At 41.0% G+C, this 72,089-nt stretch overlaps 1 protein-coding gene across 5 annotated transcripts; it reads left to right on the top strand.

Moving 5' to 3' along the window:
* Positions 1-15,327: 15,327 nt before the first annotated feature.
* On the top strand, positions 15,328-70,040 carry PLEKHA1 (pleckstrin homology domain containing A1). 5 transcript variants are annotated; one of them, XM_013055735.2, is made up of 13 exons: positions 15,328-15,461; positions 29,544-29,704; positions 34,404-34,460; positions 36,752-36,797; positions 43,261-43,358; positions 49,432-49,557; positions 53,813-53,956; positions 55,702-55,770; positions 62,211-62,275; positions 62,914-62,977; positions 64,753-64,842; positions 66,292-66,332; positions 67,660-70,040. In XM_013055735.2, exons 2-13 carry the CDS (start codon positions 29,564-29,566, stop codon positions 67,865-67,867), a joined length of 1,149 nt encoding a protein of 382 aa, XP_012911189.1. In that variant the 5' UTR covers positions 15,328-15,461; positions 29,544-29,563; the 3' UTR covers positions 67,868-70,040. The 5 variants fall into 5 exon arrangements, with proteins under 5 accessions (XP_012911189.1, XP_012911188.1, XP_004751847.1 ...); XM_013055734.2 differs by having other exon boundaries at positions 66,292-66,362; XM_004751790.3 differs by lacking the exon at positions 66,292-66,332.
* The last annotated feature ends 2,049 nt before the right edge of the window (positions 70,041-72,089 follow it).

Below are 72,089 nucleotides of genomic sequence, written 5' to 3'. Positions count from 1 at the left end.
CATGCCCTGCGCCCCAGAATGCAATGAGTGGAGAGTGACCCAAGCCAACTCTGGAGGCAGGACCGGAGAGAGGGAGGGTCTAAGGGACTCCAGAAAGGGTTCAAGAAGAGAACACAGGGGAAAGGAGGGGGCCTCTGCTAGTCAGGGGTGGCGACCCGGATCCAAACCCAGGCGCTGTGCCCAGGACAGGTCCAGGGCAGTTGCCTATGCTGGAGAATCCCTCACAAACCTGGCACCTGTGGATCTGATGGAACATGTCTCAGAGCCTGAGGTCAAGGGCAGATTGGACACCTTCCAGGACTCCTTCTGTGTTTGCCGCAGTGACAGATCACATGGCTCTCGCCTGACCCACCTGCCGCCTCCTGCATGACTTCAGACTGTAGCAGGAGCTCTGCCCGCCCCAGAGACTGTCGGGGTTGCTGGTGGAGGCTGGTTCGGCCTGCAGGGAGTGAGGGATGGATGGACCTTCCCCACAGAACGAGGCAGGGAACTGCACCCCCTTCTTTTCTACGCATGCTCCTGCTCGACAATTTCTATTACCAAATTCTATAAAAAAGTCCAAGAGCGGGTGCTGGGTGGCTCAGTTGAAGTGTCTGCCTTCAGCCCGGGTCATGATCTCAGGGTCCTGGAATCCAGCCCCACATTGGGCTCCCTGCTCAGCAGGGAGCTCGCTTCTCCCTCTGCCTCTCCCCCTCCCCCTGCTTGTGCGCCATCTCTCTCTCTCTCTCTCTCTCAAATAAATACTGTCCAAGAGTATGTACAGCACCTCATTTGATCAAGGAGGGACCTTGATGCTCCAACATGCACCTGTCAGACAGGATGCCAGCATCATTTCCCCAAGTCCCTCGAGGGTTACAGAACAGAGCTTTGTGGTCTGCCTGGGCTTCCGACACTCAAGCGTTCTGAGGAGCCGTGTCAAGGGCAGCAGGGCCTCAAACCCGTGAGTCAAAGTTAAAGGAGGAAGAGATTTTCAATCTGGGGACGGGGGCCAACCTGGGCGAGCCATTGTCAATGCCAAACTGTTTCAACAGGTGAAAGGTGTTAGCTTGGAGAATCAGCTGTCTTGCATTTCTCCTCACAACCCAGCAGGCTTCAGGGAGTTTATAGGCCAGTGAGAGGACTCTGAGTTAGAGGCAGGAATACGCTTTCTTCTGTCACCGATCAGCAGAGAATGCTGACAAACAGGAAGTCATGGCAAAAAGAGAATTTATTCTTTTCTGAAGATTTTATTTATTTATTTGACAGAGAGAGAGAGCAAGTGCACAAGCAGGGGAGGGGCAGGCAGAGGGAGAAGCAGACTCCCCGTTGAGCAAGGAACCCCATGTGAGACTGGGACCCTGCGACCACGACCCAAGCCGAAGGCAGGCTCTTCACTGACTGAGCCAACCAGGCGCCCTTATTTATTTTTTTTAAAGATTTTATTTTAATGTAATGTCTACACCCATCGCGGGGCTCAGACTTACAATGCTGAGGTTGAGAGCTGTGTGCTCCATCAACTGAGGCAGCCAAGCCCTCCTGTTTTATTTTTGTTGTTGTTTTTGTTTTTTGCCTCACACAGTCTAACCTGTGTGTCAGAGATGCTGGCGACTGAGAAACCCCAATGGGTGCAGACCAAAAAAGGTCCAAGAGCAGCCTGTGCTGTCTAGCCAAAGAGCCAGGCGAGGGGCCAGCCTAGCAAAACAGAAACCTCTCGAACAATGACCGCACACTTTAACCCAGCATCACAGAGAAAACTGCAGCCCCACCTCTGCTCGGCAGGCAAAGGCTCAGTGAAGAGCTCAACTTTCTCCACTACCTGACTATAATGAGATGCTCTAACCCCTCACTCCCGAGGGGTTGTCTAAACAGGCCAAGTGGAAAGATGGGACCTGTAACAACAAGCCTGTCTTCCCAGTGTTGGTGCAGAACACCCAGGGAGCCTTGACTTGTCTGCCAGCCAGAGATTACAAAGCACTTCTAGCCCTGTCCTCACTGGGGTGGTGTCAGAGGAGACAGAGAGGGAAGGTCAGACTTTCCGCTGCTCAAGAGTAACCCAGCCACCCCCTACCTTGGTGTCTTTAGAGGCAACGTGGGGGACAAAACGAGCATCCCTGCCCCTCACAGCCAAGGGGGTATCAGCTGAGACCTACTGGAGAGCTAGAACTTCTAAACCTGCCCGGCAATAACAGGAACGCCTCCCATTCTGGTGTCCAGGAGACTCAGTAGAGAGCCCGGAATATTGTCCCTACTGGGAAGTAACAAGGTAGCCTTTTGCCACCTGCCGGGGTTGGAGGGGGGGCGTTGCCCCAGGTGACCTGCTAAAGCACGAGACGGAAACGGTCTCCAGAAGAGCATAGTTCACCCAAATGTCCAGGTTTTAAAAATTGCTTATCATACTGAGAACCAGGAAATCTCACTTTGAGTGAGAAAGGACGACCAACAGACACCAAGGCCGAGATGACACAGACCTAGAATGAGCTGATGGAGAGTTCAGAGCAGCAGCCACACGAGTGCTTCCATGGGCAATTACGAACATGCTTGAGACCAAGGAAAAATGGAAGCGGTCAGTGAGAACATAGAAGGCTTAACAAATACATAGAAGATTATAGAAGAGTCTAAGGGGAGGTCTAGACCTGAAAAATACAAAAACCAAAGTTAAAGGTCAGTGGCTGCTGGGACAGGACACATAGATTGTGTCGATGTCAGGTTGGTTTTGATGTTGTACTTGACCGTGTGAGATGTACCCATTGGTGTAAACTGGGTGAAGTGTATTGGGGGCCTCCTTGAACTACCCTGGAAGCTCCCTAAGAACCTATAAGTATGTCCAAATAAAAAGCATTTTAAGAAAAAGGTATGTAGAACATTGTGTCATTCTATAAAATCGTTTAGCTTTATCGATAGGGGAAGTATCCGTGTAGGAAGGTGTCTGGAAGGTTGTTCACCAGATTTTTGAGGGACGACTACTTGAAAGGTAGCATTTGGGATTGATTTTCCCTTTCTTCTTTGTGTTCTATCTACAGTGTGAGTCATGTTTAATTTAAAGTCTAAAAGAAATAAAAGGGCTCTGAAAAGACATATCCATCTGGCATTGGCAATGGGTGGTATCGTGTGTGGTAGCTCATTGGACTGATGTGTGGTTCAAGGCTTTAACCACAGGAAAAATACTTGCCCGCTTCCTTATGGTGACAGCCCCTCTGAAGATCTTGATACATAGTAATTGCCTCTCTGATCACAAATCAGAGGCCTGGGCAAACCACCCCCCTCACCCTCTTACCCGTCTCCACCAGGTCCTTGAGAACGCTCTAAAGTCGGTTCATTTCAAATTCCCACTTAAACCAGAAATTTCTAAATTTCATTTTAACCCCAAGTAGAAGACAAATCCTAGAGATCGTGCATTTCTACGGACTGGTGCCAAAAATGGTCATACAATAATAATTTTTTGAGGTCCTGGGTGTTAAAGAATGATATCACCAATTCTTAACATACCCTAGAAGCTCCTCTTTCATGTAAGTAATCTAGATAGCTAGAAGCTAGAGTCAATGATATTTTTTCCCTAGCTTTGATGAGCAAGGATTTGTTTGGGTTTTCCCATTGGGGAATTTGTGCATGCAGAATATGATAGGAAAAAGACCTGGTGGGTGTGTTTCCACGAAGTGTAGTGCTCTCGTATGTCTATTAAAACAGACATGGTCGGTTTGGCTGGAAATGCAAGGACTGGCTCTTCTACTTCCTAGGCGCATGAGCTCCCGTGTCCTCAGCTGTAAAACGGGAGAAATACCGGACTGGGCTGTTGTCAGCTCTAAATGAGACAATATGCACAAAACAGGCTCTAAAACTGGATCCAAAACAGGGTCCGGCCCACATGGGTTGTTCACTTTGGCCCGCTTACCTGTGTGTCCATTAGCAAAAGAGGGGATTAAAAATCTATGGCATTTTCATTGCCTTAAAGAAGTGGTAAGAGGCTAGATGCCAAAAGGTCTTGAGTGGGGAATTAAGCAGTAGTAGGTAACCGGCCAGCTGGCAGGCCAGACTGATTTTTGCAAGATGTTAATGAGACTTTTAATTTAACTGCAAGTGGGTCTTGGCTTTACACTGAGAGCCCTATAGAAAAGGGTGGGAAGTATTGAGAGACTCTGGGTTTTTTCATGCTCTGCTGCTTCACTCTCATACCCTGGGCAAGACTCTTTGCCTATCTGGGGCTCTTTCTCTGTAAATGGCTTGACAGAGGCAAGCACTGCCTGGCTGCCTCGGAGCCTGACTGTAAGAAGCGGGCACGACTGTGAATGGTTCCTCAGTCAGTGGGCCTTTGCAGACGTATCTTTGTTCCTTGTCCCGTGGGCGATGCCGTGACTGACAGAGCCATCTCCTGACCCCCAGGCTCACGATATGCAGGGTAGGGGCCGTGCCCCCACCCCTCTCCAGATCCCCTCTTTTTGGGCTTCTAATCCACTCCCCTCACTTGCCTCTTCTCTAGGAAGGCCGACAATGCTGCCTTTCCGAGACAGGAGGCGGGGACTGCTGAGGATACAGCCCCACACCAGACTGGGAGAGCGTCTGGCCTGAGCTTGCCCACTGGTGGCTCAGAGTGGGACTGTCCCGCGTCCATGGAGTCCCAGATGCATTCATCCTTGTCACCAAGATAGGCCCAGATGCTCTTTCCCAGAAGCCGGATTCTGCTTCTCTCAGAAGCAGATTATGGGGCAGGGGCACCCGGCTGCTGCTAAGGGAGGGCCTTCAAAGTAACTAGCACTTTACTCCTACCCCAGAGGCCAGGGGGACGAGGTGGGCCTCTGGGCCAAAGGATAACAGTCATTTGCCACCATGTCCCTCATGATTCACTCGTGATTTGCTTACTCCAGTCATTGTTCATGCACTCAGACTTTCATTTGATTTTATTCTTTTATCCGATGGGTGGTCCGCTCATTGATTCACTCATTTACTCCCCCATTCATCTGTCCACTAACCCACTCATCCACCCTCTACTGACCCGCCCGTCTGTCCCTCCGTCCCTCCGTCCCTCCACCCATCCACCCACCCACTGTGTCACTTGATGGGTCAGGAATGAAATTAACCAGGCAATCAACAGACACGTATGTACTCCCCGGTCCGAACTACTGTCCTACTTCGGCAGGGCGTTAAAACCCGGTGCCAGGCTACTATGCACTAGCACGGTGCCAATCTCTTAACATACTTGATCTTCACATTAATCCCAGAGGCAGGTACTAAGCTCACCACATACAGAAAGGCAGAGTAAGCCCGGAAGGACTGGGTGACCTGTCTAGAGAGAGTCAACAAGTTAGAGATGGAGCTCAGGTCTCACCCCAGGTCTTCTCGTCTCAGCAGCCCCTACCTTTTCCAGCTTATCTTTGCTGTCACTGTTTACAGAATATCTTTACATTCCTTTCACACCCGCCACGAGCCTAGGAGATGCGTCACATTGCTCCATGGTGCAAATGAGCAAAGTGTGTCTTGGCGAGGTTGAGTGAGACGCTAAAGACCACAAGTTGCTAAGGACAGAATCTGAACTTGAACTTGGGTTCTTTCACCGCAGAAGTTCTGTTCTTTCTATAGCCTATGTGCTCTGAGAGTTAACCACACAGGGCAGCAAGTTCTGAGTGGCAGTGGCCACTGTTTATTTAGGAGAGAACCCTGGGTTCTGGGAAGGGAGCAATGAACACGTGTTGGGGGACAGAGAAGGATTTCTGGAGGGTGAATAATCAAGCCAGGCCTTGAACATAGGGAAAATGTCACCAGGTGGAGAGCACTTCAGTGGGACAAAGGTACAGAAAGTGTGTCTAGGAGTTTGGCTAGCGCAGAAAATTTGAGATAGGCAAAGGAAGGAAAAGAGGCTGGAATATGGTGGGGACGGCTGGCGGAATGAGTTCCCTTCCTGAAAGTCCAGAAAGACTTTCCTAACCCACAAATCTGATCTGCTCTCTCTTATTTGAAAGCCTTCAATACTCCTTTTTCCATTTCTCCCCTGATCAAGCGTACACTTTGTGCCTGACTTACCAGCCGTCTCTCCCCTATCACTCTGCCTGTGCACCCACTCTACCCAACAACAGTCCTGCTCACAGGGCATCCTACCTCTGACATGCCCGTGTGGGTGCTTGCTTGGGTAGGATAGCTTCTCGCGGCAGTGACTCAGGGAGCAACTTTTGTTTCAAGGAACTGCATGGGCAGGCCTGCCACTCCCTGGCTGGCCTCCTGCATCCAAAACAAACAGTCTGGCGGGCAGTGTGTGGGCACCAGAATGAAGTGGGGGAGGGCATTTCAGGATAACCAGGAGAGCTTCCAGAGAAAAGCCTGTTTGTTGTTAGAAAATAAAGATGATGAATCCTGGAATAGGGCCGGGGAAAGGGGGGCGCCTACCTTCTCCAGTGTTCCGGTAAGTCGCTATCACGACAGCTCCTGGGCACTAAGCCCCAGCCTCATGATCTCTGTGCAGCAGAGGGATCACTTGGCGGATGAGGAAACCAAAGTTCAGAACACTAGAGTGAGTGGCTTGAAGTTACCTAGCCAACAAGCCATAGATTTGAGCTCAGATCTTTTTGGCACCAACAGAATCCCCTTACTACAGCATCATGGGTCAAAAAGCTTAAATCACAGAGATGTGATCATTTAGGTACTTGTGAAAGCAGATTTTCTAACGAATGTTAATCATCTCTACAACAAAGAGCCCAAATAGTTAAAAACCTGTTGCTGCAGAGCCTGAGATTTCTGAGTAATGCCGTTGGTTTGCCCTCCTAGATGCAGAGCTCTGATGGTTGACATTTGGTTCACTTACGTGAAAGACAAGAAAGAAATCAGAGAAAAGGAATCCTGCGGCAGGAAACACAATGAGAATTGCTGGCCTCCTCTGACCAGCTTCCTGGCCAGATCCAAGTGCCCCACTGGAAAGGGGGCAGCAGCCGTGAGGGACAGGCTTTATGGCTGTGTTCAAGATGGTGCTCCAGGCCAGGCCAGGACATGGCAGTCCCTAGTCTGTCATAGTTGGGCCCACTGTTGCCCTGGCCAAGGGCTCCTTTCTCCCAGGTTCCTGAGTCCATTTCCACAGGTGCTATGTGGGCTCAGCATCTGGAGGTAAGCCTGGGGGCTTGGGATTAAATCACCAGGAGTGAGTCCTGGGTAGCTGCACACCTTGCTTATGCCCAGTCTGTCCCACTGACTTCCTGTCAGGCTGTCCTTCAGTCTCAGTGCCCTTTCGAGGGCTGGAGCTTGCCTGCTTTATGCTGTCTTCCCTTCCCAAATCCCGCAGGCATACCTGCCTTTTCTGGAAGGGTACCAGCCTCCTAGGAACAAGCCACTGTTTCTTGACCTTCCTTTCTCTAGGGCCTGGGACTACAGAGATCATTAAGACATGGTCTCTGCCCTGAGGCAACCCTGGTCTCCTGCCAGAGGCACCCCTATAATTTAAAAATGGCAGTAGTAGGGTCACAGAGAGAGAGTCACTTCTCCCTGGAAGTCCAGAAAGATTCCAAGTGATGATGAGTTTTGACTGGGGTATTAAAGCTTGCCTCTCAGAGCAGGTGGGTTTTATGTGGGAGATTAGGGGGTGGGATGGGGCCATTCCGGGCAGAGAAAGCAACATGAAAAAAGAAACAGAAGGGAAAATAATCAAAATGTCCATCAACAGGAGAATAGATAAATTGTGCTTTACTCATAAAATGAAATACTACATAGTGACTAAAAAAAAAAAAAGAACAGATCTGTTACAACACTCAAGGACGTAGATAAATCTCACAGACACAATCTTCAGCAAAAGAAGTCAGACGCCAAAGAGTACATGACATAGTGTGTAATTACAATTATATGAAGTTCAAGAACAGGTCAAACTAATCTATGGTGATAGAAATCGGACTAGTGGTGACCTGTGGCTGACATAAGCAGCCTTTTGGGGTGTTAGAAATGTATCTTCGGGCACCCAGCTGGCTCAGTTGATAAGGCATACCACTCCTGATCTTGGGGTTGTGGGTTCAAGCCCCACATTGGATGTAGAGATTACTATTATTAATAAAAAAAAATTTTTTTTTAAATGAAGTGTATCTTGATCTGAATAGTGGTTATAGTTTATGGGGCTTTAAACTGAAGAATTTTGAAATTTGCTATATGTATTAGTCACCTTGGGCTGCTATAACAAAATGCCACAGATGGGGTGGCTTAAATTTGTTTTTTCTAATATTTTAAATTTTTAAATATTTAAATATTTTATATTTTAAATATTTTAAAAATTTTAATATTTTAACTGTATTTTTCACAGTTTTGGAGGTTGGGAAGCCGGATTTTACTAACAAGGAAATGTGATTCGGTCTCTGGTGAGGGTTTCGGTCTCTGGTGAGGGTTTTGTTGGCTTGCAGAGGGCTGTCTGCTCAGGTGTCTCTTCTTATGGGGACACTAATCCTATTGGGTCAGCCCCTCCCCCTCCTTCCGACCTCCTTTAATTTTCATTACCTCCATAAAGACCCTATCTCTGAATACAGTCCCATTGAGGGTCGGGGCTTCAACATATTGCGGGGCCGGGGGGGGGGGGGGGGGGAAGGGCAGGGAACACAGTTCAGTCCATAACACCTTATTTAAGCTATACGTCAAAACAAAACAAAAACAGAGAAAAAATAATACCCATGTCAATTGCTCATTGCCTGGGATTCTAATGCCATTGGTCTCGGTGTGGGGTCTTGTCCCAAGTATTTTCTTAAAGCACTCCCAATGATCCTGCTATGCTCCAGGCCTTGAGACTGTAGTCCCTCTTATGAAGACCTCCTCTCTCCACCGATCTAGGACTTGAACCTGGCAGGGGAAGCCAGCCGCTGGGCTTATCCTGGAATGCACAAACCGCAGCGCCGGCGAAGGAAATCAGTGCAAAGCTCCTTTTTATCTGAAGGAAGTCGCGCATGAAGGGCTGCTGGCGCGGTGGCTGCTGAGGTCTCCAGCCCCGGCTGGTCCCCGGGGCCACCGCGCAGGCTTCTCCACGCCAGTCCCTGCGCGCACACCTGCACCGGCTGCTCCTGGCAGGGGCCCAGGCTTAGCATCTCTTTGCAGCCTCTCGGCAGCCCCGCTGAGGAGGCAGGAAAGCCCTGATTGGAATAAGCCGCCCTGGGACTAGGTGAATAATTGTGAATGGAATTCGTGCTGGAGACTTGTGGTTCTCACAGCTGCGGGTGGGGGGGACCACCATGGGAATTCTGAGTATTGTTCAGCCCTGACTGCACCTTCCATTGTTGGGCTCTAATTACAGCTTTTGTTTCACCATAAAGTACAGTTATTAAATGCTGGCCGGAACAAAGATGTATTTACAAGCCAGGGGGGCGGCGGAGCTGCGCTATTTTTAGAGCTACCCCTGCTGTCAGGCTGTGGTGGGGGAGGGGGGGGCTGCCAGCTTTTAGGTGAAAACGAAATGTTTCTGAGGGAGGCGGACAGCACTGAAAATGATGAAGAAGCCATCGTTTCCTGATCTAGTTTAAGTCAATTTATTTATGTTTATTTACTCTTGTAGTCAGGGGTGTGGGGTACACTTGGAAAGGCAAACTGTATTATTATTAGGCTAAGTTTTCCAGAGAAACAGACTAATTAGGAAAAATAAAAATAGATATAGAAAGATACAGATAGACCGATAGTCACAAAGATATAGATACAGGAGAAAGGAGACTTATTATAGGAATTGTCTCTCGTGGCTATGGAGGACGAGAAGTCCCACAATCTGTTTCCTGCAAGCTGGAGAGCCAGAAAAGCTGGTGGTGTCCAGGAGCACCGGTGTCTCAGGGCAGGAGAAGATGGATGTCTTCTCACCTCAGGCTGCCATGAAGTCACCTACCTCCATTTTTTGTTTTATTTGGACCCAAAATGGATTGGATGATGCCCACCCACGCTGGGGAGGGAGGTCTTTACTCAATTTACCGATTCAGATGTTAATCCCTTCCAGAGGCACTGTCATAGATACAGGCAGAAATAATGTCTTACCAGTTATCTGAGCATCAGTCAAGCTGCCACGTATAATTAGCCATCACATCCCCCTTACACTGGCATCCTTGGTTCTTCTGAAGGAGCCCTTCCTCCTTCCCCACTACCCCATCCACACGATACTGCTCTCCAGCTGCACCAAACTCCCCAGGATCCTAGACCATGGTGAGTACGTCCATCCCAGTCGCCTTAGATATGTGTGAGATCCACAGCCGTCAAAGTAGTTCTAGAACTTACCAGCTGCCCAAGTGAGATATTTTAATTGTATCATCCATCTTGGTCAGGCACGTTTGGAGATTGGACTAAAGTGAATAATACAGTCATGGATATTTGTGGAGCCATGAATGTGTGCCAGACACCTCGCTAATTGAGTGCATATTTGCCAATATGTGTTATTTCATGTAAGACTCATGATGAGCTGTAAGGTAGGAATTATCAATTACATTTTACAGATGAGGAAATGTTGAGGCTCAGAGAAATAAAGTAAGGAGCCCAAGGTCAGAGCTGGTCCGTGCAAACGGACTTCAGAGCCCTAGCTCCTTTCTGTCCTTTCCTGGGGTGGGACCCACGATGTCCACAGGGTTTGTGGTAGAAGCTGTGACTTCCATTTCTCTTCCTCTGGGGGTCAGACCATGGCAGCCCTCCCAGACGCTTGAGACATTGGTTCTTGTTGTTGAAGGCAAACACACTCTTCAGGTGAACGACAAGATGGAGTGAAGAGAAACCAGTGGCCTTTGACACAAGGAGGACCTTAGCTAGAGTGGGACATGCGAGTCTGAGGAGGAATTCCCATACGCTGAGGAGTGTGTGAAGCCCAAGATGGACTCATTCCCAGATCCTCTCCCAGCTCTGTGTGGAAGAAAGAGCCCTTTACCTTCTAGGATGTTCCTCAACTTAGCTACCCAGCTGTGACGCGGGACAAGTCCCTTGGCTTCACAAAATCTTCCTTTTCATGGTTTTATGCCACACCAGAGCAAGAGATCACATGTTTGGAAGATAGCAGGCCTTCTGTGCTCCATAACTTAGGGGCCTACGAGCATCCCAGATCTGCCTCATGTGGTCAGGAATAATTAAAATATGACCTTACTGGGATGTGTGACAGGGCCGGAACCTCACCAGACCCCAGAGATCACAGGGGTTGCAGAGGATTTTTAAGGGACCTATGGAATAGAAGTCCTAAGGTAGGACATACCTGGTTCCTCTCCCTAAAAATCTTGGAGGCAATTATTTCCGATGATTCTCTCTCTCTCTTTTTTTTCTTGTTTGGGTTGATTGCTGACCCGTTCTGAAATCCTGTTCTCACACCTCTGCGAGCATGACTTGGGGACAGTCCCTCATAGGTCCTCCCTGAAGGACTGCGCTCCAGCCCTGGGACGCAAGAATGAGCTCCAGAAGGAGCATCCAGTCACCTGACCTGTATTCTGGGCAGGTCACTCAGTCCCACTCCACCCTGGGTAATTACTGAGATTCATCGTTCCTATCGCTTGGCTGAAGCCCAGGGGGTGGGAAGGCCTGGAGAGCCAGCCTTCTGATGACTCCACCGCAACAGCAACCCTATTGACAGCCGCGGGTTTCATTTTTACCCTGAAAAACCGGGAAGAGCTGTTTTTCACTCTCGGCCACCCAGTCTCCTGGAGGCACGACAGAACCAAAGCTGGGTTTGCAGAGTGTCTGGTTCATGTTTAATTCTTGTCCTATCTTGGTTCTGATTTCTAGTGAGAACAGGGGTTTACTTCTGGAATTGCTGCTTCTGTCGACTTCTGATTCTGCCTATCCTTGAAGTAGGCTGGTGGCCTTCATCACTGAACAAATATTTCTGTCCTAGGCACTGAGAATATAGTGATGAACGAAACAGATAAAAAACAAGAACAAAAGCAAAAACAAAAAAACTACAGGCTTCACACATGTGTGACATGCCAAAAATAAACAGGATATAGATAAGTAAGAGATATAATGTGCAGGAAAGCGATCATTGCTAAGGAGAAAAATATAAAGCAGGGGAGGAAGACGTGAAGTGTCGGTGAGGAGAGGTCCTAGATTTTAGAGGTGACGCGTGCTCACTAACTTTCTGTGTGATTTTGGATCATAATGTGACTTGTGTACCCTGCTCTTCTTCATGTGGTCAAAAAGGTTAATTCTATGTGGAGGATTCAGGGTCCTGCATGTAAGCATACGGAAGGGACTCAAGGGGCTCGATAAGTATTTTCGAATGCAACATCAAAGTGCTTTCTTTACACGCTCGAGGTGTGAGGAGGAGGAGGAGAGTGATGTTTTCAAGGTAAATTGCAGATTCTTGAATTCAGACTCCTCCTCTCCCTTTTCTTCAGATGACAAGTAGCCATGGAATATTCCAGCATTCCTCAGTGCTGTCTGTGGGTCCTGAATGTTCTGGGTTTGTACTCAGACTGTAATTTCAACAAGGGAATATTCCACATACTTCCTCTTCTTAAAAAAAAAACAAACAAAAACAAACACACTAAGAGCACTGTTATGTAATAATCTCTCCATCCAAAAAAAGGCTGGAGGAAAAGGAGAGAGAAGAGTATTATTACGGTTATTATTATTATTGTCATCATCATTATTGTTATTTTGGTCACTGCTGATCATTTATTTATTGGCTGATCCTGAGAATTCCATTTTTTCCCCCTTCCATAGGGTGTTAACAGGTTCCGTTTATACTGCAACCTCAAAGGAGCCCTGGGATTACCTGGCTATGTGTCTTTGGGCAATCTGAATCACTTTTCTGGCTCTCTCCCTTGTCTGTACATGTGGCTCTCAATATCAAACAACCTTTGGGGCTTGTTAGGCCAAAAACACAAAGGAATGATTTAAAACCACTCAGTCAATAACGTTCCATCCAGAGTGAGGGAGAGGCTTTCCGTTTCAGAGGTCTGATCTCTGGGCTAGGGTTTCCAGATCAAATACATGCTAAATTTGAATTTCAGATAAACAGGAGTTTTTGTTTGTTTGTTTTGGTTTAAGTATGTTCCAAATATCCCACTTAGAATCTTCCAGGATTCTGGATCTGGAGACTCCCTTTCGACCCTCTAGTCAGGAAAGACAAGCTCAAATGTCTATAGGAATCGAAAAGGTGACATCTGGAATTTTATGTGAAATCTACTATTTTTATTTATTTTAAAGATTTTATTTATTTGAGAGAGAGAGAGAGCGAGCTGAGCACATAAGTGCATGAGTAGGGAGGAGGGGCAGAGGGAGAAACAGATTACTGCCACTGCCCTTCCTCCACCCCCCAGGTGAGCAGGGAGCCCTACTTGGGCATGATCCAGATCATGACCAGAGCTAAAGGCAGGCACTCAACTGACTGAGCCACCCAGTTGCCCTGAAATCTTCCTATTTTTGAATGTTAGCTGCATAGTTTTTATTTTTTAATTTAATTAATTATATATTTTTTAGATCTTACTTATTTATTTATTTGACAGATCATAAGTAGGCAGAGAGGCAGGGGGAAAGCAGGCTCCCTGCTGAGCAGAAAGCCCCATGCAGGGCTCGATCCTAGGACCCTGAGATCATGACCTGAGCCAAAGGCAGAGGCTTAACCCACTGAGCCACCCAGGCGCCCCAGCCACATAGTTTTAAAAAAAACCCAAACCGACTGTGAACCAAAGGAAACAGTGCTGTGGCCACTGTAGAAACTATGATGAGGTCAAACACTTTCAACCATTATATGGATGAAGACAGGAAGCTTTGAGAAGACAGCTGTCAGCAAGGTTACACAGCTAAGGTTTCTCAAAAGGTAACAGAACCATCGTCTTAGAAATGTTGAAGATGAGCAGTCTGAAAGAGCCAGGGCAGGAGCATCCCATGGAAGATGTGTGTATTTCCCCTCCAACAGCTTATGGGACTCTGAGAACATTCTTCAAGTTCAGCAGCTGAAATCACTGAGTCAAGAAAGACAAAGTGTCACCCTCTGCCTAAGGTCACACAGGTACATCTCCACAGGTGAGTGTAGGGTTGTTTTCCACTTCTCCTTTGATTCAGATGAGACAGTATCTTTAGGATCCTAATAAAGACAAATTCCAAATCCAATTTTCTGCCTCATAACCAGAATGGAGTCAAGAGGCCAGGCTGAGTGCCCAGACTTTTAACCCAGTTCACAAAGATAAGGAATCCGGATTCTGCCATGTTACCAGGTCATCAGAATTTACCTGGTGTTTTCTGTCTCAGCAGCCCCATAGCCTGTCCTACCACTGCACGTCGACCTGTCTCCTCTACATCTTCACATAGCAAGCATGTTCTGAAAAACGTTGATAAAGATTTTGAGGGGTGAAGGCTGTGATCTAAAGCTGTGCATGCCGAAGGAAGGAAAAGGACAGAGACAGAACAAGTATTTATTGAGAGCCTAGTGTGTGCCATGCATGTGAAGGGCGTGGCATATAATTCTTTCCCAGCTCTTTGCATGTCTAAGTAATTCGCATTTTGCAGGTTTCAGCTCAAATATTACTTCCCCAGAGAGACTTCCCCGACTGCCTTCTCTTCCATCTCTTTAACTTGTGCCATTTCTTCATTGACTTGAAATCTAAAATCATCTTGTTTGAGGACTAGTTCCCCCCTCACGGATCGCAGGCTCCAAGAGGGCAGGATGGTGTCTGTCTTGTTCTCATATGTACACCTAGTGCCTGTCACGGGATTTGGCAAATTGTAAGTGCTCAACAAATATGTTAAATTTTTATGAATAGTCATGAGACTACATATTTATGGTTCATCTTTCCGGAAAGAATCTGAATCCATCCTTCCTTAAGTTTCTCCAAGCTCCCTGTCCTATAAAGTAGGAGGTGGCGCTAATAGTTCTAGGCAGAAACGGTTATGAGCGAAGAGTTGGCGCGCAGAGCTGTAAAGCGTTTTCCTTCAGGTCACACAGGAGCCTGCGAATTTATACTTCCCGGACTGATTATGGACCAGCTCGTAAACGAATTATCCGCAAACGAACGAAGCCTATTTTTAAAGATTCCTGGGCTGCGAAGCTCTAGGAGATGACATCAGAGAACTCCCAGTTCCTCCCCCGCGCCTCCCGCCCCGCTCCGAACCAAGCCCCTCCATCCTCAAAGACTACCAATCCCAGGAGGCGCCGCAGCGCAGGGGCCCAGAGCTCCGCGCGCAGCCCGCCCCGACGCGCCCAGGCCACCTCCTCTGGAACCAGGAAGACGCCCGATGCCCGGCCCGCCACGCCGCAGGGATCCGCGCGGGGCGTGCCGGGACTTGTAGTCTCCGCGGGCTGGGAGTGCCGGCTCCGGAATCTCGGCGGCCGTCTGGGGGCTGAGGCGGCGCGGGCACGCGTGCGCAGTGTGTGGACGGGCCGTCGTGGGCGCCACTCCGGCAGTTCGGTGCCTGTGGGAGCCGCGGCCGCGGCTGCGCGAGTGCTGCGGGCCGAGGGCCGACGTGAAGTTGGGCGTGAGGAGCGCGGCCGCACCGGGGCGGGGTGGGCGGGGCCGGGCTCCGGGAGCGCCGCGCCGACTGAGGCGAGCAGGGAGGCGGCCGCGCGTCCGCCGAGGGGCCGGCGGGCGCTGGTGAGTGCGGGGCGGCGGGCGACGCAGGGTCCCGGGCTGCCCCGCGGCCCCTCTCCCCGTGTGTCCGCCGCGCGCGGCTGCACCTGGGCGAGGCCGCGGCGCCGGCTCACCTGCTCGCGGGCTCCGGGGCGGCTGGAGGGGGCGGCGTCCTCTTCCCGCGACTCCTTTTTATTGTTTTCCTGACCTCAGCCCTCGGCGGCGTCCGGCGGGGGAGGGCGGGGAGGCGGGCGGCGATCGGGGTCGCCGACGAGCTGGTCCGGGGCTCTGCTGGAAAGGACGGTCGCGCGCTGCTCCCGAGCGCCCTGCGAGGGACAGCTGTCCGGGGATTCCCGGCGGGCGACGCCTGTCGGCGTGGCTCGACTCCAGGGCTGTGCCCCGGGGGGCTCCACTGCCTTGGGCATCGTTCTCTACTGTCTTCCTGCGCTTTCACTTTAGGGCTCGCGGAGTCAGCAGTCGACTCCGCCCTGTGCCTCAGAATCATGCTTTACCTTCGCACCTTAATGGTGCGGATGACCAGTGCGAGCGTTGAAAGTGACTTGCCCAAGGTCACGCAGGTAGGACCAGGGAGGCCAGCAGAAAGAGCCCTGGTCTTTCAGCCTCGTGGCCAGCTGCCCGCCGCAGCGCCTTGGGGAGGTCCTGAGTGGTTTGTGGTTTATTTCACATGCTTTCTGTTGACCCTCCTGGATAGATCATCAGAAGGGAAAGTGTTGTCAGGGTGAAAACGGTCCTGTTATTTACAGCCTTTATAGCCTTTGTCGAATTCTAGTTACGCTGAGTCCCAAAGCAGAGCATCTGCCCTTCGCGGGGCACTGGATTGTTCTGTTGGGGCGGCAGATGTGAGAGGAGGTTCGGGGAAGAAATATGCAACGCAATTTGTGCCATTTTTCTCTCCTTTTCCCCCTACCAGCCCTAGAATACTCGCTTTCTTACTTTACGATTGATTGCTGTCTGTTTCAGCAGGACTTTCTTTGCTTTAATGAAGTCATCGCCTTTGTGAATTAGTTTTCTAACTAGAAAATCTTATTTCCTGTGTGTTTAATGACTGGAACAAGTAGTGCTCTCTGAGGTTTATAACCATTGTCTTTTATCTTAGAGCTACTGATCAGTCTGCTTTATTACCCCGCCAAGGACTCAGCTTGCATACTTTCTATGTGAGTTTAATGCCATTGAAACACTTTACAGCGAAATTTGGCTAAGCTTTATATGAATCGGAGAAAAACTTGAAGAAAATCATTCTGTAAAGCTACGTTTTTCTTCGCAATGTGAAGGACTTGAAGAACTATTATTTCAAAAATAGATTAATTCTGACTAAAATGCCTGTAACGTTTCATATTCCTCATTTTCATATTAATACACTTGTGGCAAAAATATTTCCCCAAATAGAGTTTCTTCAAATAATCCTCATCTTAACCAAATCTTCCCAAGGAAGATTACATCTTAGAATGTTTATGTATTTAAACAAGAATGTCTGAGCTTAGCAGAATTTGAGTTAATGGTTAATTTATTTTATAGTGCTATAAACCCCACAGAATATCCATTGATGGGCTTCTCTTGAAGAGAGAGCCATATCAAGGAGTATCAAGGGATATAGCTTCGGATTTGCTTTTTGTGGTGAAGTAGTGGGTAACTTCTGTGACTTAAGAAGATGTGATTTATATGTGCCGAAACGGCTTCACATGGCACTTTATCTTGCTAGTTACTAGTTTTATGGTTGCTTTGGGGAGGAGGGAAGTAACAGGTTTGTATCTTTTTATTCTCCTCTTTTAGCAATGTAGCAAAATAGGAAAGAGAGGTGGTGTGTCAATTTGAGTTTGTCCTAGACCCATAGAGACAGTAAAACAGGATAAGTATACAATTGTTAGGAAACTGCTATGAGTTCATAAGCCGGAAGGACCTTTTTAGAAATGTTTAAGGACTTTGAGAATAGCACTGGGATATTTTCTTTAAAAAGCCACTATGGGCAGTCCTCCCCTGTTTGTTGTTAACATATAGGATGTGGCAATATTGAATTCTCCTCGGAAAATATTTGGGAAAGATGGAAGCATTTTATATTTTTGTAGAGGCTTTTCCTCTAGAAATATCTAATGCAGCTTCAAAACAAAACAAAACAAAAGACTCACTTAAGACTCAAAGTTTTTATAGTCCTACCATAAAACTTCCAGTTAATTTGACTGTATGATAACTTGTAACCCAGAGTGAAATCTATGAAATAATTTATTAGTGTAATTTAAGTTTGACTTCGATACTGAAATATTGCTAGATGTTAAGTTGTTGTTCTTGTTTAAATAATTCTGTCATTTAAGAATGAAGAGAGATCATTTTCTGAATACAGTATAGTAATTATTCAGATGAGATAACAGTTAACACTCTGCTTTTATGAGATTGAAAACTTCAAATGTCATAGTAGTGGTAACTGCCTCAGCTTTGGGCTGAAGTAATAGAGAAGTGCTACTTCTTCACATGCTTGAGCATTTTGCTTTTGTTAATAGTAAATTTTGATTTTAAATTTCCAGATTCTCATATTTCTGATCTGCAATAATATAATAAAATGGTTTCAGTAGGAAATAAATATTAAAACTGAGTTAATTATTTTCACCATTTGTAGGTACACAGCATTTAGAAAGGTATTAACATGGTATCAAAGAATTCTTAGGGCAGAAACTTCTGGTGGTTTTAGATGCTTGTCTGTAATGCTTAATTATTTTTAGAAACATAAAAATATGGGATGTTTTTATTTAAAAATAAAAATTCATGTTGATACTTGTTATAGCAGTAGGACTCAGTTATGCTTAGTAACATTAAACCATTGAACTCTGAGTAATATTTTCTCCTAGTAGCTGCTCTGTAATAAAGAATATTTCAGCTTATAATTAATTCCTAGAAGATATTTAAGCAAACATATTTGCTATTTATTTTTATAAGCCTTTTGATTAGTTGAATTGCTTTGAATGCAGGGAAAGAGTGTTTTTGAGGATTTTGTATCAGAATTTAAATTGAAATGTCTTTTGACTGTAAAAGAAAATCAGTATCAGTTGGGATTTTTTTAGCATTAAATAAACCTTTGAGTCTTAAGTATTTTTTCCTATGGAAATCTTATTATTGTCAGTCTGACAGTTTTATTTTTAAAAAAGTTGTGGTTTTACCCTTTTATATAGTCTAGCCTCTTACAGTTTAACCATTGAACTCTGGATTCTGTGAAGAAAGGACAATCCCTTGAAGAAAGGACAATCTCAGGCACTTAGAACTAGAAGCAATCTCAGAGGACTTCTAATGTAGCATCTTACCCAGTACAGTAAATCCCCCATGGGAATTTTCATGTCTGGTGTTTCCTCTCATTACTAAGGACAGTGATGATGTTCCCTGTATCATCAGGTTATTGAGTAGTCTGAGCTTGGTGAAAACAAACAGAAGACAATTTTATTTTTCACCATTCACTGCTTTGAACGGTGATATGTAGGGTCTTCCTCTTTCCCCTTTCTCCCCGCTCATCATATCACGGACAAATGAGAGCTTTTCCATCATTTACAGCTATTAAAACTCTAGTCTTTCTCTTTCAGTTTAAACTTTCAGTCTCCTAGTCAATTTCAAGTTCCTCCCCTACCCCAGTGTTGGGCACTTATTACTTAAAATACTTGGACTGGGGAGGAATTGTGGTATGCTCCCAGAATTCCTCTTTCTCTTTCCTCTTCTGGGATCTACTTGGTCAGGGACTTGTAAGAAGAAAAATGGAAAAGGACAAGTCTATCTTACTGGGTGCTGTTAAAGCCCTCTTTTGATTAGCGATGGCAAGCCATTGATGTCCACTGATAGGCATCTGCACTGGAATTTTTGGTGAGCTCTCACAGAGAGACTCCCCAGTGCCCCTAATTCCTGGATTTGAAATTTGCTTTGGGCCTATACGGCAACCTCCTTGTCCGTGACCTGTCAGTCCCACCCCCTGGTTCCTAGGAGTTTGTGTGGGGGTGAGGTACTTTGGGGATCTTTTCTTTCCATAGCCAGATTTTTTGATAACGGCAAGACAGCTCAAGTCTAGCTACCTCCTGCAGCTTCCACTTAACCCACTGGAAACTCACTTCCTTGTGATACGAAGCGGGTGGTATGCTAGCTGCATAAATCTGTGCCCCTTTTTGTGCCCTTACATTTCTTGTTAATTTTTTTTGTCCCCCTGCTCAAATAGGTACAGATCAGACTCAGTCTGCTTCTTAAGTAGACATTGAACTGAAGAATGGGATGCCAGTCTCTCCTACGTGTAAACTCTTCTTGGTGATTCTCTTAGAGGGCTCCTGCCATTGTTTTGGGGTAAATACCTCCTTCCTTTCCGTGTCTTCTCCCTGAAGACTTGGAAGCCTTCAAATTTTTTCCCTCTCTTCTGTCAAATGTTTCTATCAAGTGACGGTAAAGTGTTGATTATGGTGCCAGAGTCCTCAGTGGTATGTTTGTGAGGGAAGGGGTGTCAGTGCTGGGTTTCCCAGATGTTTGATCCTTGATGTCTGTATATCCTCAGCTTTGAGCTTGATAGCAAATTTGGGACAACAAGGCTAGTCCCACTCAACAATGGTTAAAAATAATAGTGAAGCCCTGTGAGCCTAGTGCCATCTACTGTGCAGAATTTAATTTTTCCTTTTTTTTGTCTGTGTCTCCGTGATTTTTGTTTTGTTTTGATTTTTTGACTTACTCCCTGGGTCCTGACTGATGATGTATTAACTGTGAAAATGTTAATTGATGGCTGATTGTATGATCTAACTATACCTTAGAGTGAGGATACATTTGGGGAAAGGTTTTAATAATATACTTTTATCTATTCTTGCCTCATATCAGGTTTACTAAATATATAAATACAAATAGAAATATAGTGTTTGAAACTTTTACTTTCCATCGGCTAAGCAAACCAGTTAGTTAAATCTGCCAAAGGATTTCTTGTCTAACGGCTAGCTTTCTGTCTAGAAACTGTAATATTAATATTCATTGCAAAAACACGGATGGATCTAGAGGGTATAATGCTAAGTGAAATAAGTCAGTCTGGTAAAGACAAATACCATATGATTTCACTCATGTGGAATTTAAGATGCAAAGTAAATGAACGAAGAAAAAAACCCCAGGTTTTTAAATACAGGGAACAAACTGGTGGTTGCTAGAGGGGAGGTGGGCGTGGGTGGGGTAAAGTAGGTGAAGGGCGTGAAGAGTACACTGACTGCTGTGAGCACTGAGTAATGTATAGAATTGTTGAATCACCATATTGTATACTTGAAACTAACATAACACTCTGTGCTGATTATACTTGAATAAAACCATTGTGGAGGAAGAAAGTATTTGTTGGAATCATTATGGACTCCTTAATACTTCATTCAACAAATAGTTATTGAGTGCCTTCCATGTAGCAGGCACCGTTTTAAGCATTGAAGAAACAATAGTAAATCCAAAAAAAAAAAAAAATCACTGCTCTTGTGGAGCCTACAATTCGAGTGTGGGGAAACAGACAAGAAACAGGTAAATAAGTAAATGATATTGTTTGTTAGCCCCAAATGCCAAGGAGAATAAAGTTGGAAAGGGAGACAGGACAGTACAGCAGTACAGTTCACATTTGCAATTTTAGATAGTGTCAAGATAGGGTGTCACTCTTTCTCTGAGAAAGTCTATTTGAGTTCAAAGGCCCTGATTGGGAAGCTTGTCTGACATAGTAGGGAGTCCAGTAGCCAGATGAGTGACCAAGGGGGAACTGGGATAAGGTATGGGGCATGTAGGTGAAGCCTGTATGTCTTTGTAAGGGCTTTGGTTTTTTACTTGAATGAGATGAGATCACATTGAAACAATGGTTCTTAAACTTGGCTGAACACTAGAATTAATCTGGGGAGATTGAAAAAGGTACTAATGTCTAGATCTCATCTCTAGAGTGTCTTTTTTTTTTTTTTAATTTTTATTTATTTAAATAATTTAAACACTCAACCTAGGGCTCAAACTTAGAACCCTTGAGCTCAGCAGTCACATCTGTTTCTGACTGAGCCAGCCAGGTCCCCCCCCCCCCCCGGTTCCAGAGTTTCTGATTTAATTGGGATGGGGGGTGTCCAGCCTTGGCATCAGGATTTTTAACAATCCCTCGGTAATTCTAATAAGTAAAGTTAAAGAGTTTTGGACAGGGTGACGTTACCTAGTATTGAAGAATCTGGGCTCCAGAACTAGACTCCTTTGGTTTGAATCTGAGCTGTGCCATTTCCTAAACCTGTGACCTTGGGCAAGTAATTTTTAAAATTTCCTGTGCTTTGTTTTTCATTTGTAAAGTTATTCTAAGTATTAAGCTAATATTTAAATATTTGGAACAGTGCATGGCCAGTAGTAATACGGGTTTACTGAATATGGAATATTCAGTAAATGGAATCACTCAGCTGTGTTGAGACTAGAGTGAAGGGAGGCAAGGACAGAAGCAAGGAACAGTCAGCTAGCTGAGAGATGATGGTGGCTTGGACCACAGTGGCAGCAGTGTAAGTGATCAGAAGTAGTGGGATTCTGGATATTTACAAGATGGAACCAATAGGATTTGCTGATCTGTTGGATGTGTAATGAGAGAGAAAGAAGATTCATTCCAGTCTGACTCTAAGATATTTTGCCTGAACAGCTGGAAGAAGGGAGTGGTTGTTTATTGAGATGGGGAAGACCGAGACAACAGGTTTCTAAGGGGAATGGTTGATGCTGTTTGTTTAAGTTTGAGATGTCTGTTAGATAAGTAAGTAGATATGTAGACAGTTGTATACATGAGTCTGCAGTTCAGCTGGATGTCCAGAGCTAGAGATAGCTGTTGGAAGCCATCTGTATGTAGACTTAGGTAAACAAGTGAGCTCACCTAGGGCATGGGCAAAATACATGAACAGATACGAACATTACTTCATTTAGTTTATGAACACTAAAACTGAAAATGGTTTCAGAATTAATAATACCAAGTGGGATTACTGGGTTATGGGGTAAATGCATGTGTGATTTTGTTAAATAGTGCTGTATTCATCTCAATAGGGTTGCACCATTTTGCCTTTTCATGAGCAATGTAAGAGTCCCTGAGTTCTAATAACTTCACCAATATAGTGTATTGGCAGGCTTTTGACTTTTGGCCAGTTTGATAGGTGAGAAATGGTATCTCTCTAACACAGATTTTTTTCCATTGTGAAGGGTTGTGAACATCCACAGAAGCCTAGGATTGTATAACTATAGAACCCATCAAGTAGTTCCAACAACTATCAGGCCAGGCCATGCCTCCTTCATTCCCTACCCCTAGATTATGCAGGTACTATTTTATGTATCAGTAGATACCTCTGATAAGGATTCATTTTCTTGGTGACATAACCATAATAACATTATCACACTGAAAATAAAGACCCATTTTCTTAATATAGTTAGGCAGTATGCTAATACCAGTTGTCTTTTCTTTTTAAAGATTTCATTAATTTATCTGACACATACACAGAGAGAGAGAGAGAGACAGCTGGAGAGGGAACACAAGCAGGGGCAGAGGGAGAGGGAGAAGCGGACTCCCTGCCAAGCAGCGAGCCAGATGCAGGGCTCGATCCCAGGACCCCGGGATCATGACCTGAGCTGAAGGCGGATGCCTAACGACTGAACCATCCAGGCGCCCCCTAATATCAGTTTTCTTAAATATGTCAGTGTTTTCAAAGCTTATTTAAAAAATTTTTTAAAGATTTTATTTACTTGAGAAAGAGTGAGAGATTGGATTTTGCTATTTGAATACCCGTGGTATGGTTTAACATGTTCTCTCCCTGTTTTTTTGTGTTCCCTGTCAGTTGGTATTAGATCTAGAGGTTTGGGTCAGATTCAGGCATTTTATTTTCAGAGGTGTTTTGTAAGTACTATCATGTTCTTAGGCACATGAAGTCTGCTTACCTTTTTTTTTTTTATGGTGTCCGTGGCAATGCCTACTGTATCTCTATTATTTTGAGATTTTTCTTATTATGAATGAAGTCAAGCATCTTTTTATTTTTAAGGGCCATTTTAATATCTTTTTTGCAGAATATCTGTTCATGGATTTTGCCCATTTTTCTCTTGAACTTCTGATATATTTCCCTTGACTTTTTTTGCAAGCTCTTTAAATGCTAAGGAGATGAGCCCTTTATGATGATGTAAGTTGTAAATATTTTCTACCGGTTTTGATTTTGCTTATCAGGTTTTTGCCATGCAAAAGCTTTTTTAAAAAAGTGATGCATGGTCAGTTTTATCAATAAATTTTTTATTGCTACTGGATTTTTTAACTTAACTTTTTGGAACTTTAAGTTACATACAATAAACTATCCGTTTAAAGCTTACAGTTTGATGAGTTTTGATTATATTGTGGCATGTGGCTGTAGTTCCTTTACACAGTAGAATGCACTTCATTGTATAGACAAATTACGTTTTATTTATCTCCATGTGTTGATGAACATTTGGGTTGTTTCTAGTTTGAGGCTATTAGAAATAAAACTGCTCTAAATATTAGTGAATTAGTCATTGCATAAATATATGTTTTCATTTCTCTTGCATTAATACCTGGGAATGGAATGGCTGGGTCAGAGGTTAGGTGTATTATTTTGGTTTTATTGCCAGAACTTTCCCCAGAGTGGTTGTATCATTTTACATTCCCATCAACAGTGCAGAAATTCTGGATGTGCCACATCTTTGACAACATTTCATGTTGTCATTTAGCTTAATTTTAGCCATTTGGAGAGTGTATATGATATCTTTTTAAAATTTAGGATTATTGATGTATAATTTACATACAGTAAATTGTACTCATTTTAGGGCACAGTTCTGTAAGTTTTAACATGCGCATATAGTTGTGTAAGCTCCATCACAATCAGGATACACAACAGTTACATCATCAAAAATATTTGATTTATGTTCCTTTGTGGTCCTTTTCCTTATCCCAAGCCCTAGCAATTCTTTTTTTTCCCAATATTTATTATTTATTATTTTAGAGAGAGAGAGGAGGGGGAGGGGCAAAGGGAGAGAATCTCCAGCACACACTCCACTGAGTGCAGAGGGAGCTCTGTGCAGAGCTCGATCTCATGACCTGAACCGAAACCAAGAGCTAGACACTTAACCAACTGAGCCACCCAGGTGCCCCTCAAGCCCTAGCAATTCTGTTCTGTCTTTTAGCACTGTAGTTTGTTTTGTTTTTTAACTCGTATGCAGTAGAGTTTACTCTGTGGTAAACTCTGGGCCTGAGTTTTGATGAATGCATTGCGTAATGATACATCCCAGCACAATTAAGATGCAGAACAGTTCCATCACTACAAAAATTACCAGCCCCTCCCTTCATTTACTGGTTTGTTCCCTGTCCCAATAGCCTTTTTGGTCTGGCTTCTTTCACTTAGCGACGGTAGATTCAAGATTTACTTAGGTTGTATGTATCTGTGGTTTGTTCCTTTGTATTGCTAAGCAGTGTTCCATCATATTGGTTGTACCACAGTTTATTCGTTTATGGGTCAAGGGACATTTGGGTTGTTTCTGCTTTTTACCAGTTAAAAGTAATGTTGCTGTAGACATTTGTACAGATTTTTGTGCAAACACAGCTTTCAGTTCACAGTAGGATTGCTGGGTCATATTGTAGTGGTATGTTTAACTTTATGAGAAACTGTGAAAATTGTTCATCCAAGTTGCTGTACCATTTTGCATTCCCACCAGCAACGTATTAGAGGGAGTTCACTTGTTCCACATTCTTTTTTTTTTTTTTTTAAAGATTTTATTTATTCATTTGACAGACAAAGATCACAAGTAGACAGAGAGGTAGGCAGAGAGAGAGAGAGGAGGAAGCAGGCTCCCCGCTGAGCAGAGAGCCCGATGCGGGACTCGATCCCAGGATCCTGAGATCATGACCTGAGCCGAAGGCAGCGGCTTAACCCACTGAGCCACTCAGGCGCCCACTTGTTCCACATTCTTGTCCGCATTTGATATTGTCAGGTTTGGTGTTTTTTGGCTTGTTTTTGGTTTAGCCATTCTATTAGGTTTGTTGGGATATCTCATGGTTTGTATTTGCAGTACTTTCCTGACTAATAATCGTGAACATCTTTTCATGTGCTTGCTTACTCTTTGTGTCTTCGTTGACTATTTGTTACTATTTGTCTTTTCAGGGTTTGGTTTTTTTGCCATTTTCCTGTTTAGTCACTTCTCTTACTATTGAATTATAATAATTTCTTGCCTGTTCTTTGATATCAGTTATTTGATAGACATATATGTACTGAATATTTTTCTCATCCTGTGACTTGTCTTTTGGTTTAACAGTGTCTTTCAAAGAGCAGTTTTTAATTTTTTTAAGTCCAATATAATAACTAGGATATTGCTCATCCTCTTTGTGTCTTAATTAAGAAATCTTTGTGTACTCCCAAGGTCATGAACACTTTCTCCTATATATTTTTTAGAAGCTTTATTGTTGTAGCTTTTGTGTTAGGTCTGTGATTAATTTTGTTACATTTTTTCCCACATAAATACCTAATTGTTCTAGCACCATTTGTTGAAAAGACTATTCTTTCCCTGTGGAATTGCCTTGGCATCTTTGTTGAAAATCAACTGACAATATATATGTAAGAGTCTGTTTCTGTATTCTAAGCTGTTCCACTGATTTATCTTCTTCTTCTTTTTTTTTCCCCGAATCTGTCCTACATTGTCTTTATTGCTATAGCATTTTTGTAAGTCTTAAAATCAAATATTGTAAGTAATCCTACTCCATTCTTTGGGAAAAAGACTTGGCTACTTATTTATTTATTTGAAACATAGAGGGAACATAAATAGGGGGAGCAGCAGGCAGAGGGAGAGGGAGAAGCAGGCTCCCTGCTTAGCCGGGAGCCTGACACGAGGTTAGATCCCAGGACGTCTCAGGACCTGAGCCAAAGGCAGCCACTTAATGACTGAGCCACCCAGGTGCCCCATAGATTGGGGTTTTCTAGGTCATTTGCATTTCAGTATATATCATAATACATATCATGTTCTCTATTTTTATAAAATATTCTGGACTTTTTATTGGATTATTATATCACTACTTCATTCTTTTCTGTATCTGTGTTGGATGGATCACATGTTTAACTATTCACCTGTTGACAAGCATGTGGGTTGTTTCCACTTCTTGGCTATTGTGAACAGTGCTGCTATTAATATTTATGAGTAGCTGTTATCACTTCTTTTGGGTGTATATCTAGGAGTGGAAATGCTGAGTTGTATGGTATTTCTGTGTTCAACTTTAGAAGAACTACTAAACTGTTTTACACAGCTCTTGTACCATTTTAGTGTGAGGGGTTCCAGTTTTTCCACATCTTTGCTAACACTTGTTACTTTCTTTTAATTATCACCATCCTGGTGGGTATAAAGTAGTATCTCACCATGGTTTTGATTTACATTTCCCTAATTACCAGTGATACTGAGCATCTTTTGTGTTCTGTTTGGCCATTTGTGTATCTTCTTTGGGCAAATTGTCTTTTCAAGTCCTTGCCTATTTTTTATTTGGATTGTTTATTATTGAATTATAAGAGCTATTTATATATTCTAGATACTAGACCTTTGTCAGGTACATAATTTGTGAATATTTACTCCCATTCTGTAGATTCTTTTTTCATTTTCTTGATGTTCTTTGATGCAAAACAGCTTTTAGTTTTGGGGCTCCTGGGTGGCACAGTGGGCTAAGCGTCTGACTCTTGGTTTCAGCTCATGTTGTGGTCTTGGGGTCCTGAGATTGAGCGCAGTGTTGGGCTCTAGCTCAGTGCAGCGTCTGCTTAAGTTTCTCTCTTCCCTTCCCTACCCTGGTTGCACACTCTCTCTCTCAAAGAAAAAAAAAAGCTTTTAGTTTTTATGAAGTCCAGTTTAGCTTATTTTTTCTTTTGTTGTTCATATTTTTGATGTCATATCTAATAATTCATTGCCAAATCCAAGGTCATGAATATCAGCCTCCATGTTTTCTTAAAGTATGGTTTTAGCTATCTTACATTCAGACTGTTAATCTATTTTGAGTTAATTTTCATGTAGTGTGACGAGGGGTCAAATCTTCCCCGTTGCATGACGTTGGCACCTTTGTTAAAAATCAGTTGGCCATGTAGGTATGGGTTTGTCCAGGGTCTCAGGACTATTCCTTTGGTGTGTGTCTGTCCTCATGGCACCACTCAGGTGGATAGTTTTTTACTGTTGGATACAGGTACACCTGGACGGTATGTGGGTTAGGCTCCAGACTACTACAATAAAGCAAATACCAAAATAAAGCAAGTCAAATGAATTTTTTGGTTTTCCTGTGCATATAAAAGTTACTTTCACACTATATTGTAGTCTGTTAAGTGTACAACAAGATTACATCTAAAGAAAACAATGTACATATCTTAATTTAAAAACCCTTTCTTGCTAAGAAAATGCTAACCATCATTTGTGCTTTCAGCGAGTCATAATCGCTGATCACAGGTCACCAGGACAAATATTATAATAATGAAAAGATTTGAAATATTGTGAGAATCACCCAGGTGTGCCACACAGACACCAAGTGAACAGATGCTGTTAGAAAAACGGTGCCAGTAGACTTGGCTCCATGTAAGGTTTGCCACAAACTTCCAGTTTGTAAAAAACACAGTGTCTGGAAGTGCAGTAAAGTGAAGCACAAAAAAATGAGGTGTGCCTGTACGTTAGTATAGTGTATTAATTTTCCAAGTTTTGATCACATTTTAGAAATTTTAAAAATGTTGGGTAAGTTCATTAAAGGAATTATCTTCTTGAAGTGCCAGATTTATAACAACACACATACATGACCTTAGTGGATAATTTTGTTTAAAAATTTTTGGTGTATCTTATTACTGCTCTGGATGCATACAGAGTAGTGTTTAGATACGCAGTGTATCAGGATGTGTTCTAATTGAATTTTCATTGTGGGTGAAACAACCTTGAGCCGTTATGTAGAGACTTAGTTATGTATATACATTCAGCCTGCCAAAAGCTGTTGGTGCCGGCTCTAAAAGAGCCGGAATAGGGACAGTCTGCAGCTTGCATCCACGAGGAAGGAGTCACATATGTGCCATTTCTAGAGAAGAAAATTGGCTGGGAACTCTGCTTTTTACTCAAGTCATGGTTTTTAACTCTAATCAGTACAACAGAAATTTTAGTACTGTAAGAATCAGAATATGATGTGTTTCTGAAGTCTCTTAGTCTGTAACTTCTCTCTTCTCTTTTCCTCCCCATAATTATTTACTGAAGAAATTGGGCTGTTTGTCCTGCTGTTTCCCCACAGTCTGGCTTTGGCTTAGTGAAACCCTGTGGTGCAGTTTACTATGTTCCTCTGTGTTCTTTATTTCCTGTAAGTTGGGATTTTGACATAGGGAGATCTAGAGACTGGATCCGATTCAGATAAAAACTTTTTTTTCCTTAGTACATATTCACTTCATAGGTGATGTTTGTGTCTTCCCTCAGGAGGCACATAATACTGCTTATCTCTCTTTTTCATGGTGTTAATTTTCCTATGATTCATTTTAGTTGTAGCAATTCAAAGAGCTTTAGAGAAAGTGTGGTGTAAATGTTAAGATATGAGCTCTAGAGCCCGGGAATCTGGGTTCTCTAATCTTTGAGAGTCACTTTCCCTTGTGGGCGTTGAGTCTTATCTGTGAAATGGGGACATGATTCCTATGATGGGGTTGTTCTGAGGATTCCGTGAGAAAACGCGTGGAAAAGAACCTTGCACAGAGCCTGGCATCTAGTTAGTGGCCAATAAGTGTTAGCAATTGTTTTTCTGTGAACTTAAAAATACTCTGTAATAATCTGAAAGGTAGATTATCTGGACTTATAAGTGAGGAAATTGAAGTTTGGATAGCGAATTTTTGGGCTCATCTGGGTGTGTTTGGGGAGAAAAGTCGGTCAGTTAATGCAGTGGAGGTGAACCGCTCTTCTCTGTTCCAGGCAGTGTGTAGAGCTGTACTTAGTAACCACTCACAAGAAGCTTGTGGTTTTGCCCATGCTTTGTACATACCCACATGTACGTCCCCCACCTCAGGTTGGGAAGGAGGCTCTTTGTTAAACAAGTTGTAAATAGCACATTTTCGGTTTGAAGTCCACTGAGAAGTACTTACTGTCAAATGTTTTGTTTTACAGTGTAATGTTCAGGCTCAGAAATGCCTTATGTGGATCGACAGAATCGCATTTGTGGTTTTCTAGACATCGAGGAAAATGAAAACAGTGGGAAGTTCCTTCGAAGGTACTTCATACTGGATACCAGAGAAGATAGTTTCGTGTGGTACATGGATAACCCACAGGTTTGTGAAATCCAGATGGTCGCCTTTTTTCAAATCACGCGAGAATTTTAATTATTAATATAGCTAATATACTGTATGGCTGTTAGGATTTGTTTTCCCAAACAATCTACGTTTAGATTTATTTCTCCTGGCTGCATTCTTCCTGTCCTGCATGTTCAACCCTGCTGTCCTACTTGAATTTCAGATGGAACTAAGTTTATTTGTGCATGCGTATATGTGTCCCACCCCCCTCGAGAAATGCTGTCCCTGGTAGAAAATTCTGAAATCATTTAAATTTAAGATACTGTCTCTGGGATAGAGACCGCTGTCTTTGGTAAAGAAACTGCCTGAGCTAGTTGCCACTCTTGTACACATGTGTAGCCCTTTCATGTTGTGACAGATTTGAGAGTCAGCCGTGTAATGCCATTCATGGATTGAAATCCACTTGGATTTCATTGTTGCTTTTCAAATCATTGGGGAAATGTCATAAATTAAAAATTAGAATCTCCATTTTAAGATCTGTGAAAGACTTGGATTAGAGATCATCTAATGAGTAGTTTTTTTTGGAGTATGTAAACAAGAGTTTATTAAGGCACAAAATAAATTATTATTATAACTTTAAAAATATAAACTATTTCTTAAATGAGTAGTTTTAAGTTTTCTCTCTCTGTGAATCTCTTCATTCAAATTGGGATGGATGTTGCAAGGTTGAGTCCCTAGCAAACGTCTAAGCTGATTCTGTCTAGTGGCTGAGGGACTTGGAGTTCAGGGAGGAGTGGGGACTGGTGGGAGGTTCCATTCTGTTTCACAGAGAAGGAACTAGACCCCCTGAGAAGCAATCTAATGTTCTTTACCACCCTGTACTTACTTCAGGTTAGACAAAATACTTATGTACTAATGCATTTATATTTGTTTACACAGAATTCAAGTTGTAAGGGCTATAGTACAAATTCCACCTCCTCTTCAATGCAGGAAGCCTGTCTACCCCTGATCTTCACTTTAGCTGTTGGTTCAATTACACATTATGAAAAAGTACTTGTGCTATTTGAGACACTTTTGTTATTATTTCTTCTGTGAGCCAAAATCTCTTTGCTTGTATCTGCTGCCTATACTGGGTCCCTGTTTCTCCATAAAGTAAGTTTAGTCCTTTATCCAGACACGACCTTTCAAATTTTAGAGGATAATTTGTATTTTAATTCAGTGTAGATCATTTGAGTTCTGACTTTGATACTTTTTCCTAGGAACTGTCTACTCTCTGTCCTTATTCTTACAGAGCTTACTGACACTGTTTTACTCCCTTATCTCTGGGTGTAACCACCTTTCTTGGGTGGTAGTAACCTGGCTGTGCAACTACGATGATTATTATCTTTACTTACTGGGCCAGAGTCCGTGGAAGAAGGAGCAGGTCAGCAGAAATCAAAAGTCCATGTTTATTTATTTTTGTATTTTTTATAGAAATCAGATTTCTCCCCTTTATTACTCCACCGTTTTATCTGTGGCACAGTCCCCTCCCAAACTGTCTTTTGCAGAGTGGAAAGTAACTCAATTCCACTTGACTCCCTCTCACTGCTGGGTACTAGATCCTGGTTTCTGGTTCTCCTCATCTGCACGAGCCACTGCAGAGTCCTGGCCAGTGCTCTTCGGGTTTGTCTCTCTTCACAAGATCTGGGCGACTGACACATACGGATTCTTCCTAATTGCATTTAAAGCTCCTTGGTTGTTTCTCTTTCTTCATAATAATAGGTTCTCCCCTCAGAAGTCATCCTTTTATCAGCATTTCCCACTTAGAGCTAGAAGGTGGTGAGCACAAAATGGACTATTGTTATTATACCGAAGGAAACATGAATTTGGAATCAGAGTTAACGGACTTCATGGAGGTCATAGCATTCAAAATTGACCCAGAGGGTGGATATGATTTTGGCTGGGAGTTGGAGAAGTGGGTGTTCCAGTGCTCACAGAATAGCCCAGGCAAGAAGTCCAAGCAAGGAGGCCTGTGCCTATGTGGAGAATAGGGCCCTGTGGCTGTAGCCGGGAGAGTGTGTGTTAAAAGTTTGCACTCAGCTAGATCTTTCTCACATGAACTGATATTTTGTTTTTAAGAGTTTCAGGGTTTTTTTTTTTTTTTTGAAGTTTGTTTATTGGGACACCTGGGTAGCTCAGTCTATTAAGCGTCTCTTTGGCTGTGTCTCTTTGGCTCAGGTCATGATCCCAGGGTCCTGGGATCGAGTGCTGCATTGGGCTCCCTGCTCAGTGGGGAGTCTGCTTCTCCCACGAACTGCTGCTCACTTGCTTGCTCTCTCTGTCTCTCTCAAATAAATTAAAATCTTTAAAAAAAAGTTTATTTATTTAAGTGAACTCTACACCCAGCATGGAGCTTGAGCTCATGACCCCGAGATCAAGAGTCACGTGCTCTTCTGACTCGACCAGCCAGGTGCCCCAACATGAACTCTTTAAAAAGCCGGATTTGGGGTGCCTGGGTGGCTCAGTACCTTAAAGCCTCTGCCTTTGGCTTGGGTCATGATCCTGGGGTCCTGGGATCGAGCCCCTGCATCCGGCTGTCTGCTCAGCAGGGAGCCTACTTCCTCCTCTCTCTCTGCCTGCCTCTCTGCCTGCTTGTGATCTCTGTCTGTCAAATAAATAAATAAAATCTTAAAAAAAAAAAAGCCAGATTTCCATGATGTAATTAGCACATTGGTTTTTATAAATGTAGTACAGAATTTTAAATCTGTCTTTCTGTTTGGTTCTTAAAAGTTTTAACTCTTCATTCTGTTAAGAATCTTTTACAGTCGACTCTGCAGCTGGTGGATTAGCCGTCAGTATACTAGCTTTGTGTCATTTTTAAATGTATTAGGACTTACAGCTCTTAATGAAAACTTTAGTAAAATGTCTTGCTAGGATGATTACCTTAGGTTGAACCACATGAAATTGCCAGTATACCACCATTTTGATCTACTGAAAAATGACAAGTTCTATCTGCTTCAATCTAGTTGTTTGTGTTATGGTACTGTAACACACTTATGCTGGTCATAATAACCCTGATATGAAAGAAAAATCAGTTTAGCTCACCTGTCCTAGAGAGCCGTTCTCCTTCTGTTTTCCTTTCTTTACCACTAACCATTGGTTAGAAAACCCATTCTAGTGTATTACTAGAGATCCATTTGGAGCTTTCTGTATTTTGTTGAGGGTGTGGGTAATGGTGGAAAATGAAATAATTGAGTATCTGTTCAGGAAGTGACTTTGAAGAAACTTGAAAGAAGTATTTTGGCAAAAGGAGTGCAGGAACTCATAAGAAAAATGGCTCATTCTCCTTTTTATCTTAAAAGTCACCAGTTGATTCTTTCTTGTTCACTCTCAGGGAACAGATTTTGAAACCTACTTTTTTGTAGTCGAACTTGGCAATAATCTCACTGATCCATAGAAACTTGGTATTTTGAATATTCTTTATCTCTTAGCTACTTACATTTCCCTATACTGTGGCACTGTTTAATCTATGACCCTTCATGTCATGTGGCCATGACATACTTCTCATTTTTCTTCCTCATACAGGGCTTAGAACTGTATTAAGCTAGTTAAAAGATTAAATTTTTGGAGGATTTAAAAGAAAAATAACACTTCTGAATGGAAGGTTAGTAGTATTTTAAGAAAATCACTTAGTAGTTAGGAGGTCTTGAAGGCATTTTAACATTTCATTGACTAATCCAAAATTTAAAAACAACAACAAAGCAACCTCTTAATGTAAAACATTTTATATAAGAACACAATTTAACAGTATACCTTAAAAATTACAATGTTATTTTGTATACATATTTATGGTTTATATTTAGAAGCTTGAATGTAGTATATAGTTTAAAGCGAAACATAATGCAGTTTACATAGGAGTGTAAATTTTGAAAAGATCTGTCCCTGTCAACAATAACCAGTAATTATGTTTGGGAATCTTAATTAAGTCTTTGAAATGTCTCGGCTTTCATATAATTAATTGTTTCCAGTAAGCTTATAGAGAGGTCTGAGAAAGGTACCTCCTAATCATTCATTAAGCAAAGTCAAAGGTTTTTCTTTTTAATGTACATAATCATAAAGTTAGATAAAAAGTTGATCTTGGTTAATCTGTAGTGGAGGAAGCTTTCAATGTTAACATTGTTTTAATTTTACTTTTAAAATATTCTGTTGGAGTTTTCCTTTATATTCTTTGATTATTTTTTTCCAGACTCTCTTATCTGGTAAGAATACCCTCTGTAATCCATCCAGTTTATTATATTACATGATATATTAAAGTACAATTTTGATTTGATTACAGAATGCTCACAAACCTTTGTTAATGGTTCAAATTCTTAACAGTATAAATTATTTGCTACTTTTTAAATTTAGGTCCTATATAGTTACGTTCTTGGTTCAAGTTCCCAAACCATTGTTTTCTACTACAACCCTATATGATACCATGTTACAACCCCGCGTTTATGGCTTTTAACGAAAAGTTTGGCCACAATGATAAAAATAGCCTTTTAGTTATAGAATGCGTTATGGTGGGACAAAATAGAGTTTGGTTTTGTTATCCAACTGTCAACTTGATTTGTAAATACTTGAACTAAAAAAGTTGATTTGTAAAATGTGATATTAAAAAATCTAATTTCTTAACTTTTTCTAGTACATTTAGGACATTATAATATAAAATAAATTAATAATGTTGTATTTTAATTATATATTAATAATTTGTTTCCAGAACTTACCTTCTGGATCATCACGTGTGGGAGCCATTAAACTTACCTACATTTCAAAGGTAGTTTTTCTCTATTGTTTCATATTCATGCCTGAATTAAAATTCCTTTAAATGAGAGTATGAATAATCAAAGAGCAGCTTCCTTTCTGTGTCATTTAGTGATGAGGTTTGGGGTCCTACCATGTTGAAAATAGTACCTGCTCACTACAGGTAGGAAGTTCTTTTATAAAATTCGGAAGAGTATGTGGCTAATTGCAAAAGTTAACATTAACTTCTGTGATTGGGCCATCAGGACATTGGAAGGGCATCACAAGGACAAAGATGAGTTAACAGGTTCTATCTTTGGGAAACCTGAAGATGTTTTCTGAGTCTGTATTTATTTAAACTGTTTCCAACTTTTAATGCCATTACTTTTGACTTTTTTTTTTTTTTTTTTTAATTTTGTATTTTTTATAAACATATATTTTTATCCCCAGGGGTACAGGTCACAGACCTGTACTTTTGACTTTTTATTTTTGTTTTATTTTGAAGAAAATAAGGACCATCTTAATGAGGAAACAATGGTTTTTCCTTCATTTCACTTTGTTTCTTCTTATTTCTCTTTTCTTGTTGTTGATATTTCTGGAATTTTTATAATACTATTTTTCTTTTAAAAAATTTAGGTTTGGTATTTTCAGGTATTTTTCCCCCCTTGATTTTATCAGTGTTTTGGGAACCGAGATAGAAGTTGAGGACCTAAACCTCTGGAGTTTTTATACAAAATAATGTTTGTAGATGACTTAAGTTAGGAGATGGAAAGAGTAGCATGGAGTCATATGCGTGTGCATACTATTAAGCATGTTTTGGAATTTCTTAGCAAAGGTCTTTAACAGAAGACAGGTTTACAAGTGTGCTTCTGTTTAAAGGACAGTTTTATAGACAAAGTACTTTGTTCTCAATATTGTTCTAGTTGACAACAACAACAAAAAGAATCAGCCCATGCACAAAAAGGTTACATATTTAAAGAGCAACATTTTTTTATTATTTATTTAATTAAAACCGTATTATTTAATTTGCAAAAGATGAATATTGTTTAAATATACCTCAGTTGTCCCTGTAAATTAAGACATTTTATAAATGCCTTAAGGTACCTTGAGTTTAAATTCTATAATGATTATTATAAGGAAGCATAAAATTCTACTGTGAAATAAACTGTAGGACCCCCGTCTTCTTGCTGGCCTGCAGCATAAGTGTGCTGTGAGGTAAGGATGCCGCCAGGGGTTGTTGACTCTCCGTGCAGTGATGAGGAATAGGCAGTTGAGGGAGAGATTGCCGATATGCTTGTATCTTTTCAGTCATTTGTTGCCTGGTCTTTTTAAAAATGGGAGCTCTTTTTAAAAATAAAGTATTAACTAAGCAAGTAAGCCTGACTGGCCATCTGCCTCCCAACTCTTCTGTTCCCCTTTTAAAATATAACTTTCTCTGTGTACTTCTGTTGACTTTAATCTCTGTCCCACAGCTTTCCCGAAGGTTGAATTGTACAGTTTGTACTCTGCGTTAGATATGCCTCCCTTTTCCAGAATTTATTCCTGGAACAACAAATTCCAGTGTGACTCAGAGCTGTGAATTTGTAGTTGGGATCAGTCAGGAACCCCAGACTTAGAATTGCTTTTGAAGGTACAAAACAGATGTTGCAAGGAGATATCACTGGGCAGCAGGTGGTGATAGCCATGAATGGGCTTCTCAGAGGCTACTTCATTACGGGGGGGAGGGGTGGTAACAGCGACCAGGTGCAACTAGTTGTTTCACCTTCTGAAAGCCGTGTGTTGCATTTAGCAGCGTGGCCCCATTATCCCAAGATGTTCTCATGTACAAGAGGATCCAGTGCCATTTTGGTTTTGTTTCCTCATTGCAGATTAATACCTTCTGGATTTTGGGGCTTGGTTAATTACAGTCTTCCCCTTACCAATAGTCATTATCTCTAAAGGTTCACAGCTAATTTAGAAATATGCAATTTGGAAAGAATTTATAGTTTCTATAGAGTATTCTGAGGGGATTTTGAAAATTATGTTAAACTATGAATTTTTCCATGTGTTCTTTTAATGGTTTACTTTCAACTTCTTCACGTTTTGTTTGAGTAAATATTCAGAAAGAACATGAAGTATCGTTTGTTTAAAACATCTCACAGTTGGGAGCCATATTCTGTGTTTAATTTGCAGTTCTTTCTCAGTAGCCATAAAAGTTTAATTTTAGATCTGTTTGCTAAATACATGTTATTATTGGGAAATCATACATGTACACGTTCATGCAGCATTTAAAGTTGGTTATCTAGCATATGAAGAAGAGAGTGACACATTTCTCTTTTTTGTTAGGTTAGCGATGCAACTAAGCTAAGGCCAAAGGCTGAGTTCTGTTTTGGTAAGTAGCCATTTTCTGTATGTTTGTTAACTAAAGTTTGGCTAATATAATTACAATATGCTGTAAAAGAAAACAGTACCCGAAAACCACACAACACAAACCTATGGGTTAATGGATTATTCTAAGGGAAATTCCCTTGAAACCACCATCTGGGTGAAGAAATAAAACTCCCTGCCCCTGAAGCCTCTTTCCTGTGTCCAGCCCAGTCCCAGCGCCTCCCTTCTTTGGATGTGGTCATTAGCTACCATGTATAGTGATCACCGCCAGCAAGACTTCCAGTAATTCTTAACTTTCTACCTTGTATTATTCTATCATAAATGTGTAAATAATGGAAAGGATTTGATTTTCAGCTTGTGGGTGCTAAGGAGTTTATAGTTTGGGGGTGGAGGTAGTCGAGGGTGTCTGATCCAGATAGTGAATGTGTGAAGCAAGCAGTGAATGTCTAGTGTGTGTACACTCTGCTTGGCCCTGGGGCTGGGAGAGCAATAAGAAGCAGTCGTCACCCTTAAGAGCCTCACAGGCTCCTTGTCTCACAGACACTGTAGCTGGCAGTATCATCGCATTTATTGCTGTCAGCAGAGAAAGGGGTGTACAAGCTGTTAAAGAACCACAGACGAGCTTCACATCCTCACTGGGGAGTCAAGGGAAGCCACCACCCTGGGTGAGGAGAACCTGGAGTCAGTGACCAACTATCCTTGATCATCCTCTGCCATGGGGGAGACATGGGGTTGGGATCACAGAGACAGAGACATGCACAGGAGAAGAGCATGGTGTCTTTGGGCACCGGAACACTCCGGGAAGCTGCCCGGAATGGATGGCGACAGACGGAAAAGTAAAAGGGCAGGTGGGAGTCTGGGTATAACGTGTTGACAAATGATGTGCGTGTGCATGTGCGTATGTGTGTAAACAAGAGGTGAGAAATTAGCATCTAGAAAGCTGACATAAGGTGAAGGAATTTTTTTGCATGGATACAGTTTTGATGCAGGTAGATTAGTTCAGTGGCTCCCAAACTACAGTCCTTAACGGACTGAATCTGGGTGGTGGCCGTGGAAGGAAGGACAGACATCGCTAGCAGGAGACGTGAAGGGACTTGGTGCCTGGATGTGCGGGAAGAGAGAGGTTCCGGTAGGTTCACTTCTGGTAAAGAAATGAGGGGTCAGGGAGAGCTGGATGGGGTAAAATGTTCAGTGAGGAGTTTGATGTGGTGGGGAAACAACACGTGGAAATGTGGTGGCGGTGATAATCGAGGACTGGATAGAGCCTGAAGATCAGGAATGGAGGAATTTGGAACCTGCCATGATAGCGGGTCGTAGTTGAAGCTGGGGGAGCTGGTGTGCCCTCAGCGTGTTCATGGAACCTAGTGATGGGAAGACATTTCAGAGTGGCCAACTGGCGTGCTTTACGTTAGAGTAGATGCTTCTTGTGGTAGAGTTGATGTTAATGTTCCTTTTTCTCTTTTGCTTGTAAAGGGCAGGTTTCTTCTTTAGGCATTGTGGTAGGGATAACAGCTCGTGGCAGTCATGTACATCCAGCAAGAGAACAGCATATGAGCAGGATGTAAGGTAGCTGTTCAGAGAATCCTCTGTAAGACTTTTTAAATTTTTTTTTTAAGATTTTATTTATTTACTTGACAGAGTTCACAAGTAGGCAGAGAGGCAGGCAGAGAGAGAGAAGGGAAGCAGACTCCCTGACAAGCAGAGAGCCCGATGCGGGGCTCAATTCTAGGACTCTGGAATCATGACCTGAGCCGAAGGCAGAGACCCCAGCCTACTGAGCCACCCAGACGCCCCTCTCTGTAAGGCTTTTATCACCATTAAGAAACTAAAAAAAATTTATGTTTTTATTACAAATTTATAATTTTGGCTACTAAATAGGAAAATCCCTCAGACTTTGTGAGTGAAAAGCTAGTGGGGGCAAGTCGAGTAACAGAGTACTTTGTGTTTTGGAATGTGTAAAGCCTATACTCCTGAAAGTCTTTAATGTAAATCTCAAACCCATGGTTTGAAGGAATAGGATTATATAGTAATAGATGTGAGGTTCATTTGCTGGAGTATTTAGAATGGGTGATTTTACTTGGGAGTCAAAGATTAAGAGTTTTGTTTTGCCAGTAGTTTATTAGTCTTTACTACTAGAGGGGATAGAAAAGAGATTCTTAAAATGCTAGCCTTCAGAGAAGTAGGCAGAGGCCATAACTTCCATTCAGAATGGCAACATAAAGACTCTCCTGCCTTCATTCCATCTCAGATTGCTCAAAAACAAGTGAGAAAAAGAAACACTCCAATCATCTTTGATGAACCTGGCAGACATCTGTAATCTGCAGCGTAGACAGATGGGAAGTGCGCGGAGGAATGTAAAATAACTTAGCAGGTCGCAGCAAAAGCCAGTGAAGGGCTGGCCGGTCAGGGTCCTGCCCCCCACGCCAACTCCAGCTGGAGCTAGGTTCTGGGTGCTTTCTGGGGAGTCAGCAAGAGGAGGGACTGAAAGCAGGGACTACGTTTGAATGTCTGTGTCAGGGACAGCCTCTGGTCCCTGCTTCTCTGTCTAGCGTAGGCAGCTGCCCTTCCACCGTCCCAGCAAGAAATGGCATGTGTACTATCTTTAGAAATAGAATCAGTGAAGGGTGCCTGGTTGGCTCTGTTGGAGGAGCACATGACTCTTGATCTTGGGGTCATGAGTTCGAGTCCCATGATGGTATAGACATTACTAAATAAGTAAAAACTTAAAAGGAAAAAAAAAGAAATACGCTCTGTGCTTGGGGAGTAGGAGAGGGTTGAGGCATGAAACTGAAGGTAGGAGGACTAAGTGAAGATCTGCCCATTTCCTGTGTCCAGTCCTGGAGCACTGGGCAGCCAGGCCTAGTGGGGTGGGAGTCTGCCTACCCCAAACAGGAGAGCTGTAGGTACCGACCTGTGGGCATTTCTACTAGAGGAGTTCGTTGTGTAGTGAAGTCCAGCAGTTAGCAACCCTACAAATCTTCAGGAGAGCTTCCCATCAGTTTTTTAGTACCTTGTTTTTGAAAGTATGAATAGACAGCCCTAGATTACATGACATTTGAGGAGAGAGAACTGTCAAATAGGAGAAGGGACACAAGACAATGGCAAAACTCAAAAGAAAAAGTCAAAATCTAAAAGTAGAGCAGAGACAAAGATGTGAGGAGAGAAATGAGAAAATTAGAGAGAAATGAGAAATGAGAAAATTAGACTTCCTTTAAGGAAGTCTGCCATCCGACTACAGGAAGAGGACAGAGAAAGAACAGAGGGAAGAGAGACATTGACAAGGAAGGCATGTGGAAAGGGTCGCATCACCATGTGGTCTGCAACCGCATTCAAACCGCATTGGAACCATACCTCAGGTTGCTCCTGGGTTGTGAGATGACATTTGTTTGCAGTCAGGCTCATGTTTGCATGAGCATCCAGTATGTTCACTTTGATAGTGAAGATTTGAAATGAAGGGGCTCCTGGTTGGCTCAGTTGGTTAAGCGGCTGCCTTTGGATCAGGTCATGATCCCAGAGTCCTGGAATCAAGTCCCACAAGAGGCTCCCCTGTTCAGTGGGGAGCCTGCTTCTCCCTCTCCCTCTGCCTGCTGCTCTGCCTACTTGTGCTCTTTCTATCTGTCAAATAAATAAATAAATAATCTTAAAAAAAAAAAAAGATTTGAAATAAAATAAAGAAGTATTGAAGTGAAGAGGTAGTGGGAACACCAGCGTCTGGTTTGGAGCCATCTTACACTGTGAAGTCCCTGATTTAAAAGTGTGGCAACTTACGGCTTTTGTGTAGTTCTGTTTTATTCTGGTGTTTGTTCTTTCTCTGTTCCCACCTCCCTCCCAGCGTTGTTAATATGTCCCTTCCCAATAATTTGCTTTACATTTTCCACAGTGCGTTCTTACTTGGAAATCTCCAGATGATCATGATGAAGAGGATGATCTCTGTTTTGTCCCAAGTACTGTCCTAGTTTCTTTACATCTCTCGCCTCCACCCCTCAATGAATGGGTGGGTTGCATCCATTTCATCAGTGAAGAAAACGGGGCTCAGAGAAAGTGCATGGGTTTTTGCAAGATGACATTGTTAGTCGAGTGCATGAGCTGGTCAGGTCTGAGTGACTCCAGGCTTTGATTTTTTCCCTCCGATCATACCATTATGCCCCTTCCTGCTGTGCACTATATACAATAATATAGCACCTGAATTTTTGTTTAGAGTGCAGGGTTTGCTAAGAATCTTTTTGAGAGGGGCATTTGCCTCTTTTCCCTTAAAAGAAGTCCTTATATAAATGTTATTCATTCAAAAATAGATGTATTAAGCACTTGCTTTGTAGCAGGTAGAGTGTAGTACCAAGTGCTCAGATTTTCAGACTCTTCGGATGATCTGGGCAGATTCCTGGAACAGTGTTGAAGGAAGAAGCCATTGGGAGAGGTAGGGGGAACTCAGCCTCAGCCTGAGTTGTAACAAGATTGTAAAAGGGTGCTTTGCCAGTTGTTAAAAATTAAAAATAAAAGCGGCATGTTAACATATCCTACTGTGCTACTCATTTATCTTAGTTTATGCTTATAGCATTTAGAATTTCTCCAGTCTCTAGTAAGATATAAAAGAACTGACTCACAGTGCTCTAAATTTCTTTAATTTCCAGACCAGTTGTTGTACAGCACTTCCCAAGGGACTTCTGACTTCCTTGCTCAGATTCTCATCTCAGTTCAAGGAAGCTCTGGTTTAGTGTCTTGGTCTCAGTTCTAATTTCAAAGTCCTGTGCATTTGAGAAATAACTTCGGAAGTTGTTTTTATTGTTCATAATTGCAGCAGTGTAGCTGTTGAAGTGCATTAGCTCCTAGAATGATATTTATGTTTTTAAAAATGAATGCACATGAAATATAATTAATAAGCTTTAATTCAAGGGTTGACAGGGATAGTTGGTAGATAACTGTGTATGCTGGTATGCTTTGCTTCATACAAATAGATAGTCACTAACCAGGTGTATGTAAGTTAAATTGTACAAAGAGTTCCAAATGTATTAAGATTTTAGATATAAAGACATAGATATAAAAGAGTGCTGAAAATATCAAGGTGTTTATTTTTATAACCTTGAGTTGGGGAGATTTTCAGATATGTGAAAGCTCAAGTCATTACAGGAAAAAGAAAAGATTGGTAGAATATTCCTGTTCGATAAAAGATACCATGGGCAAAGTGAAAAGGCAAATGACAGACTGGGAAAAAGAACTTGAAATAAAATAGAAATGATTAATACAAAAGCTCTCCAAGTCAACACAAAGTAAGTGAACACTCAGGAGAAATATGGGTAAAGAAAAGAAAGCTCAGAAAACAAATTCTAATGGCCAAGAAACATAAAAAACTAATTTGTCTCAATAATCAAAGAAATTCACATTTAAACAAGATGTGATTATTCACCAATTAGGTAGCCGAAGACTGTTGTGTTTGTGAGGGTCCAGTAAGGAAAACAGTCTGCATTAGGTATTTCAAACCCTGGGGTATGTGTTTTAAGGAATTGGTTACTCGTTTGTTGGAAGGCTGAAAGAGCACAAAGGGGACTGCTGAAGAAACCTAGGCGTTAGGAAGTATATAAGGCCACTCTCACCCACCTGGCTGGAGAAATGAAAGGGGAAGAGGTAGTAGTATCACCTGAACCTAGGACTTAGGAAGGGGGCCGGGATGGAGCTAGTGAGGAGTGTCAGGGGAATCTGCAGGGCTGGCAGAGAGAGTGGTGGAAGCGTCTGAGCAGTAGCTAGCGTGTGTTGCTGCTGGTGGATGGACAGTGGTAGCAGGAACTTAGGAGCAAGTGCCCTCTCCCCACCTCCCTCACACCTTCTAGTCTCCCTTCAGTACCTCCCATTAGCAGAGCATGGCCTGAGCTGGCAAGGGGTCGTAGGAAATCTTGTCTACAGACTGCAGCTCCAATATCCTAGAGTCCTGGGGCTGAATACGAGGTCCCTTACTAGCATAGGTGCTAATAGTCAAGACTGGTGTGGGGCACTGGACAAAACAGGCCTTTGCATACACCGTTGTTAGGAATGTAAATGGGTTCAACCTTTTGGGAAGACAAGTTGTCCAATACCTATAAAAATTTTAAAGGTGAATTCCCTTTGACCCAACACATCTGTGTTAAGAAATTTATCCTATAGAACGGGTAACCCAAGTATGGAAAGATAAATATACATGATGTTTCATTGGGATCATTTATATGACTTTAAAAAATTAGAAATAGCCTAAATGTCCATCTTTAGGGGATTGGCTAAATATATTGTGGTATTTCAATTTCATGGAAAACATGGCCATTAAAGATAAGAGGTTTACCTATGTTACTGAGTGATAAAAACATTATTACATATGATCTTGTCAAATCCAAGAGAGTCACAGTATTGTACCTAGCATGGTTTTTCAGAAAGTAGCTGCAAATATAAATTTAGATGTAACAAGTGCGAAATTTCATGTTGTAGTTTATTTTTTCTCTCAACAGTTATGAATGCAGGGATGAGGAAATACTTCCTACAAGCTAATGATCAGCAAGACCTAGTAGAATGGGTAAATGTGTTGAACAAAGCTATAAAAATTACAGTAAGTATTTTTTTTAAATTTTTAATGTCTGGAAATAATCTTTACATTTTGAAAATATATTTGCTTAGTGTCTCTAGTTTACCAGCAGATTGTGTATTCCAAGTTTGTTTAAAACACAGGTCTTTATAATGTGAATACATTGCCTTGTACAAGGTGACTATCAGCTCTTAAAAATAGCCCATACATCAATGCCTTTTGAAACCTTTATGTACCTAATAAGATATGTATTAGTGTAGATTTTACTAATGTAGATTTTACTGCATGCAGTAATGTTTCTAGGGTAAAATGCATATTTTTTCTTCCTGAGTAGGATAAGGGACTTCCTGCCACTGACCCAGCGACTGGGTGTCGGCCTTCCTGTCTTCCAGGCCATGGCAGGATTGCTGTCACATAGGGTAGAGTTCGAAGAGAGGAGCAGGAAGCGGAGGTGAGGGAGTGGGAGTGAGGCACAGAGACAGGGAGTGCATTTGGAGAGCTGTGGCGGCCAGAGGGTGCTGCCCACATGGCCCCGGAAGTCTGTCTCAGGCTCTAAAACCTGCCCGGCCCCCTCTTCCTCCTTGATTTCGGAACGTGCCGGCCTTGCACACCTTTTCTGGGCTCCAGCTTCCCGCTTGCCACCTGCATTTCTCCTTTTTTGGTTTTCTAATGAACAGGAATGTGTATTGATTATCTACAGTGTGTCAGGCCCTGCCCTGCAGGTTTTACCCAAATTATCTGGAAAAGTGAGCTTTGAAGGATTGAGAAACTTACCAGTTTCAGAGCTGGTAAGTGGTGGAGCCGTGAGCCAAACCCAGCCCATTGGACTCTGGAGCCAGACCCTGAAGAGCAGTGCCTTACTGCTTCCTGGAAAAAGAGCCCTTTCCTACTCTTTTGTTCCTAATGCAAAAACCCAACTTTTCTGAGAGCATTTACCACTCACAACGATAGGCAAGTAGAGAGGTTCTGTGCCCTGATCCTACCTCTCCTTGCTTTTTTCCTCCTTAAACACTTGTAGAGAAACACATAGAGGCCTGCATGGAAAGGATCTGGAAGGAGTTCCTGGGTGAGGTTTGTTGAATTGAAGTGTGTTTCTGTTCAAATGTAGTTATTTACTGACCTGAAATGACTTCAACCCTCGAAAGACATGTGCTCTGAAAGTTGCCATATGTTATTACTTGATAGTTTCCATCTGAAATGAATGATTCCATATTTATATCACAACACAATGAAGAGTTAATACAACTAAAGCTGTTCTCAGAGTGAAGTCGGAGTTTTTGTCTTGCACCAGCACAGCCTGTTACCACATGACAGAAACACCCACGCCGTGCGTCTGATCTGTGCGTGGAGAAGTTATTTTAGGCTTGTGCAGTTTCAGGAAAGCACTTTTTTGAGCTGATGCACAAGTACATATTCTTCAAAGGTCTTAACTAATTGTTTTTAATTCAATAAATATATATTTTTTAACATGAAATTTTCTTTAGAAAGTACCTAGTAGCTTTACCGAGTTTATTCATTTATTGCAATTTAAAATAATAAGCAGCACTGGTTTCTTAGTGCTTTAAGAAAAAAGTAGTGGATAGTCTCAGGATTTTGCCATTTTGGGGGTTCTTGATTTGCTGTGTCTGATTTATTAATGGTGGGAAACCATCTAGTACAGATGGCACTGTTAAGCTTGTTCATGTGCAAGAGAAACTGAGGTTGGGTAATGTTCCAAAGTATAAAGACTGCTGATACCAGCTGTTGTGATTTTACAGCTTTATTTTAGATGTTGAAATTTTTAAGCTAAATCAGTTGATATTCTTTTATAATTCATGTTTTTGTAATTCACATTTAGAAGATAGGAGTACATGAAAGATAGAGAAATCCTTAGCTAGTCAACAAAATGAATATTGCGTTATTACAGTGAATTAAAGTAATATAGAAGTGATAGTATTTACTAAAGATCAATCTTAAATAAACATTTAACTTACATGATAGCAAGGAGAGAATTTCCTATGCTTCCATGAGGTACCTTTAATTTTTTTCTCTAAAGAGTCTTGCCATGGTGCACCTGGGTGGCTCAGTGTGTTGAGCCTCTGCCTTCAGCTCAGGTCATGATCCCAGGCATCGGGCTTTCTGCTCAGCAGGGAGCCTGCTTCCCCTCCTGCCTCTCCTCCTGCCTCTCCTCCTACTTGTGATCTCCAATGTCTGTCAAATAAATAAATAAAATCCTAAAAAAAAAAAAAGAGTCTTGCCAGGGGGTGCCTGGGTGGCTCAGTCTGCCAAGCATCCAACTCTTGGTTTTGGCTCAGGTCTTGATCTCAGGGTCCTGAAATCGAGCCTTGTGTCAGGCTCAGTGGGGAGTCTGCCTAAAATTCTCACCATTTGCCCCTCTCTCTGCTCACACACTTTCTCTCTCTCAAATAAATAAATAATCTTTATTTAAATAGAGTCTTGCCAATTTTAATGTCATGTGCATAAATACACATGGAAATGTATTAGGGTGTGGAATCTCTAATTTGTCATCCTTTCCTATGGAAATTGCCAATGATTTACCTACATATTTCTTTGGAAAATTAAATACATTTTAGTTATGTGTGGTTTACATTTCTGTGGAATCTCTCCAAATTACATTTTGGTCAACTGTATATGTGACATATAAACTTAAAACTTTAAAAAATTCATAATTAGGAAAAAGTTCATAATTAGGTTTTGGAAGTATGTGGCTTCAGAATACGGATGGTTTAGGGGTCGTGGTAAGGGAATGGTGATTATTAAACTACTTCCTAATTATAGTACCTGTCATCTTAATGGACTGTCCTCTGACACCCTGGTCTGTGGCTTACTTTGCTAACATCTGTGTGAAAATTTATTGGTGGCTGCCATTAAAAAAATTTTTCCCCTTATTTGAAAAGAAAAGAGAGTCAGTATTAGAGGAACCAACCCTGAGGGGAGTATCAGTGACTGAAGTTGGGAAAATCAGACTTTAAAATATACTTTCAAATCACTATTCATTTATAGTAGTAGGAGTGTGAACGTGGTGGTCTCTCGTCCCTTATTGAGTACCCTCAGGGGTACTCAGTAATTTGTGTTTGAACATTCGAGGTTTTAGTGTGTAAGCCCTGTCGTTTGGCTCCGATTTGCTCATCCCTCGTTCTCTGACTCCCTTTTCTTTTTCTGCTGTTAGGATCCCAAGCAAACACCTAAAAATACATGCAGACTTCTCGCAGGAAGCAGCGCAGGACAGACAGAAAGCAAGAGACAGGGGAGTCCGGGGCAACGAGAGCAAGCACGTCCCGTGTCTTTGACACTTGCTGTCTGCCTGGGGGTCATTTTTCTGATTCTTGCTTAGTAGTTGGCTGGTTTGTTTGTTAGTCCTGAACATGTTTATTTTAATGGCTGAATTTAGACTAATGTTCAGAATTTTTAGGAGTTGGTATTCTCTTATATTTTTCTTGGTTTAGGAGAATGTTTACAGTTTATTTTTTATTACTATCCTTTTAAGGATTTTATTTATTTGTCAGAGAGACAGCGAGAGCAAGAGAGAGAGAGAGAGAGAGAGCACGATCAAGGGGAGGGGCAGAGGGAGAAGCAGGCTCCCTGCTGAGCAAGGAGCCCAATGTAGGACTTGATCCCCGGACCCTGGGATTCTGACCTGAGCCAAAGGCAGACGCTTAACGGCTGAGCCACCCAGGTGTCCCTACAATTTGTTTTTTTAAATTGTAATGAAATGTTACATTAGTTTCAGGTGTACAACATACTGAATTGAAAGTTCTGCGTGTTACTCAGTGCTCACTGCACAGTTTAGATAATTTTTATTGTAAAGTACAGATCTAAGTTAATTACTGAGCTCTAGCATTGGAATTATGCCATACTTAGCATTTATTTTATTATCAGGACAAATTAGAAGCAGTGGGGCTTAGCAACATAGAGAAGGGTTTTTAATATACCATCATTTCTGCAAGAAAAATAAAAAAGTCTAAGTTTAAGTGTGTAAGTGTCGATCTATTTTTAGGCCGGTATTAAAGGTTTTTCTTAGGAAATGTGCACATATGACTAAAACTCTGAAGTTTTTAAAAGAAGGACTGACTTCACCTGGGTCACCTCTTAGCACATTTCAACTAACACAGCTGAGGAGAGTGTTCGGTTCTTGGTTTTAAAATCTTCTGATACTGTTTTCTGTTCTTAATGGGATAACTCGGCCCCACCTTATCTGTCATAATTGAAATACATGATACTATTCATTCAAAACATTATAGGTTTCCTTAGATTGTTTCCGGGTGTGTGGTGTCCTTTGTCGCCCCTTCACTGTCATGTCATTATGTGAATCTTGTCAAGTAGAGTTCTAGCCATTATCTGTTGCCCTTAAAAAGTCCAATGTGTAGCCTCTTAGAAGAATGCTAGAGGCATTCCGTGGCAGGGTTCATTTCTCTTCCTGTTTCCCTCACTTTTGTTTCTGCCAGTGACCTGCCTCATAGTGTAAGTATGGCTGGAGGCCTGGGGAGAAAGCCTTGTGGGGAAGCATTTCTAAGGGAGAGGCAGGGGAAAGAGTGGAGTTGAGGAAGTCAACCAAGAGGCAAGTTGGTATATCCATAAATTAGATCCATAAAGTATATCCATAAATCATATTTATGTGGATTGGCATACGCTTAGACACATGTAGAGCATGTTTACCAATATTTCATGTAGCTCTGTCCACAGACACCGCTGTCCGCCTGCTCTTCCGCAGACGTGGTGGGCGAGCACAGCTCTGGCAGCAGTGTTTCTCAGGCTGGTTTCTGAAGCCCCTGTCTCAGAAACCTCTGGAATTCCTGCTGAAAGTGCCCCCTTGTCACACCACTGAGGCTTCACAAGTCAGAATTTCTGGGTATGCAGCCTGGGAATCTGAAGGTTTCAATAATGTTCCTGGCTCATACTTCATGAATGTTAAAGCTTAAGAAACCACACTGCTTTGGAATCATTTTAATAAATGGCTTGGGTCTATGACTGTAATGTGATTATTGTCCCCTGGAGCTGTGCCAGTGTCCTGTTAACAGGGATTAACTGTATGGCAGGCAGGTTATTTAATTTTAAATGTTTTTACATTACATTTATGGTGCTTATTGGAAGTATTTGTCATGATGTTTCTGAAACTGCAGAATCCTCAAATGCCCTTTAAATCAGTGGCAAGGTTAACTATCATGCTTAACATCACATCAGTGCCAAGCATATTTTATTACGTTTTGTTCATAGCCAAGAAAAATCTATAATTCAAAGATAGACAACATGCAGCAGTCTATTGATAGAACTAGTGCTTCGCCAAGTACTTTGTTTCTGGATTAGGCCACATAAGAAAAGCTGAAGCATAGGTTAAACATTTGTGATGCCTTTGATTGAGTCCACTTTAGTGAGATACTTGTGAGTGATTTATCACTGATACAAGTATTGGAATTTCTTTTAAAAATTTCCAACACGCTTTAAGTTATATTGAACATTTTGACTTCTAGTTTAAGTATCTTACTCTTTTTTTTCCTGCTGATTTTGGAATCATCCCCTGAGTCAGTCTTTCACCGTTTACTGAATATCTACTATGCTCTCAGTAGTAGACTGTTCTAACAGTAATGATGCCTTGCGCTCAGGGGTGCCGCAGAATCCTGGGTAGGAATGGCGGACAGGGAGAGATAACATAGAGCTATAACCCAATGTCAAGTTCTTTAATAAATAGGAGGTATAGTATAGTGGCTGACTATATAAGAGAGTTACACGAACTTAAATAGAACATTGTACAGCCAGGATCTAAACCTATGTTTCTTTGGGCCTCTGAGCCTCTGTTTTCTCACTGAGAGAGTGAAGATATACGCCTTACGCATAGGGTTGATCAAAGGATTAAGTGGGAGAAGGTATGAAATAGTAGCTGCCGAAGTAAACACTCAGTAAATGGTGGCTGTGTCTGTCAAATGTTACTGAAACAGAAATATTAGTGTGAGAACTTAAAGGGGTACACACACACACATTATACGTAGTTTTCATATATGTCAGTTATATGTAAGTGGATGATTAGTTGGATATTCTGTGATAGAAGAGGGTCTCCTAAATAATGCTAGTTGCAGAATGATTCATTTACATATTATTTTAGGTACCAAAGCAGTCAGACTCACAGCCTCATTCTGATAACCTAAGTCGCCAGAATGAAAGTGGGAAGAAGCAAGTGTCTTACAGAACGGACATTGTTGGCGGAGTGCCCATCATCACCCCAACTCAGGTAACGCATTGGTTCGTCTACTGTGTGATGCTTTACCCACTGTGTGGTGATTTTCATGTTATAAAATAGAACATCTTTACTGAATTAACACAGTAATTAATTAATTTTAAAAATCTAGTGTTGGTTTCTTATTTCAAAAGTATGTGTTTATTATGAAACATTCAGAATCGCAGATACACAGCACTTAACACTTTTCATGTTTTCTCTGAGCCTTTCTCCTTTTATGCTTTTGTCGCCAGAAGTGGAGATACTTTGTAAACAGCTTTTTCCCCTTATATCTCAAACATTTTCCAAGTCATTAAGTATTATTCTACATCACTTTTAATGACTGTAGTCCTTTTGCCGTGACTCTACCATAGTTTACAAATCCTTGTTGTTGAATAGAGTTCCTTTTCCTTTTGTAAACAATATGAGTAGGAAAAGCCCGTTTTTTCTCCCCCACACTACCACACTCAGCATGCTGCTGGCATCGGAAGTGTGGGGTTCTGCGATGCTGGCTGGGTGTCCTGCGGTGTAAGTCAGTTTTGACATTCAGCCTGGAATCCTTAGGTTAAGGGTTCAGTCCTCCAGGACTCCCCCTGCATCCCTTCAGATGCCAGTTGAAAGTCCAAGTTATTACCTGTGCTTCTGATCGATGGGCTTTAAATTGGATGTTCCCATGACTTAGTGTCCAGATTTGAGTTATTTGCTAGAGTGGCTCCCAGAACAGAAGAAAGCAGTGTATTTGCTGTTTGCTGGTTTGTTATAAAAGGATATGATAAAGGATGCACATGAACGTCCAGATGGAAGAGAGGAGAGGGGCGTGAAGCCTCAGTGCCTGCTTTGGGACTCTCCTAGCACCTCCCAAGTGTTCACCAATCCAGAAGCTCTCTCATGTACTTTTGGGATTTTTATAGAGGCCTCATCATGTAGGCATTATTCAGCTCTGTTCTAGCCCCTCTCCTCTCTCTGGAGAATGGCAGGCGGGTCTGAAAGTCCCAAGGTTCTAGTCATGACTTGGTCTTTCTGGTGAGCAGCCTCCATCCGGGAGCCCGCCCAGAGCCACCGCGTTAGAACAAGAGATGCCCCTAGTGCTTATCATTTAGAAATTTACAAGGATCTTAGGAGCTGTGTGCCTGGAACCAGGGACAGAGACCAATAGGTATTTTCCATTATCCATAAATGCTATGATGAACATTCCTAACCGACTGAGCCACGCAGGCGACCCCTGTGATGCACATTCTTGTAGCATAAACTTTAGAGACATGGAGGATTGTTTTTTAAAGGATGAAGTCCTGGAATGAAATGCCACATCAAAGAGTTTGCGAATATTTTTTAAACCTGTTTTTCTGCAGCCTGACCTAGATGAGCCACACAGAAAAACTAGAATTTTGACTCTGTTCTGTCACACAAGTGGCAATCTGCTAAGTCATATCTCATTTGGGTATTATGAAAAATAGAAATTTATAAAAAAATTTTTGAATGAAATTAAAACTTTTGAATGACCTTTAATTTCTCATGTTGCTGTTGAATGACTGAGTTTGTAATACAGACTGAATTACCAGCTATTGAGAAACTCCGGTCCAGAGGTAATGGATTGCTGTTGCCAGCTTTGGGCACTTTCCTTGTCTCTGTGCCTGTTTGGACTGAGAGGACTTTAGCACTTCATAAACCTTGTAAATCGTTTTATGCGCCATATTTTTCAGGTCTTCTGTCAGGGAAGGGTCATAGTAGAGAGTCTTAACTCATTAATTAACTTTCTTTATTCTAAAGAAAGTGTGCTTTCTTTATTCTAAATTAAGGGTATATTAATGAACAAAAAAAAATCATGCTCTTGTGGGAGCTTACATTTTTCACCAGAGTTGGGTAAAAGTATAAGCTAGTATTGTGTTTGTATGTGTACTTCTAAAAAAAGTAATGATTTTAACCTCTAAGACTTCTGGTTAAGATAAAACTATACTAAGTTGCTTTCACCTGTCTTAGTCTTATGCTGATATAAGTGGTAAGACAATTTGTCTGTAGCAATATTAAGATAGTAGTTTGTATCTCTGGCTGTTTTGATATTTTACAGAATTAAGATTTTGTTGTGTTTTAATTTTGGTGTATTCAGTGTGTTCTAAGATTCCATTGCAGCTGCCATATTAAATTTTTTTTTACTTTGCTTTTTGTAATACAGCTTTTTAAATTTATAAAGTATTTACTCATTATAAAAGCCCTTAATTATTAAATTATCAAGAAAGTGATAAATCTTATTTGTGTGATTAATTTATTCAGTGATTATTGGGTTAGTAGCAGTTACATGCTGGGATTACAGAATTTACATACATAATTCTTGCTGTCGACCTGTCTAAAATGGATAAAGGTTGAAAATTCCTCAAGTTGAGACTTGAGCATTGGTTTTTCTCCTGAAATTTAAGAGTTCTTCAAAATACATGTTTGGTTGATTTGGGATTCTAGATTATAATATGTTGCACACTATAAATAAACAGAAGCCAGTGCTTTGGGGACCATGAAAACACAAGTGTAGTTAGATCTTTTTTTAAAAAGCACTGGACTTGGCATGTAAAACAAAACAAAACCCCTGCAGAACTTTTAGATTCTTTTTTTTCTATTTTCTTTTCTTTTATTTCTTTTCAGTGTTCCAGAATTCATTGTTTCTGCACCACACACAGTGCTCCATGCTATACGTGCCCTCCATAATCCCTACCACCAGGCTCACCCAATGCCCCACCCCACTCCCCTCCAAAACCCTCAGTTTGTTTCTCAGAGTCCACAGTCTTTTGTGGTTTGTTTCCAGCTAGGAGAAAATCTTCTGGCAAGGAGTTTTTAGATTTGACAGCAAAACTGCAGTCCATCAAAGGAAAAATTGATAAATTGGACCTCATCAAAATTGAAAATGTTTGCTTTGTGAAAGAGGATGCAAGGAAAGCTACACACTAAGTTAAGGAGATATTTGCAAGCCACATATTCAACCAGGCACTTGTATCGAGAACATACAAGGAACTATCAAAACTTAGCAGTGAAAAAATAATCCAACTAGGAAGTGAGCAGAATTCACGAACAGAGATTTCACCAAAAGATAAAAGATAGACATATGGCAAAGGAGCTCTAGAAAGGCTTCTCACTGTCATTAGTCAGTAGGGAAATGCAAATTAAGACCGCAGTGTGGTATTACTGCACACCTCTCAGAATGACTCAGATACGAGTAATACAAGTGCTGACTGCTGACAAGGATGAGGAGAAGCTGCATCCCTCCTACATTGCTGGTGGGAATGTATGACCACTCTGAAAAGCAACATGGCAGTTTTTTAGTAAAGTAAGCTTGTGATTACTATACAACCCAGCATATGTACTCCTAGGCATTGCTCCCAGAGAAATGGAGACTTACGTTTACATAAATCTGTACACGAATCTTCATAGCACTTTTATTCCTATAGTCCAAAACTGGGAACAACTCAAATGCCCTTTAACAGGCAAAGACTTAAACAGCCCATGGTATGTCTAGACCATGAGAGCTACTCAGCAGGAGGAAGGAACAGACTAGTGACACAGGGAGCAGCCTAGACGAGCTTCCTGGGAAGGGTTCTGATCTCATAAGGTCACATACTGTAGGATCCATTAAATCCTATTGCCTGACTGTCAGAATAATTAAGATGGAGAACAAATTAGGGGTTACCAAGGGGTTGGGCATAGGGACTCTATAAGGGTAGCCCAAGGGAGCCTTGTAATGGTGAACACCTCTGTATATTGTTGTGGTGATTTTACACAAAGCTGCATGTGACAGAATTGCATAGAATGATTCAGACACAGAGACGGATGAGTGCATTAAAACTGGTGAAATCTGAACGAAGTTTGTAGGATGTTCCAGTGTCAGTTTTGATAATGTAGTATAGTTGTACAGTTTCCCTGTTGGGGGAACTGAAGGGTATATATAACCTCCTGTATACTTTTTTTTATTTCAACTTCCTATATTAGTGAATGTGTATAATTATTTCAAAATCAAAGGTTCACCCCCCTTCACCCTCTATCTCCTCCCACCCCCCAAAAAAGCACTGGGAGCAGACAAGAGAAATAGAGATCTATGGTTTTTATTATTGATGTGAATGTTATGATGAAGTACCTCGAATTATTTAGAGAACTCTTCAAAATTTGTGTTCCTAACTGAACTAAGATTAGATTTTAAGATTTTTTATTAGAATAACAACATGAAATTCAACTGTGCCTTGAAGCTAAACAAGCAAGAAAAGAATTTCTTTATTTGCCTTTTTTTTTTTAGAAAGAAGAAGTAAATGAATGTGGTGAAAGTATTGACAGAAATAATTTGAAACGGTCCCAAAGCCATCTTCCGTACTTTGCTCCCAAGCCACCTCCAGACAGTGCGGTCATCAAAGCTGGATATTGTGTAAAGCAAGGAGCAGTGGTGAGTACCTTAATGGGGTATTTATGGGAATAATGAAAAATGAGTCCTCTGGTAGCAAACTCGCAACATACCAGCCATGTGCTTTTTTTTTTTTAAGATTTTTAAAAATTTATTTGTCAGAGAGAGTGAGCACAGGCAGACAGAGTGGCAGGCAGAGGCAGAGGGAGAAGCAGGCTCCCTGCTGAGCAAGGAGCCCGATGCGGGACTCGATCCCAGGACACTGGGATCATGATCTGAGTCAAAGGCAGCCGCTTAATGACTGAGCCACCCAGGCATCCTGCTTTGTTTTTTGGAAGACCCAAAGTCAAAGACCAGTGAGCTGAGGAGTCAGGATATAGAATAGGGGTGGCTGTATGTTCATAACTCAGTGTTATTTTCTTGGTCTGTGATTAGCTGGATAAATTAATGCTTATTACCGCTGACCTTTAATCTTAAATCTGCTTTCCTAACAGCTTATCCCAGAAGGCTTTCCTATTGATTTTTCCTCCCTCGAGAGTGGGTCAGAGAAAGAGAGCTCTAGCGGGGAGGTGCAGGAAGAGAGGAGGCAGGGCTGTGGGAAGGCTCACTCACTCGGTGTTGGGCTGACCTCAGTCGAATTTTCTGTGACCTTGATCTTCTTATTTAACCTTTCAGTCTCTCAGTTTCTTTTTAAGGAAAATTAGGTTATAAAACCTACCATCTGAAGATTTTTTTTTTTTGCAAGATGTAAAGTAAGGTAGTATTAACACTGCACCTGGGCCTTAGTAAGGGCTGGTAAAGGTTAGCCAGATCCTCTCATCGAATCAGACCCGTGGGTGGGACATTGTAGGAAGAGCAAGTAAATTTACCAGTATTTCTAAGGTTCCATAGTACTTTTCCAAAGTTTGTCACTCTGTATGTGAACCAGATCGTTAGAATTTCATGAGAAAATAAACTTTAAAGTTTGAAAATTAAAAAAAAAAATTCTGTGAGTAAAGAAATACTTCAGATTCTACTGGCAGTTTATTTGACTTCACTTCACTTTCTGGCAACTCTAATTAGCTTAGGTCAGCCATGGAAAAGTTCTTGTCTCCCTAATCTACTGACCTTTAAGCCGAGGGAAATGAAGGGGAAGGTTGAGAATCTGTCACCATAGGTCTACAGGTAAAGTCAGAAATCTCATCAGGCAGTGACTCGCTTGTGTTAATTAGGGCTTTTAGGGAGACATTTCTTTCTTTTTGTTTTACTCCCAAGTCCAAAATAACAAACAACCCTTAGTGATGTTGAAGTGCTTTCATGAAAACTGTATTTCGGTGACAAAAAAATATTTGTACAAATGGGTTCAGTTTGTTAAGTATTTGATGCTTTACTACTAAGTATAAAGTACCTAGAGAAAGATTCTTGTGTTTTACAGATCTTACAGAACTTAATGTGGTTTAATAACATTTCCTGTGCTGGCTCTTGAGCTCTTGATGGCATTTACTTTGTGGGGTTGGGGGGTGGGGAAGTGCCTTTTTTTCTTTTTAACTTTTAGAGAATTGAAAATATGAAACCATAGTATAAATTACATTGTACAAGCTGAAAGCTAGCCACCAACGTTGACTTAGGAACTCAAGGCCAGAGTAGCGAAAGAGATGAAGTTTCATGTATGTCCTCCTCAAGGGAGGGTAGTGAGGTTTTTCAGGGCTTGACATCTCTGATTTTGGGCTCATCAGAATATTTAAGTGGCTGCTAATATTTGACATTCTTAGAAACAGAAGTCTTATGTCTGTGTTCATCCCTGGTAGATGAAAAACTGGAAGAGAAGATATTTTCAATTGGATGAAAACACAATAGGCTACTTCAAATCTGAACTGGTATGTTGCTCCGTCATACATGTTGCCTTGAAATGTTTGAGCAGAGTGTTAAGGCGGTGGTGATTTTAAGTGTGTGTGTGTGCGCGTGTGTATGTGTAGTTTCTTGTCCTGTTTTCTATTTTTAAAAATAATTCTGGTTTTGAGAGCTACATATATTTCAGTTTATTTGATTGTGATGTTTTAATGGTAATGTTGTAAATAAATCTTAAATAAAAAGATTGTATCTTCAAAGGCATTTCACCTTGAAAGAATTAAAAATATCAGAACTCCTTAGTCTGTAGATTTCCTCTAAAGGGGAGCTGGAGGAGATTGTAGGAAGAATTCAGTCTCTAAAAGTCAGCATTTTAACGCTGTATTTCTACAGAGTTATAAATACAAAGTTTCTGTATTTTCTTCTTGCCCTCTCTTGATATTTTTTTCCTGTTTCAGATTGACTTTTAAGTTTCCTCATATAAGCCCTTTTTATTCCTATCTGAAGGTGGAATCAAATATTGAAATTCTCTCTTTTACTTGTTTGAGTAACACCCTTATTTAAAATATTCTTCTCACATAGCCCAAGTTCTGCAACAGATTGTTGGGATAATTTGAATGCTTTTTTATACCTTACATGTCTGTCCTGGCTCTTCCTGTTTTATGGGACCTTTGAGTAGGGATCATGTACTTTATTTGCATGAAGGCACCAGAACAGTCCTATCCGGTAGAACTTTCTACAGTGATGGAAATGGTCTATATCTCCGTTGGCCAGGTTTACTGGCTACATGTGGCTGAAGAGTGCTGAAAACATGGCTGGTATGACTGAGGAGCTTGGCTTTATTCAATTCTAAAATTAAAACCATTTTAATTTAAATAATTACACATGGCTTGTGGTACTGTATTGGACAGGAGAGTACTTAGAGAATAGGAAAGGAATATTTTGAGGTTCATCTCAGGTGTCTGTTCTTCTGCGAAGTGTTTCAGACTCTAGATTAAGTGCCTTCTCCCTACACATCATGGTGCCCATTGCCCACTTGTATCCCAGTACCTCCCGCTGTGTTTTGTAATTACATGCATACTTGTCTTTACCAGTTACTTATGTGAGCTTCTCGAGAGCAAAGATCTCTTTTATATCCTTTTTATGAACACAGCACCTGGTACTTGGCAGATAATGAATAAGTGTTTTTGAATATTCAAATGGAAATTGGCATTGCGTAGCAAGAATAGCCATTTTAACATGGGTATTTAGCCTTGCTCAGACGTCAAATTGTAAGAGCCTCAACTGGAAATAGTAGTTACTTGGCTCAAAAAGTATCAGACTTGGTATCTCAGAAGGCTACACGTTGCCTGATTAGTAAGTTGACGCATTGCTTTTAATAAATGACACTACTCTTATGCAACAGATATTCGTTGAGCCCTCCATGGCTCTTGTCCTGGGAACTGGGAATGAAGAGAATAGTTAGTGATGTTCTGACCTTCTTCAGGAGTTCAACTGTGCCAGAGAAACTGACATGTACCCCTATCATCCCTAGTGATTACAACGAGACAAGAACTGTTATGCAAACATTTATTAAATTTTGAAAACCTGCATATAGACATAATGCTATAAAACTTGAGATAAAAGAATACCGAACTAACAGAGGAGGGAGGGAAGTGACAGCTGTGTGTATGTAGGACTGTGTTAAGCATTTAGAAAACATAGGTAAGGCTAGAATCTGTAAATATATCAATAGATAAGGGGTACATTTCCCCCACATTTGACATTTCTGAAATCTTGGGGTGTCTTAGAGTTGCTGCAGGCAAGGGGCGGTCGGGCAGCAGTTCTGCGGTAGTTGGCATCACTTGTGTGCGCACAGCCCCTTGCATAAGATCGGAAAACCCCAGCACCAGATCCTGCAGTGAAGAAAATCTCAGGGATACAGTGGGGCATTCTTAAGAGATGCTGCATCCCCAACACTCTTTTTGACACAGAGAATGGTATGGAGTGAGAAACGTTGACACTGATGGCTCTGAGTCAGAAAGTGATTCAGAAGAGCTGGAATCTGAATGTGAAGTTTTAAAAAACCTTAGCCAATTTGCTTATGTACCTCCATAGGCTCAAGAATACCAGATGATAGGGACACCTGGGTGGCTCAGTAGGTTAAAGCCTCTGCCTTCGGCTCAGGTTATGATCCCAGGGTCCTGGGATCGAGGCCCACATCAGGCTCTCTGCTCAGCAGGGAACCTGCTCCCCACCCTCTCTCTGCCTGCCTCTCCGCCTGCTTGTGATTTCTGTCTGTCAAATAAATAAAATCTTAAAAAAAAAAATGACAGATGATAAAAATTGATGTTTAGCTTGGAAAAGGGCTCTTTTATAAAACCTTTTGATCATCTAAAAGTTTAGACAGAAAGTAGATAGAATAGTATTCGGAACCCCTGTATATTCCTTACCTGGATTTTGTAATTATCAACACATGGCTAGTTTTGTTTCTTAGGTACCACTTCCTACTACCCCTTCATATTTTGAAATAAATCCTAGACATAGTATTTTCTCTGTAATTATTTTATGTATGTATTTATTTACAGATGTAAATAAATATGTAATTTATGTATGTATTTCTAAAATAAGAGGAGTTAAATGCTTTTTAGTAGGTATGAAGGATTTAAGCACACAACTGAAAAACTAGAGAAAATATTTGTAATATATATCAGGGAGAAAACATTAATATCCCTAAAGAATCTTAAAAATTGAGGGGGTCCTTTCTTACCCTCTACTCTCTTCTCCTCCCATGAGTCCCAAACAATTCAGGCCTACAGTTTTTAGCTGAGGCAGATCAGTGTAGGTGTTCGTCTGCCAGGAGCAGAAGAACCGGAGTAGCCTGGTGTCAGCAGTTACAGCCCAAGAAGGATGAGGCCATCCTCTTGGGGGTTTTAGCCCAACATAGTGTAGGGAGAAGAGCACATCCACACTGGGAGAGAGGGTGGTGGCAGAGAGAAGAGAATGTGGACGTGCGTACTTATTGATAAAATAAGGAAATATATTAAAAGCCAAGTTTCTGTCAAAAAAGGGAATAATAAATATGGAAAAGGAGAAAACTTTTATATTAGATTGGAGTTGATGTGAACATTTAACATATGCAGGTAGATGTAGAATTAAATATAGATGTAAATGTATTCATGTGCTTATGTATATATGCATCGAATATACTCTGTAGCTCTGTGCAGCTGGAAAAAACCCACCCTTTTCCACTGAAAGGAACCTAGACTCCTGGAGAAATGGCGAGATACCAAAGCTTGAGACCGGAGAAATGAACAGAAACTAAGACTGCGATGTCTTGTATCAGAAAAGAAGTACTCATAGAATGCTAGGGACATGTCAAAAGGACCCAGAATCCAACTTGAAAACATTGCACTTTATCATGTTGGGGGCATTTTGAGCATCAAAATAAGTGATGTTGGTAACAGATTATTGCCTTTTGAATAAAGTAGGAGTCCATGAACCCACATAGATATAAATGAGTGTATGCATGAGTCTGTATATGTAAGATGAGGAACCAGAGATCACAAAGCTTCAAAGTCCCTGTCTACAGAATACACATTAAGTACAAAAAGGGAAATAGTAACTTTACAGTGACAGAATTACCACTGTAATCTAAAGTCAGATACCTCTCTAACCAGTTATCTGAGTAGAGCGGAGCTCATCAGTGGTGAGAGGAATTCAAGTTATTTACCACCTGACAGGATAGCTTGAGAAGGTTGTGGCCTCATTTCTGTGATGTTCCTGCCAAAGACGCCTAACCTGAATTTAGACTTTAGGAAGGATCAGACACACCGAAATCCGGAACCTTCTCCAGAATAACTGCCCTGCCCTGGAGCCTTCAGTAGAGTCAAGACTGTGGGAGTCAAGAACAGCTGAGGAAAAGAAAGATGAAGTGAGTAGATGTAGCCAGCGATCCCGAACTGAATTCTTCTGTTTTAATAAAGGACATTCGGTGGACACTTTCCTGATTTCCGTAGTTGTATTGTGATAAGAGGGATGTCTTCGTGGGAAATATACTGTAAAGTGAAGGATCATTGGGCCAGGTCAGCAGCTCCTCTGAAATGGTTCAGGAAGGTCAGGTCTCTGTGTTGTGTTATCAGCCTTTGTCTAAGTTTGTGGTTGGTTCAAAGTTTACGGAGAGAAAACCAAGGGGGAAAATATCTGGTTGAAAAAGAAGTAAAAAAAAAAGAAAAAAGAAAAAGAAGTAAAAGATATGAATAGACATTTCATCTACGAAGAAACTTAAATGGGCTTTAAACGTATATGAGATATTCCGCATCACTCATACTTAAAGAAGCGTAAGTTAAAACCTCAGAGAAATATTACTTCTCATCTCTCATGAGAAAGCCATGGTTGAGTGAAGAGATGGGCAGTCCTCTCCCCCCAAAACAAGTGTAAGGGCTATTCTCTAACAAAAGGAATGTGAACTCTTGGAGAGATGGCAGATTTCAGAACAAGCTGAGTCCAGAAAGTAAATTGTGACAGAAGATAAGGAAGTGGCTCAGAGGATGATGGGGATATGCCAAAAGGACGCAAACCCAGCTTGCAGGGACTTCCAGTGCCCCAAACTCACACAATTTGATCGCCTAAACAAATAATGATAGGAATGGATTACAACCCAGAGAATAAAAATGAGTGAATTTTTATTCATTCATTAATTAAATGAATTAAATGGGAGGAAAACCATTTCCTTAGAGCAAAATTCTAGCTACCATATGTAGATGGATTGATGGGGTTAGGGGAAAAAAATCACTGTTGGCAGCTACTGTAGTAATGGTTTCAGGCAAGAATTCTTCGAGTTCGATAAAACTAGTGGACAAAACAATGAAGGAAAACTAGGTCTTCCATAGGCTCCAAGTATCTTCCCACAAGATGATAACGACAGAGGAGACGAGGATAGCTTTCTAGTTCCTGGCAAACGTGACCGTAAGAGATGAGGACTAACATCCTCATTATGGGACACACCACTCTCATGCACTCCCTGAGAATGATGGGATGAGAAGAACATATTTTACCGGTCGTTTCCCTCCAAAACTTGACAGCTTGAATCCAAGCATGGTTCACACCAGGCAAGTCCAAATCAAGGGACATTGTACAAAATAACTGGCCTGGACTCTTGAAAACTATAAAGGTCATGAAAGAGAAAAAAAGGACAGCAGAACTCTTCAACAGTCAAGGACATGAAGAGACATGATTGTTAAATACAAGGTCTGGTTCCAGATTGAACCCTGAAGCAGAAAAGCCATGGTTTTCCTGTTTTTGTCAAGGATACTGCTGGGCAGTTAATGAGCTCTGAAGATGGTCTGTAGATTAGATAACAGTATTGCAGCAGTGTGGAGTTTGTGGTTCTCCTAATTGTACCGGGGCTATGTAAGAGAACATCCTTGTTTTAGGAAATCTGCACTAAAGTATTCAGTAGTAAAGTACATCCTAGCTATGACTTGCCTTCAGACATTTCAGGAAAGGTATATGTATATATAGCATAGTCACATATATGAACACAAACAATGATTTAGCAAGTGTAAAATTTTAACATCTTGGAGAACAGGGTACTACATATACAGAAATTCTTTGTATTATTTTTGTAAACCTTTTGTGGTCTGAAATTATTCTAAAATGAACTATTTTGTAAAACTTAAAGATTCGTGATTTCTTTTTAAAAGTGTTCTGGCATGGTTTAGTTTTTTCTTAGTGCTGCATCAAATAATGGTATGTCTTAATCTTATAGTGTGATATTCAGTGAAATACAGCATATAATATTTCATGAAATGTATAGTATAAATGTGCTATTAGGAACTAGTTGTGTCTTGTATCTAGTTTTGTAACCTTAGTTGAGGTACTTAATGTCTGGGGCTCTGTTTCCTCTGGTGAATAGTAGTACATGCATTGTGGGGTTGTGGGAAGTTTAAGTGAGGTAATGTGTTTAAAAACTAGCAGATGTCCTGGCACTTCGTAAATGTTCAATAAGTTGTGCTTGTTGAAATAATGTATTCATATAAAAGTGATAGTCTTTAAATGAGAAATGTAATTCAAAAAAGCTGGGTATTTGCTACTCTGGTGCCTTCTGTATTTAAAAAACATTCCAGAAGAGGAAGCATTACACCTGCGAGGCACATAGGAGTCCATCGGGGGAAAGTCTGATGGTTTAATGGTTTAATGGCTTTTAGTAAGCTCCACCATCATTAAGACCAGAAATAATGTGAATAAGGGTTATATGCCAGTTTCCTTGTTTCAAACTACGGTGTGTATGTAGTTTGGTTTTTTTTTTCGCTAGCGTTTGGACTTTTCTGATACTAGATGGTTCAGGAGGGTCTTAGGTCTTAGGTCTTCGGTCTTAGATGTGCTTCAAGAAAGAAGCACAGTTTTCACTTGGATCTCCAAGTAAGACAGCTATTTCTTAAAAGGATTTTAAGAACATACCTCATGTATCTGTTTGCTTTTTTGCCAGGAAAAAGAACCCCTCCGTGTAATACCACTTAAAGAGGTTCATAAAGTCCAGGAATGTAAGCAGAGGTAAGCACCAGCTCTCACTTAGTTCCTGGCACAACTTATCAATACTCAATATTGCCTTAGTTTGATTGATGTGTACAGATGATATTTTTCTGTGTTATTTCTAGGGTTATTTTTAACTCTTCTTTGTAGTTGGGATATGCTTAAACTTACAAAATCTTCAGATTAAAGTATTGAGATATTTTTTGTTTTATTTGAAAACTGAAAGTTAAGAAACAATCCCTAGGCATATTAATGGGAAGGAAAAAATTTAATATGAACAACTTCTATCGTATTTGACAGATTGATTTATTACTTATTTTAGTATTTGGAAGTTGCTACATAATAGGGCTTTGTAAGAAAAATGTGTTAACTGTGCCAGTGTGTCTTTGAGCAGACTGACTAATTCGCCATTGAAAACTTTGAATTTTATACTTCTCTTAGGAATCTTAAAAAATATATGTATAGCTATATAAAATTTGTAAAATATAATGCAAGAATAAATTGAAAAAGTTGCTAATTTGGTTTTGCTAAATTATACCAGTATTTTATCTCTATTTATTCTCTTACTGACATATATTTGGTACTAGATAAACAAGTGAAAGAAACACTATCCAACAACTGCTATTTACGTGCAATTGGACGTTTGTTTTTGTTGACAGTGACATAATGATGAGGGACAATCTCTTTGAAATTGTAACATCGTCTCGAACTTTCTATGTGCAGGTGAGTTTGGAGATTATGGATCCTCTTACCAAGAGATTAATAATTTTGGAGGTGAAGTAAATATAAATAAACTTGTAGCTTATGTGAATAAGAAAAGAAAAACATGCTAGCTGTAATTCACAACTTAAAAAAAAGTTATGGGGCACCTGCGTGGCTCACTGGGTTGAGCTTCTGCCTTTGGCTCAGGTCATGATCTTGGTCCTGGGATCAAGCCCCACATCAGACTCCCTGCTCAGTGGGGAGCCTGCTTCCCTATCTGTCTCTGCCTGCCTCACTGCCTGCTTGTGATCTCTCTCCCTCTGTCAAATAAATAAATAAAATCCTTAAAAAAAAAAAAGTTACATGTAAAATTATTGGTAGGTCATTTTAGCAAATAGGGCTCTCTTTGTTCTGAGTGGCAGAATAGAATTAAATTGTATTTGTGGGAAGGGAAGTGCTGTTTTAATTTAGATGCTGACTTTCAGTTTGGATTATTTTTGCACATACTTTGGAATTTTGATTGTGTCATTTTTGGTAATGTTAGAAACCGGGTCTAAAATACCCATAATAAAAACAGACAGTGGAGCACACAGGTGGGAGACAGGCATCCTGTATTTAAGTTTAAAATACACCTTTTACTTACACAGCAAACTAGTTAGATTGAAAGTTTTTTTTTAAAACATTTGTTTTTGTTTTATAAAAGTTACATATGATGATTGCATGAAATTGGGAAAATATAAAAAATATGAAGAAAAGGATATAAAGCACACAAAATCCCACGTTCAGGAAATCATTCTTATTTTAATGCCTTCTTAAAGGTGTATATTTTTATAACAAGTGGGGTCTTATGAAGTACACAATGTTCTATTCTGTTGAATGTATTAATAATCTTTTTTTCCACATCACTACAAATTCTGTAAAAACTTTTTACAGCTGCACCATGTTCTATTATGTGAATGTTCCGCAGTTCAACTGTTTCTCTGCTCCTCTAACTGGTTATTTACATAGTTTTGTACATTTACTATGATAAATAATGTGGTGGTGAACATTTTTGTGCTTAAGTCTGCCTTGATTTCTCTTTAGGTTAAGTTTCTAGATCAGGAATGGCCATCAGAGTATCAACGTTTTTAACCCCCCTTTTTTTGCCACATTGATTTCTAGATTTGTGCTTCACCTTTCCTGATTTGAGTTTTTCCTTTTAAAAGTCCTTGTTACAGTCATTGGTTCAAAAGAACATGTTGTGACTTAAAATCTTTGGACACAAGTAAAAGGCAGGATCTCTGTTTAATTGGATTTAAAGTCATAGTAAAGTTTTAAATTCACATTGGGAAGCAAGGTCCTATCAAGGAATATGCTACTTTGGAATATGACTACCAGAGTTTCAGTATATAGTGTAGTACTAGAAAAGACTTCTAGGAGAGTAATATACAAAATGATGTCAACATGTTTTTTAACCACACAATTACATGGATACTCTTGTAACAGACAGTCTAGCAGTAGATAGAGCGAGTTGAGGTTTGTCTTTGACTTCTTCCTCTCATCTTCGCTCCAGAAGTACTCATGTTGACGCTTTTTGATGTGTCTGATCTTAAAATATCAGGTGTCCAACTCTGGTCTCTATAGTAACTTCCCCTCAAAACCTGGCTTTAAAAAGTGATTTCTAAAATTTTTTGGAAAGCATTGCCTTGGAATGATTTTGTTGTTGACTCTGTAATTTACCAGAAGGGGCACACTGGATCTGTAGACATAGGAGCTGATTTTGAGGACGAACTGACTGAGTCCTTTCTCTCCCTTAGGCTGATAGTCCCGAGGAGATGCACAGTTGGATTAAAGCAGTCTCTGGTGCCATTGTAGCCCAGCGGGGGCCTGGCCGATCAGCATCTTCTGTATGTTCCCTGTTCTCTGGGGTGATACTCCCTAAGGCCCCACCCCCCGCCATCCTGTCGAGTTATTTTCCTTCCTCTCCCCCTAATCCTTCTGGTTTCGTTCTGTATTGAGATTTATTTGCATGTTGACTTTCATACCAATTGGACTTGCAAAAAATAATCCATTTCTAATTTAATGCTTCCTTGTAGTGTTATGTATACATAACTTTCTGTGCATTGTATTGTCTTAAATGCACAAGCAGGGCAACTAAAGAATGAACATTTCCTTGCTTTGTTTTAGGAGTTCTTACTTGTCACAAGGTCTAGATTTGTTACAACTTGACAAATTCTTAGTATGGGATGTGGCCTAATCCTGTAAAGCACCTGAGGTTGTAGCATTACACAGTTTGCTGAAAGCCTCAATTTCCTCTTCACTCCCTCTAATTTTAGTTAAGGATTATTTTAACTTACTAGTGCCCTAAGACCTTTGAGCCGCTGAACCCAGAATTAATACGATTTCCTGTTCTCAGCCACTATTTTCCATTGCATAGTCTCATTTTCATTTTCTGGTAGGGTAATTTAAAAACCTGCCGCTTTTCACTATCAGAATTGTCTTTGTGGTAATATGATAATAAAATTGAAATGTTAAACATTTTCAGAAATAGGAAAAATGTTTTTAATTTATCATGTTTAAGAACATCGTAGGAATAAGATTGGGCTCTAGAATACCTTGGTCAGTGGTCTCTCATCTCTACTGAGGAATAGAAAAAAAATTTTTTTTAAGATTTTTTTAAATTTATTGGGATGGGGACAGGGAACACAAGCAGGAGGCACAGCAGGCAGAGGGAGAAGCAGTCTCCCCGCTGAGCGAGGAGCCCAAGGTGGGACTGGATCCCAGGACCCTGGGATCATGACTTGAGCCGAAGGCAGACGCTTAACCTTCTGAGCCACCCAGGTGTCCCGAGAAAAAAAGAACATTAAGTGTCTTGAAATGTAGCACTTCTGTCTGCAGAATGTAGTCTCACATGTAGCATGAAAGCCTTTATTACCTTCTACAGATTTGTTGTTAATGCCAGATGTTCTGCACGTTTGTATTTTTCTAGTAATAATTCTGTCTTTTAATAGTTTCCTGGTAGTAATAACTACAGATCAGTAAATACAAGTCCAAGTTTCTCACTTCTTAAATTTCTCTCCTTATATCCTTTTTTGGAATATCTTAGAAGTCACTTTCATAGTATTAATTTTGTAACTGCCTGTGTTTTATGTGACCTTTCCGGCTGCCAGGTATGGGACTTTCTGCAAAACAGTGTCTTTGGGAAGAGGAAACATTGGAGAAGGGCACCTGTGTTTTGTGCTTTTGTGGTGGGGGCAAAGTGGACTCTCTGTCTGTAACTGTCAGCAGAACTTTCTCTTTTCCTCCCTCTCCCCAGTATAGGTTAACTCTAATCTTAGCTTTGCACTGTGTTCCAGATGCGGCAGGCCAGAAGGCTGTCGAATCCTTGTATACAGAGGTATACATCAAGAACTGGTGAATGCAGCACGTATGTGGGCTCTCACGCAAACGTGCCTTCTTACTAGAGGGCCCGGACTCACTCACTACTTACAACTGATCATAGAAAGTTGAGTTAACCAAACTGCCCTTTGCAGTTACCGTAACTGACTTTGTCGACACTAACGCAAACTACTTCACTGCAGTCATCCGTTTGGATATGCATATTTAAACAATAATGAAAAAGATAAATCATGAAAAAATGGAACCTTACTAATTGAAAAAGTCACATTAAGCTGTCTTCTAAAAATTAGTTTCCTGAATTGCCACAAGTTTCAATTTCTGTATTTTATGTATTTTGAAATTTTTTATACTATACCATTTAACCGCACCCTTGTTCTAATAATATATGCAGACTCGTGCATGCATATACATTGGATAAACTCTACATTACTATACTTTGCATGACATTTTAAATCTCAGGTGAAGTTTAGCCAGCTCCTGGGAATCTCTAGTGTTTTGTCAATTTGTAGCACTTTGTTTTCAAAGCCGCTAGTGTCCCATGGGACCGCAGTATGCTAGGAGCTGTGTGGCAGGGCATTTGGGATGGTCATGTGAAGGCTGTCCTTGATTAGCAGCAAATCAGAATTAAGATTCACAACTGGTAGCTATTTCTCCAGTTTTAATAAATGATCAAATATGTACCCTTTGCTGCCTTTAAGACCTTTAACCGTATGAACGTATGACATACTCAAAACTAAGTAAGTGCCCTGAAAGGAACAGTGAAAAGCCTGCGCCGCTACTGGTTGCAGCAAAATTCAGGGATGAAAAACTAAATTTGTCAGACTGTCAGAGAAAGCCGTAGGTTTGGCAAACAGTGAGTTCCACTTACTAAAGAAATACGGCCTTTCCTTTTTTACATTCTACATTTTAATTTTTTTATCTTCCTAAAATATGTGGGAGGATTCCTAGTCTTGATTGAGAAGATGCTGTTAAATAGGATGGCAGAGCCGCTAGGCCCCCTTCTTAAACACAGTTCGGTTGCAGCTGGAGCCCTGCATCCCAGGGTAGGCTGCCTGAGTCTTCAAGTGGCAAAGCTTTGGTGACAGGACTGGTTTCTTAGTGGAAATGGTTGTCGACTGTCATGGCTTTAACCTCACTTCTAAAAATGCATTGCTTTGGGAAAGAACTTGCACATGTATGCTGCATGGCTCATGCTTCTGCTCTGTGTGTGTGTGTGTGTGTGTGTGTGTGTGTTTCGTTTGGTTTTCAGAGAAGAAAGTCTCACACTGAGTTACTAACTCTGTCGTTACTGTTTGCCTGCATCTGACCACCACCCGTCTTTGCAGGAGCATCCCAGCTGTGCTTCCGAATCCAAACCCGCTTGCCGCTCTGCCAGCGCAGCCGCCAGCCCACATTCCGCAGCCTCTCGCAGCAACTCTTTGGTCTCAAGCTTTACCATGGAGAAGCGAGGATTTTACGAATCTCTTGCCAAGGTCAAGCCAGGGAACTTCAAGGTCCAGACTGTCTCTCCAAGAGAACCAGCTTCCAAAGTGACTGAACAAGCGCTGCTAAAACCTCAAAGTAGAAATGGCCCTCAGGAGAAGGACTGTGACCCCGTGGACTTGGATGACGCGAGCCTTCCGGTCAGTGACGTGTGAGACGGAAGCGCGTGGAGCCTCACCTGCCTCCTCGGCCCTTCTAGCCAAAGATGATAGAGGACGAAACGGTTTTTAATACACATATTATACTGCCTCTTTGATGTACTCTTTATAAGCTGGTAAACCAAGAATCTAGGGAGTGGCCAAATTAAATGTAATTTCTTTAAAAAAAAACACACAACACAAGAAAAAAACCTGTTTCAGTATCAACTGTCTGAAGCTTCGTGTGCTCTCTTTTGGGTGATGAAAATGTGTGTGTGGTATTTTTTCCTAGTGAATTTGACAGTTTAAATGTTTAACAACTTAAAACATTAAAAATGCATATTAATTATTTTGGTTGTTTTTAAAATGCTACTTAGATTTCCTATTAGATGCTTGATATTTACATATTCTTACTGGTGAATATTATTGAATGAAATATTGTCAGACTAAGATATCTAAAATCATGATGTCTTTGGTGCTGTAAAATTTATACTACAGTATGGACAGCTTGGAAACGATAACCATCTCTGTTGCTCTGGGCATTAAGGTGAGTGGCCAGTGTTGCGTAGAGGAGATCATTGGACCTGTTAGTGAGGGTTGTAGGTTGCATGAGGTGGAAACTAGAACTCACACAGCTGTGTCTTCGACATGAGTTGGAAAAAAACCTGGGGCTTGCAGCAGTCTTTGCTTTTATGAGACAGTGAAAATGATTTGGTGTGAAATTTCTGGGTGATCTGATTTTCATATCAAGGTTTTATAAATAGTTCTTATTTCTATATTTGGATCAGTGAAAGACCTCAAGTTTATATGTCAAGACATTCTGCCCTTAGCTGTGTGATTGCAGCCTCCCCTTTTGTCCCTGATTAACCTCATCTTGTTGGAGGATGTTGTTGGAATAATGTGCTCAGAAGTCCTACATGATCAGTTTTTAACATTGGGATAAAATTAATTTTCAGTAGCATAGTTGAATGTGCTCAATAAGATATCTTCTCATGGTCAAGATGCCAGGATGCTTTTATTCTTCTACGTGTGCAATAGAGATGTAAAACACAAATTTGAGTATACGTTTAATCACGGGGGTATCGTAAATGTCAGCACCATTCTAAAAACCCTTCGTTTCAAGCGTTGAGTAATAGACCAGTTTGAAGTACCATTTTTACAGTTGAGTCTTAAACATTTGCTTTAAGAAACTAGTCTTGAATTTCACATGCTGCTATTTTTATGATATTTTGCCATCTTACTGTGCTGTTTTGTTTTGAATTCATGTGTGTCCCTTTTTCTCCTTTGCATTTCCTAAGATGATGTCTGGTTTGAGAAAAGGAGAGAGATTTCCTACTACAGTGGTGGGGTCCAGAGGTTACCATCTGTTATAGGGGAATTATGGAATCAGTTTAAAAATCTAAATGCATTAAGTGCACCACTCAACTTTTTTATTCATAAGCTAATATTTTAAAGTTGTATTTCTATTTTTTCCTTTTTTGCAGCTACATTGGAAAATGGTAGATGCAAAGTTTTAAGTAGCTATCACTTTTTCTGCCAATGTATCCATTATAATGGCTCTTTTGAAAGTTACTTTTTCATGAACACACCTAAGAAATCTTGTGTAGACAGTTTGCAATATTCAGGAGCCTCATGCTTTTTTCTTTGGTACAGCTTCTGCATTGCATGTCCATTTTAGCATATTTTGGTATTGGTAATTTGATATATTTCATAGTGGCAAAATACTGGCTCTATTTTGGGACTTTTTATAGAACTGCCCTTGTATTAAGTAGCATAGGAAAATGTTCTTGTGATTGTCAGGGTCTCCTCTAATATTTATCTCCATACTTTTATAATTCTATGAAAATTATTTAATTATTTTAAAACTTATACTTTTCTTGTAAATATGTCACATCTGAATTGTCAAAAAATCACTTTGAATACCTTAATATTTGCTGCATTTTTTTTTCTGTATATATAACATGTCTTCTTTCAGAATGGGAATGTACATGTGCTTCCCAGTGTTTACTTTTATGTCTGTTATCTTTATAATGTCAAACTGGTTGAACACTGTAATGACTTGAGAATAAACTCAAAATTCTAACTTACATCTCGTTTTGTTTGGGTCCGCTCTGGTGTGAACAGGTAATAGAATTAGTACAAAATATAGGTGATTGACTGGAAGTTACATATTTAAGGACAGACTAATTATTTGGTAACCTTTGAAAGGCATAGTTTGATGTATCTGTACAAGGAAAGATGACTGGTTTTGGGGAAAAGGGCTTGCTTATTTTGCTTCCCTAAAGCAAAAGAAAAACATGTCCTCAAAAGTACTATGATACATGTCGGCTTCAAAGCATACTCTGAATTGTCCAGGCTGCTTTTGCTCTGCTTGGTTATTGGTTAGACTGGACATGGCATGACCAAAGCGGGGGGGCAGAGGGCATTTTAATTCTCAGAGGGGCCGTTGTCATGTTAGAAGTTATTTTTTTCAGACCCACTGTTGGTAACGGAGAGTCCGTGTCTGCTATATAGGCGGCATCAAATAATGATGGAATTGGATGAAGGCCATCTCTTAGTAATCTTTATTAACTGATACAACTTAATTTCCTTTCCCTGAAAAGTATTTTAAATTCTTTTAGTTTTTAAAAAGACCCAAAACAAGAAAGTTCTAAACTTTGTTGCTTTCACAAAAAAAGAAATCCCTTTCTCAGCCTTTTTTTTTTTCCCCTTCTAGCTGCATTTCGGGAATTTTCTTTTAAGTGGTTCTCGTACCTTTATCAAAACAACAGTAGGTGAGGCAGGAAATACTTGTATTAAAAAGTGCAGAGACATAACAAATTAATACCAGATTTGGTAAGAATTTTCCTTGTCTTTCTACGGGTATGACAGTCTACATCAGACGTGATGAAAATACACTTGATGGGTTTGTATTTTCCATTTGCAATCTTATCCATGTTATACAGACCCCAAATTAATTATTTGTATATTTTTATTTTTTAATGATTTATGAAATTATATTTTTGCAAACCTCAGCTAAGACTTACTGAAAATATTACTGAATTGGGGTTAGCATTTACAATTTTGAGTGATAAAATTAGTATTCTATTTTCCGGATATTTAAAGTGAGTAGTGCCTTACTATGGTACAGTCATGTGGTAACAGTGCCACCTTCTGGTTATGTCATTGCTAAATTTAAAGTAATTTGTAGTCTAGTTCACTTTATTTCACTCATCATAGAAATTAGGGAAGATATGTACTTGCATAGGATAACTTCAAAATTAATATAAAATTTAAGTCAACATTCACAAATAACTTCTTTAAACTATTCAGAGAGAATTACAGATTCACGTGTAGTTGTAAGAGTTCTTGTGTATCTTTTATTCAGCCTTTCCCAGTGATGATATGCTGAAAATATTATAATGAGGATATTGACACAAATACAGTCAAGATACAAAATAATTGCATCATCACAAGGACCTCTTAATGATGCCTTTATAGCCACACCTGCATCCCATTTTACAGGTTTGGTAATGAACTTGGTAATATTAGATTTAAGATCCAGTTCTTTTGGGGGCAGCTGGGTAGCTCAGTCAGTTGAGCATCTGCCTTTGGCTCAGGTCATGATCCCGGAGTCCTGGGATCGAGCCCCGAGTTGGGTTTCCTGATCTGTGAGGGAAGCCTGCCTCTCCTTTCTCTCTGCCTGCTGCTCCCCCTGCTTGTGCTCTCTCTGTCTCTCTCTCTTTCTGTTAAATAAATAAGTAAAATCTTAGAAAAAAAAAGTCCACAATTCTTTTGATACCACAGTTTGGGTTCTCAACTGTAATGGTGTTAACAGCCTTGGTAGAAGTCTCAAAAACTATTCTTTGTTTATTTTGTCCTATCTCCAGGCTATTAAATGAGTTTAATTTTCATTCCATCTCTGCTTAATAGTTCCCAGAACCATACTATTTCAAATGATAGAAATTTGAAAATAATAATTTCTTTATATATACATTTAAATTTAGCACTTGAGAATAGTATGTTAAGTATCCTGGTCATAACCTCCCTGAGAGATTTGAAGCCCTGACATTTGACATCGTATAAATTTAATAAGATTACCAGAATAAGGACTATAAAATCAAATCGTTTTAGGATGCCAAATTCTTGCATTGGAA

The sequence above is a fragment of the Mustela putorius genome, unplaced genomic scaffold, assembly GCF_011764305.1.
Source record: "Mustela putorius furo isolate JIRA1106 unplaced genomic scaffold, ASM1176430v1.1 tig00003909_pilon_pilon_pilon, whole genome shotgun sequence".
Taxonomy (NCBI): Eukaryota; Metazoa; Chordata; class Mammalia; order Carnivora; family Mustelidae; genus Mustela; species Mustela putorius.
This window is presented reverse-complemented; position numbering and strand designations above follow the sequence as displayed.

Excerpts from the sequence above, each read along its gene's own strand:
- PLEKHA1 (XM_004751790.3), top strand. The coding sequence starts at position 29,564 with ATGCCTTATGTGGATCGACAGAATCGCATTTGTGGTTTTCTAGACATC. Across the intron at positions 36,798-43,260 it reads AAAGGCTGAGTTCTGTTTTG|TTATGAATGCAGGGATGAGG; the intron begins GTAAGTAGCCAT and ends TTCTCTCAACAG. Across the intron at positions 55,771-62,210 it reads GCTACTTCAAATCTGAACTG|GAAAAAGAACCCCTCCGTGT; the intron begins GTATGTTGCTCC and ends CTTTTTTGCCAG.